Source organism: Somniosus microcephalus, chromosome 4 (genome assembly GCF_052327205.1).
Source record: "Somniosus microcephalus isolate GS21.2 chromosome 4, FLI_Smic_1.0, whole genome shotgun sequence".
Taxonomy (NCBI): domain Eukaryota; kingdom Metazoa; phylum Chordata; class Chondrichthyes; order Squaliformes; family Somniosidae; genus Somniosus; species Somniosus microcephalus.
This window is the reverse complement of record NC_140990.1, coordinates 261,108,947-261,181,035: the sequence shown is the minus strand read 5'-3', so window position 1 is coordinate 261,181,035 and position 72,089 is coordinate 261,108,947.

Here is a 72,089-nt window from a genome sequence, read left to right as displayed (position 1 = left end):
TCCCCCGCTCCCAGTAAACGCCGACTTGAGAAATCCTTGACAAAACACAGTCCCCGATTAACAGCAAAAGGCTGCAGGGAACCCAAGCCACAGGTCACTGCAGCCCCGCCACAGGGAGCGGCGAGCTGCAGTCCAATCAGGGATTAGGCAAGCCGCCTGGGGATGGGCGGCGCTGTACATAAGTTAAGTTTAAGTTTAAGTTTAAAGATGTGTAAATATTAAGGGGATTAGAGTTTAAGTAGTTTTGAAATCTGCCCAGTATGTGTGTATTTTTGGATCGAGGTCGAAAGACCCGATCATGCCGTCACCTAAGCCAGAATCTCTCGGGAGCCTGGCTATATTGTGTGATCTGTTACAGGAGCCAGAAAAGATGAGAGGGATCCTCATCGCGTTCGTGACGATCGGATGGAGCTGGGCCTATCGGGGCCGCACTAAGGACTCCACCATTTACGGGTGCTCTGGCAACAGAGGCCCCATCGCGACTGATGGAACCGGCCCACGGGACGCTGAAGAGACTGCTGTCTACTTCCATGAAGGAAGATGGCCAGGCTGGCTGGGGTCGAACTCTACTGAATACTCCAGCCAGACGGGGTTCGCATACAGAGAAACGTCTCTGATGTGCCCCGGGGTGCGGATTATTGCACCCAGGATCAGCGTCACCGTGGGAAAGAAGATTTGTTTGAACTGTCTGGGACATGTACCTTTGGATCGTTGGTGGTGGCTGCGCAAGTTGAGCAGCACCATGAAGAACTCCACTGTGGAGTGGGAGAGACTGGGTAACAACACCCATTGGACTATTACGGGAACTCATGGGGGGTTGAGTGTCTGTTGGGACAAATGGTGGGAACCAGATGAGGGGATCTACACCTGTATGTGGGGTTCAGAACGCGCTTGCCCCACAGGCGTCTCCATCTTTTTCCAAAGACAATGGCAGGATGCTGGACAAGGAATGAGGTGGGACATCAGCACATGGTGTGCGGAGTCCCATACTCTCAGATTTACGAATTCGACTTTGCCGATGTCGACAGAGCCGAATTGTACACCACACCACATGAGGTCTTGGACAGAGTAGGGAGACAAAGAAGGGGTGCAGTAAATGATATTTTCACAGCTTTTAATACAGGAACTCCCGTCATCAACACACTGGATGATGTGGAGCTGCAAACCCAGATCAATGGTTTGAAAACACAGTTGAGAAAGATACTGACTGGTGAGAATAAGGTAGTGGGTTCTGAGTTAAATGAGGACCAGGCCATGACACTACACTTAAAAGAGATTATAGCTGAGCTGGAGAAACACGCCAGGACGGTAAATGCTCTCATCAGGGTGGATCGGAACGCGTCCAATCAGGCTGCGCAGAACGAAGCTTGTGTGCTATACGGGGCGTGATTACTGGGCGAGGGCCGCAGTAACCTGGAGGATTTAAAACAAGGTTTAGTCCCCTCCTGGATCAGCAACAAGCACCTCACAGCCCTTCACCCTTTTGAGAATGCATTGAGTCCGTGCCAGCTGAGACTAGCTTCAGAGGCCTACCCAGTCCCGGTGGACTGTGGACGGTCTAATCACACCATTATGGGTATAGTGGTAAGAATGCTGGTGATGGGAAAGACAGCTAAACCCGCCCCGGTATACAGGGTGGAGAACATTGGAGTCATTCAGGGGGTGCGCACATTCGCTACATGGGGGTCCCACCTTATGTCATTCGATGGGAGCATGCAATGATGGGTACCGACCTCTCGGGGTGCCGGAGCCGGGGAGCGCACATCATCCTGTGTCCCCAGCACTTGAATGCCCATTCAAAACCACAGTGTGGGTTCAGAACTGCTGGCACGAAGCCTATAAATTGCACCATGGAGGCAATGGCACAAGGCCATGTGCCCCCGCAGGTGGCGTATATAGGAGGTGGGACATACTGTGTCACCACTGCAGTGCCCCACTACCAACATGGACAGCATGGTTGGTGTCTGGTTAGTGACAACAGCTTCTGTTTCAAGCCGAGGGCAGAAGTTCAAGTGGCCCAAGAGCGAATTGTCCCCATTCCTGAACCTTCCACTGTTCACATCACTGTTAAAGAGAATTTCACCGATCTGCAGCAATTCATTGCACATTTTGGATATATCATTCCCCCTCTCCCTGAACACCTCACCAAGATATTAAAAGCCGTTGTTGTTTCACAGAAACACTTCTACACACTGGAGCAGAAGACTTTAGAGATAGGGGCAGACATATTGGACATAGTGACCCCACCGTGGTGCGACCTGTTCACTAATATAGAAGTCCCTTCTTGGATTAGGATAGCCTCCCACATTCTTGTAGTGTGCCAGGTTGTCATTGTAGTTTATTTACTGTTTGTACACTGTAAAAAGGTCAAACATTCGCAAAAGTATATGAGAATAAAGGGGAATGGAGGGAGCATTATGTGCGGGTAGAAGAGACACCCGTTTAGATTTTTGCTGCTGTGTATAAAGTTAACGTTTTCCCTCCCTCCTCTGCATTATTTTGATGTGTATTCATGTGCATTTTTGATTTTTCGTGTGTGTATTTTCTTTTCTTATTGCATTTGAATTAGATGTGTTGTTATTATTAAAAGGGTAATGTGTATGCACTAGGTGATGTAGGGGTATAAGGACCCCCTCCACGCCTGGAAGTAAGTTGTTAGATTTTAACTCCAAGGTTTTGCCATCTGTAGATGCTCAATGTACACTAGATTTTTCTGAAATGGGAAATGCATGTGTCGTGGGGTCATAGATAGGTAAATACTGGGGATGGTTTGATTGTGGAAAGTCAGAAAATTTTGCTCACTCAGAATTATGATACTTCAAGCAAGTTACAGTATCATCAGGGGGGAGTGTAGGATTCGCAAAATTGAACTTTACATTATAAAGGGTCAAATGGCAGAAGAGGCCATGATTTTAAAGGCTGTTTTAAAAGAAGCCCAGAAAAAGGGGCATACAAAATGGCCACCATACCACGTGACCGGCTTATTGGGACATTTTAAAATGGGTCCTGCGAAACCTCAGACAGCTTTGTGGATTCAACCCACAGTAAGTTCTGGAAGCCGTTTCTGAGAGAACGAAACCAGACCCACACATATACATATGGATTAGATGTAGATCCAGTCAAGGTCGGCCTGGAGACAGAGGCCATCTAAATGTAGAACCAGACAAAAGGGGACAATTTCATATTCATGAGAACAACACCAAGGACTAGATAACAAGATCAGCAGGACATTAAAAACAATGAAGGTCATTCCGGACCAGAGATGGGCCTTTACCGGCCATCAAAATATTAAAAAATATAATAACTACTCCGCTGTGCTCCCAGACCGCCAAAAGTTAAACAAAGACTAACCTGACTTTGGGCGGGAAGTGGAGGCTCCTGAAGGAAAAGTATAATTGGAGGAGTTGGAGTTGTACAGTTACCGAGTTGCAGTGGAACAAGAGTTGAGCAGTTGCGGAGACAGTTGGAGTGGAGTCACAGTTGCAGTTGCCGGACAGGCGAATCGCTGGAGAATAGCTGCGTAAAGAGGAGCTGGTTTGGGAGAAGATCAGCGAACTCCTCTCCACCATCAGAGGAAGACGAAGAAGACTAAGCCGCCATCAAGAAGACAGCTCGAGCCGGCGTCCTGCCCCGGGGTCACACATCGGGAGATCATCGACCAACCCCAGGCCATTGACAAAGACGAGAGGCCTTCTCCCAACTCGGGAGAAGAGACAAAAACAAACTGAAGAAACGATGGGAGCCAGCCCAAGGCTCCTCTGACCGGGGTCGAGCCGACGATCCCCGACCCCGCCAACAGCCAGAACCAGCCGGTGTCCAGCCACCCCCGACCCCCACCTCAGGAGAGAGGTGTGGCGCAGCTCGCTGGGGCTCCACGATCCACGTGGAGACGGAACGCCTGAAAGGATCAAACGCAGACTGGTTCAAAACCTTGCACTTCCTAGTTGGATTGGTGAGCATGTTTCTGGCCCTTCACAATCAGATCTAGATAGGTTTAAGGGGGTAGATTTAAGGGTACAATTGACATGAGTTGTTGTCCCTCGATATTCCGTGTGTTTCCTTATTTCATGATGATTTTTGTAGTGTATAAGATGCCTGTATTTGCCTTAGTTAGTACTGTGTCGTTATGATTTGTTTGTGTTTTTCCCTCCCATGTACTCTCTTATCTGCCTGCATTTGATTTATTTTTCCATTTGCAATAAAATTTCATTTTGTTTCATCAAACTTGGTCTACAAGAGTTTTCTCTACATTGTAGTTCCTGCCCCAAAGTCCAGAGTATAGAATCTAAGGAGCGAGTGGGTCGAACCACTCAAGGTTTTACTGTGCAAGAGAGAGAGGCCTTTAGAGAGAGAAACCTCTGTGATGTAAAACCCCTTACACTGTGTCACCACTGCAGCACCCCACTACCAACATGGACAGCACGGTTGGTGTCCGGTTAGTGACATCAGCTTCTGTTTCAAGCCTAGGGCAGCAGTTCAATTGGCCCAAGAGCGAATTGTCCCCATTCCTGAACCTTCCACTGTTCACATCACTGTTAAAGAGAATTTCACCGATCTGCAGCGATTCATTGCATATTTTGGGTATATCATTCCCCCTCTCCCTGAATACCTCACCAAGATATTAAAAGCCGTTGTTGTTTCACAGAAATATTTACACTGGAGCAGAAGACTTTAGAGATAGGGGCAGACATATTGGATATAGTGACCCCACCGTGGTGGGACCTGTTCACTAATATAGAAGTCCCTTCTTGGAGTAGGAGAGCCTCCCACATTCTTGTAGTGTGCCAGGTTATCATTGTAGTTTATTTACAGTTTGTACACTGTAAAAAGGTCAAACATTCGCAAAAGTATGAGAACAGAGGGGAATGGAGGGAGCCTTATGTGCGGGTAGAAGAAGAGACACCCGTTTAGATTTTTGCTGCTCTGTATAAAGTTAAAGTTTTCCCACCCTCCTCTGTATTATTTTGATATGTATTCATGTGCATTTGATTGATTTGTTGTATGTGTATTTTATTTTTATTCTTGAAGTTTATTAGATGTGTTGTTATTATTAAAAGATAGTGTGTATGCACCAGGTGATGTAGGGGTATTAGGCCCCCCATCACGCCTGGAAGTGAGTATGTCAAATTTCACATCTGAAGTATTGCCATCTATAGATGCTTAATGTACGCTAGGTTTTCTGAAATTGGAAATGCATGTGTCATGGGGTCATAGATAGGTAAATACTGGGGATGGTTTGATTATGGAAAGTCAGAAAATTTTGCTCACCCAGAATTATGATACTTCAAGCAAGTTACAGTATCATCAGGGGGGAGTGTAGGTTTCGCAAAATTGAACTTTATATTATAAAGGGTCGAATGGCAGAAGAGGCCATGATTTTAAAGACTGTTTTAAAAGAAGCCTAGGAAAAAGGGGTATTCAAAATGGCCACCAGACCCCGTGACCAACTTATTGGGACACTTTAAAATGGTTTCTGTAGTCCTCAGACAGCTTTGTGGATTCAGCCCACAGTAAGTTCTGGAAGCCGTTTCTGAGAGAACGAAACCAGACACCCACATATACATATAGATTGGATGCAGATCCAGTCAAGATCGGCCTGTAGATAAAGGCCATCTAAATGTTTACCCAGACAAAAAGGAACACTTTCATATTCATGAGAAGAGCATCAAGGACCCGTTAAGGACATCACCAGGCCATTAAAAACAATGAAGGTCATTCCAGACCAGAGATGGCCAGTGACCGGCCATCCAAGAACAGTTTAAAATATAATAACTACCCCGTTGTGCTCGCAGCCCGCCAAAATTAAAACAAAAGACTAACCTGATTTGGTGCGAGATAAGGGCTTCTGAAGAGAAGTATTTCTGGGAACCCAGGGGTAGAAAGAAAAAGCGGTCCTCGTGGTGCTACCATCGTATCGGTAGCGTCATCGCTAGAAGAAGGAGAAGAAGACGGTTCGAGCCAGCGTCCCGCCCCGGGGTAAAACATTGGGAGATCATCGACCAACCCCGGGCCGTTGACGAAACGGAAGGCCATCGACCCACTCCGGCTTGGGAGAAGAGATAATAAAAAACGACAGAAGAAATGATGGGGGCCAGCCCGAGGCTCCTCTGACCGGGGTCGAGCAGACAATCCCTGACCCTGCCGACATCCAGACTAGCCGGTGTCCAGCCGTCCCTGACCCCCGCCTCAGGAGAGAGGTATGGCGCAGCTCACTGGGGCTCCACCAACCACGTGGAGACAGGACGCCTGAAAGGATCAAATGCAGACCTGTTTCAAAACCTTACACTTCCTAGTTGGATTGGTGAGCATGTTTCTGGCCCTTCATAATCAGATCTAGATAGGTTTAAGGGGGTGGACATTTAAGGGTATAATTAACATGAGTTGTTGCCCCTCGATGTTCCGTGTGTTTTCCCCATTTCATGATGATCTTTGTAGAGTATAATATGCCTGTACTTGTCTTAGTTAGCATTGTGTCGTTATGATTTGTTTGTGTTTTCCCCTCCCATGTACCCTCTTATTTGCTTGCATTTTGATTTGTTTTACATTATGCAATAAAATTCCATTTCATTTCATCAAACTTGGTCTATAAGAGTTTTCTCTACATTGTAGTTCCTGCCCCAAATCCCAGACTACAGAATCTAAGGGGCGAGTGGGTCGAACAACTCACGGTTTTACTGTGCAAGAGAGAGAGGCCGCTAGAGAGAGAAACCTCTGCGATCTAAAACCCCTTACAACAGAGAGGAGGAAGGTGAAGAGGAGGAAGAAGAGGACAAAGCAGAAGAGGAGGAAGCAGAAGTGGAGGAATCAGATGGAAGGATGCATCCCAGACAGCACCATTATGGCTGGGTTAAAAGGGATAGAATCATCCGTCTGCGGTCCCAGTGACCACAACCTCAATTCCCCTTTCAACATTAGTGCCGCAACCCACCTTCAATCTGTTACTGACCATCACAACATTCTCTTGGCCACAATGCTGAAATAAAAGCCACCACAAAGCAAACTTTCCAAACCAACTTTATACATCTATCCATCCAATGTGACATCAAGAAATCAACTCATCACCCATATGCATTCTCTTAATGACTGCCTTGTGTGTGCCTTTGCCTATCTGACTGATGTCATGCAGTGCTACCCCAATGGCTGCAGCATGGCTGATGGAAGGCTGCTGGCTTTCAGTGGGGGACACTGCAAATGGCCTTGCTAGTTGACCTTGAGGAGCTGGTGGCTGGGAGTGTCAAATCAATCTTCTTCTTGTTCTTCTTCTTCACTCTTCTCTCCCTCGTCTTGTCACCCACTAGCTGGGCAGGCTGCATTTCTTGGGTGTGTGAAATGAGGAAAGCACAAGGGTGGAGTTGTGGTGATGGGAGGGCAGGAAAGCAAGAGGTGCATGCCAGAAAGAGAATAACATATAAGGATACTAGCATCTTGTATCCATTCAGCCCTGCCGCTGGCCAAGGGCTCAGCCATGCTCCTGCCAAGAATGGCCTGCACTGTCTCCTCCAAGTGAGGTGAGGCTAGGAATGGGAGGTGTGCCTCATGTTTGGTACAGATTGTTGGTAGGTGAGTGATTGGTGGTGGTGGGGGGGGGGGTGGGGTGGAGGGGGGGAGTCGTGCATTGAGCAGTGTGTGAGGCTAGTGGTGTAGTTGGTAGGAGACGGTTTTTGAAGATGCATTCACTGACCTTGACCAGTGGTCTGAGGTCATGAAGCTTCTTTGGGCACTGGAGCCAGGTCCTGGGGGCGACACTGCTGGCAGTGATGGCCTCGGTGATGTGGTCCCACATGGTTCTTTCTGGAGGGCTTCCTGGCCCCTGTGGGTAGAGGGCCTGTCTTGCAGTGCTGACCCCCTGCACAAAGCTGGAGTGCTGTGTGTGAGACTCTGGGTGCCCCTTCCCTGGCTTGCTGAGCCATTTGTGTTAGTTCTGTGGCATTTTTCCCAATTTTTAAGGTTAGGAAGGAAATTCAGCTTTAAGAGCTGAATATTCACATTTGGGATTTCTTTTTAATGTTAAATATTTTTTTAAAGGCAGAAAGGGCTGAAAACTACATTGTTTCACTTCATTTTCATTTGTATTGCTTCAGTGTGCGTGGCCCCTTTAATTATCAGACCTCTTCATTGCCCACAATTCCTTGCGAGCGCCACAGCCTCGCTTCCAGAGGCTGTGGGAAGCTGCAATGCCGCACCTGGACATTAACTTTGGGTCTGATGCCTGCAGAAATGTCACCAGGGTGGCGTGGCCCGGCAGATAATCGCCGCGCCAACAATCTCTATCCCATTTTGCTCTGTTAGCATGCGGCCAAATACAGCGGCCGTTAACTCCAGTTGCCAGTGACATCAGCAACTTTACTGGCTAACATGAATTTCTCCCCCCTAGTATTTTACTGACTCCAGCAGTTTAGCACCAGACTCACCCAAACTGAATTGTTCTCTTCAATGTTGCAATTACATGTTCTTATTACTGAGGAGCACATTCAAAAGACCTCAGGGTATCATGAAAATCACAAACCCTGACTCAGTTTTTGCTGAAGAACCACATTTCTACAATGAATAATGCTAACTGAGCATATTCAGATAAATACTGATTCAGCTTCGTTATTTCTGGCAAAAAGCTGCATACAGAAGATTTCACAGAGGGCAAATATTGAAAATTCTATTTCATAACATCCGTGATTTGAAAACTAACCACATTTCAAATACATCTGGATTTTTCCTTGGCTGTTCCTTCAGTAAATTATTGGTAACATAAAGAAACCAAGGAGTGTAATTTTGACTTGGATCAGTCACTCCTGATTTTCATTTCTCGGGAGAGATGTATAAGGGACGACTGATCCAACATCGCCTATTTTACACTATCACACAAAGTCAGAATTAGCCCCTAGAAATCTTAAAGTGCTGCTGCATATATTGGGCATTGTCTTTTGAAGATAGAACTGTTGCACCAAATTTTATTTATTAAGGTTTATTTGGTCAAAGCACACAAAAGTGAAATTATTTTTTTGTGTGAAATAAGTTACTTGCAGAACTTGTGATCACTTTTTACTTTGATCTTGGACCACATCCAAAAGTAGAGATTGAAAATTAATTAGGGATGAATCCGGGGAGCTTGAGGTACAAAGCAGCCATTATCTTGGCATGTAGCAGTGGTAAAACCAGTTACACCATGTCTCTGCATCTTCCTGTGTGCTCTGGTGTTTCTGATGGAAGTAGGGGTAGACTCAAGAAGCACCCAGCCCTCTCCGAGCAGACACAGGGAAAGGAGTCCCATGGTGATCCATTCTTGGTGCCCTCCTCTTCCTCAACGACATGTTGTCCCTTGGCAACTTCATCCACAGACGTGGGATCTGCTCCAAGATAAGTTGACAACACCCAGCTCTACCTCCCCAGGAGCTCTCTCGACCCCTCCACTGCATTTTTGTTGTCAGATTGCTTGTCAGAAATCCAGTCTTGGATAAGCTGCAATTTCCTCATTTAGTTGCAAAAACCAAAGAAATTGTCTTTGGCACCCATCACAAACTCCATTTCCTTGCCACCAAATCCATCTCTCTTCCCAGCTAATGTCTCAGGCTGAAGCAGACAGTTCATAAACTCAACATCCTGTTCAACCCTGATCTGAGTTTCTGACGCCATATCTTTGCTGTTACAAAAAGTGCCTATGTTCATTTCCGTAACATTGCCTGCCTCTGCCCCTACCTCAGCTCATCTGTCACTGAAACCCTCATCCACGCCTATGTCACCTCCAGACTCAATGATACCCTAATCCCAATAGCTCAGAGGCCGAAAAAGACCACTTTCTTCAGTCTGTCCCCCAAGGACTCAACAGCAGCAGTTTGCAAATTCTTGAAGACCCACTAACTGCACTTTGAGCCATTGTTTTGGGGCCAACACCTGCAGATATTTTTGGAGATCCAACATGTCCCAGGGTACACTGCAGTGCTAAAACACCTCCCCTTATGGTGCTGCTTAGAATGGCAGTTGACTCTACAGGTACCCCTGTCATCAGCTGCACATGTTGGGAGATGGTTTTGATTACCTCCACACATATATGATCCTTCAAAACATCCTCCTTTTCATAGCAGGGTCTCTGCAATCATAATCTGCCAAGGGCTGACATCTCCTGAATCTCTGCAGAGCACCATCAGCTTCCTCTTCCAATCCTTACTCCTCTGGTTCACTTATTATCTGTATTTTGTTGAGTTTCTCAGCCCCACTATCTATTTCCCTGGGTGTCTCTGTCTCTGGGTTGATCAGTGGGAGAGACCGGTTCAATGGCAGCTTGGATATCTGAAGCTGATGGGTTAAATGCATTTCATAAGAACATAAGAACATAAGAAATAGGAGCGGGAGTAGGCCAATCGGCCCCTCGAGCCTGCTCCGTCATTTAATAAGATCATGGCTGATCTGATCCTAACCGCCAATCTACTATCACAGAACCATCTCCTGAATCTAACAGAATTAGACACACGAAATAGGAGCAGGATCAGGCTACACGGCCCCTGGGCCCGCTCCGCTACCCACAGGGCCATGTCCGATCCGAACCTAGACTCATGTCCAAATTCCTGCCCGCTCCCCGTAACCCTTAATTCCCTTTACTTCTAGGAAACTGTCTATTTCTGTTTTAAATTTATGTAATGATGTAGCTTCTACAGCTTTTTGGGGCAGCATATTCCATGGACCTACCACCCTCTGAGTGAAGTAGTTCCTCCTCATCTCAGTTTTGAAAGAGCAGCCCCTTATTCTAAGACTATGCCCCCTAGTTCTAGTTTCACCCATCATCGGGAACATCCTCCCCACATCCACCCGATCCAACCCCTTCACAATCTTATATGTTTCAATAAGATCACCTCTCATTCTTCTGAACTCCAATGAGTAGAGTCCCAATCTACTCAACCTCTCCTCATATGTCCATCCCCTCATCCCCGGGATTAACCGAGTGAACCTTCTTTGTACTGACTCGAGAGCAAGTATGTATTTTCTTAAGTATGGACACCAAAACTGTATGCAGTATTCCAGGTGCGGTCTCACCAATACCTTGTACAACTGAAGCAATACCTCCCTATTTTTATATTCTATCCCCCTAGCAATGAAAGCCAACATTCCATTGGCCTTCTTAATCACTTGCTGCACCTGCATACTAACCTTTTGAGTTTCGTGCACCAGGACCCCCAGATCCCTTTGTACTTCAGTACTTTCCAGTTTCTTGCCATTAAGATAATAGCTTGCTCTACGATTTTTCCTGCCAAAGTGCATAACCTCACACTTTCCAGTATTGTATTCCATCTGCCAAATCTCTGCCCACTTACTTAGCCTGTCTATGTCCACTTGCAGGTTTTTTATGTCCTCCTCACTCACTACTTTCCCTCCCATCTTAGTATCATCTGCAAACTTTGATATGTTACACTCGGTCCCCTCCTCCAAATCGTTAATATAGATTGTAAAGAGTTGTGGGCCCAGCACCGACCCCTGCGGAACACCACTAGTTACTGATTGCCATTCTGAGAATGAACCATTTATCCCAACTCTCTGCCTTCTGTTAGATAGCCAATCCTCTATCCATGCCAGAATATTACCCCCAATCCCATGATTTTTTATCTTAAGCAATAATCTTTTGTGTGGCACCTTGTCAAATTCCTTTTGGAAGTCTAAATACACTACGTCCACTGGTTCCCCTTTATCCACCCTATATGTTACTTCCTCAAAGAACTCCAGCAAATTTGTCAAACATGACTTCCCCTTCATAAAACCATGCTGACTTTGTCCTATTAAATTATGATTATCCAAATGTCCTGTTACTGTCTCCTTAATAATGGACTCCAACATTTTATCTACCACAGATGTTAGGCTAACCGGTCTATAGTTTCCAGCCTTCTGTCTACTGCCCTTTTTAAATAAGGGTGTTACATTAGCAGTTTTCCAGTCTGCCGGGACCTTTGCTGAGTCCAGGGAGTTTTGGAAAATTATTACCAATGCATCCACAATCCCTACCGCCACTTCCCTCAAGACCCTAGGATGTAAGCCATCAGGTCCAGGTGATTTATCCGCCTCGAGTCCCATTATTTTACTGAGTACCACTTCCTTAGTGATTTTGATCGTGTTTAGCTCCTCCCCCCCATAGCCCCCTGTTTGTCCAGTGTTGGGATATTCTTAGTGTCTTCTACTGTAAAGACTGATACAAAATATTCATTCAGTGTTTTTGCCATCTCCATATTTCCCACCATTAATTTCCCGGTCTCATCCTCTAAGGGGCCAACATTTACTTTAGCCACCCTTTTTCTTTTTATACAACTATAAAAACTCTTACTATCTGTTTTTATATTTTTTGCTAATTTACTTTCATAATCTATCTTCCCTTTCTTAATCAATCTTTTTGTTATTTTTTGCTGTCTTTTAAAGTTTTCCCAATCCTCTATCCTCCCACTAGATTTGGCTACCTTATATGCCCTTGTTTTTAGTCGAATACTATGCTTAATTTCTTTACTTAGCCACGGATGGCTTCTTTTACACCCTTTTCTTCTCAGTGGAATATATATTTTTTGGAAGTTGTAAAATAACTCCTTAAATGTACACCACTGATCATGTATCGTCTTACCCTTTAATCTATTTTCCCAATCCACTCTACTCAATTCCGCTCTCATACCTTCAAAGTCTCCTTTATTCAAGCTTAGCACGCTTGTTTGAGATCCAACCTTCTCACCCTCTAATTGAATATGGAATTCAACCATGTTATGGTCACTCATTCCAAGGGGATCCTTTACTAGGACATTTTTAATTAATCCTGTCTCATTACACAGGCCCAGATCTAAGGTTGCTTTCCCCCTGGTCGGTTCAGTTACATACTGCTCAAGAAACCCATCCCTAATACACTCAATGAACTCATCCTCAAGGCAGCCCTGCCCAATTTGATTTGTCCAGTTAATATGATAGTTAAAATCCCCCATAATTATAGCTGTTCCCTTATTACAAGCCTCAACTATTTCCTGATTGATACTCCGTCCAACATAGTTACAACTGTTTGGAGGCCTATAGACTACGCCCACTAGTGTTTTTTCCCCCTTATTATTCCTTACCTCCACCCAAACTGTTTCATTATCCTGATCTTTTGACCCAATATCATTTCTCTGTATTACAGTGATTCCTTCCTTTATTAACATAGCCACCCCACCTCCCCTTCCTTCCTGCCTGTCCTTCCTGATCGTTAAATAACCTGGTATGTTTAATTCCCAGGCATTGTCACCCTGCAGCCATGTTTCTGTAATGGCCACAAGATCATACCCATATGTAGTTATTTGTGCCATTAACTCGTCTATTTTGTTATGAATGCTACGTGCATTCAGATAGAGAACTTTCAAATATGTTTTGTGACACTTAGTTCCTGTTTTTGCCCTTTTTATTACTTTACCTTTTACTCCATACTTTCTGCCCCTTCCTGACATGCTCTGGTTTTTAATTTCCCCACTGCTACCTAAGCCTTTGACCTTCTCTGTTGTCATTTTTATTATTTGCTCTCTAGGAACCTCCCCCCCCCTCTAGTTAGTTTAAAGCCCTCTCTACAGCCCTAGTTATATGATCCGCCAGGACTCTAGTCCCAGCACTGGCCAAGTGAAGCCCATCCCAATGGAACAGCTCCCTCCTGCCCCAGTACTGGTGCCAGTGTCCCAGGAAGCAAAACCCATTTCTCCCACACCAGTCTTTGAGCCACGCATTTAACTCTCTAATTTTATTTGTCCTAGCCAAATTCGCTCGTGGCTCAGGTAATAATCCGATTATTACCCTTGAGGTTCTGTTTTTTAATTTGACCCCTAGCTGCTCATACTCCTTTAACAGAACCAGCTTCCTAGTCCTATCTACGTCGTTTGTACCAACATGGACCACGAGAACTGGATCCACCCCCTCCCACTGCAAGTCTCTTTCCAGCCCAGAGGAGATGTCCTTAACCCTGGCACCGGGTAGGCAACACAGCCTTCGGGACTCTCACTCTTGGCTGCAGAGAACTCTATCTATCCCCCTAATAATACTATCCCCTACCACTACAACATTTCTAGTTACTCCCCCCTCTTGAATGGCCCCCCGTTCCACGGTGCTGTGGCCAGGTTGCTCATCCTCCCTGCAGTCCCTGCTCCCGTCCCCACAGGGAGTAAGAACCTCGAACCTGCTGGAGAAGAGCAAGGGCTGCGGCTCCTCCAGCTCTACCTCCTGGATCCCTGTACCTGCCTCACTCGTAGTCACACCGTCCTTTCCCTGACCATGGGCTACATCTGAATTAATTAACTTCATAGGTGTGACCACCTCCTGATACACAGAGTCCAGGTACTTCTCCCCCTCCCTGATGTGTCGCAGTGTCTGAAGCTCAGACTCCAGCTCATCAACACGGAGCTGGAGTTCCTGTAGCAGCAGACACTTGTCACAGACCTAATCACCGTGAGCCTCAATGGGGTTCACCGGCTCCCACATCTCGCAACAGTAACACATCACCTGCTCCATTCTATGTAATTAATTAAATTTTTATTGTTAGTTATGGACACCCTCTGCCTGATTATAGATGCTAGTATCCCCTTTAATTAATTGGATTTAATTTAAATCAATTGCACCAGTTAAATGGTTTACCAACAATCACTCTGCACCAGAAAGGCCTTATTAACTATAACCCACAGAGTTAAAGTTTGAAAAGAGCACCTAACACCCCACTTACCCTAACTCACACACTTACCCAAACTCACAGCACTCTCTGCTGACTCACACTCAGTGCTTGCTCACACTAGCCTGGTCTTTTTATACTGTTTGTTTGTTTACAGCCAAATGAGTCACCCCTGCTGATTGGTTAGAAAACTGGTTTCCACTGCCTGCTGTGCCAATTTACTCCTACTGCAGTGTACCCTTGTTTTACTCTTCTTAAACCAACATAATCCCAAATATTTAACTTTTCCCCTTTACTTAAACTGCTTAAGTAATCTTATCAAGAATGATTTAAAGAGAAATAACAATTAAAGAACTCACACACTTACCCAAACTCACAGCACTCTCTCCTCCTAGTCCTCTGCTTGTTTTTGCTGTGTCGCATATAAAGGAGAATAAGAGGAAGAAAGGTTAGAGTGGTCATGGGCCAAGCAGAGAGAGGTCACCAATTGCAGAAGAAAAAGTTATGCAGAAGAAATAGTTTGCTTGAAAAATGTTGGTTGAGCTGCTAGAGCATGAGAAGATAAAGCAGCACTTTGCCAAGGTTAAGCTACAACTGGCACAGGACCACCTACTTCTCCATCTTGAACGGTCACAGCCATGTTAATCCCCAGGACTTCCACCATCTCTTCCTCATACAGTGTCAGAGAACAAAAGTTGAGCCCCTTCCCCACCCATCCTTATGTGCCATCCTCTCCTGCAAGAGCATTACAGACATTGTGAAAGGCCTGTGATTTCAACAAAAGGTTGGGCATCGTATGCTGTCATCAGGCTGAGAAACAGAAATGGAATGTCAAATACAGAAAATAAGCAAGGACATATTAAGTGTAGCTTGAAAGAGTCAGCGTGTGTGTTAGACTATAAAGGAAGGTTCATATGAAATGGGAGAGTGAAGGCAGGGAACAGTCCAGTAAAATGGTACAATGGTTCTACACTGTAAGGGTAAAGAGTGAGGGACCAGCACACATGATGGTACAGCATTCAGAAAGATGGAGGAGCTCTGCGCCCTTGGCTGCCCTCATCAGGTTATTTCTTTTTATTGCACTGCCATTCTGGGAGTTAGAGAGGTGGCACTAACTGCCACTGCCATACCGCTCACCATTATGTTCATGCATTTGAAACAGGCTCAACAATGGAACTTGCTGGTGGCTGGAAGTCTACCCCACTGCATTTTCAATGGCAGAGCAGGACCAGAGGAATTTCAACGCTGGATGTCGACACAAAACTTAATGTTAAATGCTAGATGGGATCCCAGTGATTTAGACTCTACCTTCCAATAGTTACATTAACTTGCACAGCAGGAAGATGTGACATAATTTCTACAATTTTAATTTATAAATCCTTTTACATGTTTGCACCTAACTACCTTATTAATAAATTCATTATTAATCTGTTCATATTCAGAAAATGAAATCTAGCTGCAGCTTTAATTGCCTTCTTCCCAATATACATAATTATGGTAAATTAATTTCTGCCTCTTCAGCAACTTATGGAATTCTCTGCCCCATTAATGTCAAACTATCCTCATTAGTATTTTAATAGCGACCCATCGTGGAAACATTCTTGTAATCTTAATTTAATTATTGTGATTTTCATATTATTTGCTCTTTTGCCTAATTTATCTTTTGTTTTTATACTTTAAAAAAACATTTTATTCCAACTGCACTATATTGACCTACATATTTCATATATAAGCATATAAAGGTAACTGCCTGCAGCTAAACTGCAGATAAATCATCTCAGAAGTAGGTGGGCTCTATCAGTAATTGGTGTCAGTTATGGTCATAGCTTTCGGGCAACAGAGAGGGATTTCCCAGCGTTTAGTCTCTCCGAGGAGATCACATGACTGGGGGTGGGTTACGATGTACATAGGCTGCACCATCCCTGGATGGGTCAGGCTGGGTGGGCCAGGTGTTCTTTTCTTGTCCTTTTTGATTTTTAAATAAAATCACTCAAAATAATATTTAAGTTTAACCAGATCAATTCTTGTATTTTTGTAGGCTGAGCCCAACCCAATATTGAAATTAATTATATAATAATTATATGCACCGTCACCTAATATATGAATATTAAATACCTCACATCCATTAAAAAAATTAAGATTTGTTCATGATAGGTTCTTGTCAGGCAGGAGTATTAAAGGTTACAGAACCAAAGCAAGTGGATGGAATTAAGGTACATATCAGTCATGATCTAATTGAATGGCAGAACAGGCACGAGGGCTAAATGGCCTACTCCTGTTCCTATGTTTCTGTAATGAATAAAACTAAGATATTTGATCCTCAGTGGTAGTTTTCAGACTAATTACTCAACCTTCTCCCAGTAACATGACTGTTTCTTCTACATGTTCAATCTATACAATCTTCCTTGTTATCTAGGGCAGTGTTACAAAGTGCACATCATTTATGCCCAGGGTTTCGAATGGTGCCACGAGAAACAGATCTATTTCATATTTCCATCTTTGTACCCCTGAGTATAATCATGTTATTAAAATTAATTTGTTTTACAATTATACAATGGGCCATCCAATTATAAACTTCCAAACCCAAAGCACAGCAGTTTTGGATTTTGAAATGTCTGAAAACCAATTTATTTCATTCAAACTTCATTTCAAACTGAGCCCTTCCAATCACCAAAGATAGAAGTACAACATGCAACACAATCATTATTCCTTTTCTTTACAATCAAGTGGTTTTCTGGAAAACTTTAAAAAAGCTGTGTTATCTTTTTAAAAGCCTGTTACATTAAAACATATGTTTTGAATTTCTCTCAAAACATCATTATTTCGAAATAACTTGCAATCGGCATGCTATTTTTCATTTTACTACCTTGACCTTATTGCTATGGTAACAACTCCTTTGGCTGTACTAATCTTTTCTAACATCGGTATTACTTTCCCACTCTCTCAACTGGACAACAGAGAGCTGTTAACAGCATCTATGACTTGAAAGAAGTCTTTTTCCCTTAGCTGAATTGGATTATATAACAACAGGCAGTCCTTGCAGAAAATGCCACAGAAAATCAGAGTGACACAGCATCTCTTATAAAGGGTATTTGTTAGGCAGTGGATTTGAATAGCAAATTATAGCAGGAATAAGAGACGGTATCATGGTATGCTTAGGTAATGTACAAGAACTTAATAAATGAATGCAATTTTATTAAAATCCCCAAAGTCTCATTCACTTATCGATAACATGTGGTGATAGATAATGGTATGGTGTTCTTTATTTTCAATCGTTTGCATAAATAACAACATAGATTCATTAATATGGATAAACATTTTGGACACCTCAGTAAGCATACCCAGCCCTACTGTGCTGGTACTCAAAAGTGAGAGAAGTTTATGCAGACATTTTGGCATTCTAATGAGATTTGCTTGAGTGCATGGTGAACCAGAGATGGAACAAATATTTTTGATGAGAGATGGCATTTTATTCTGTTGGAGCTGTACTGTTCAACATAACAATGGTTTTGTTTTGGATTTGATATGATTGACAGATAAGCATATGGTCCTTTATAAAATCTGAAAATATACCAAAAAAGGTTAAAAAGAAAATCTTATTAAATCTCACATGTTAGCATCTGAATGATCACTAGGAGGGAGGTAAAAAAGGAGATTAGAGGGAGTCAAGGGGAATATGAAAATGGCTCGTATATAGTATAAAAGAAATATTAAGGGTTTTTAATAAGCATATTAAAACTAATAGAAATATTAAAGAGCAAGTAGGACTGTGCAGGGATGAACAGGAAGTATAATTGTTGAGGATAAAGATATATATTTTTTATTCATTCATGGGATCTGGGCGATGCTGGCAAGGTCAGCATTTATAGGCCATCCCTAATTGCCCTTGAGAAGGTGGTGGTGAACTGCCTTCTTGAACCGCTGCAGTCCGTGTGGTGAAGGTACTCCCACAGTGCTGTTAGGGATGGAGTTCCAGGATTTTGACCCAGCGATGATGAAGGAACGGCGATATACTTCCAAATCAGGATGGTGTCTGACTTGGAGCGGAACTTGCAGGTGGTGGTGTTCCCATGCGCCATGCTGCCCTTGTCCTTCTAGGTGGTAGAGGTCGCGGGTTTGGGAGGTGCTGCCAAAGAAGCCTTGGCGAGTTGCTGCAGTGCATCTTGTAGATGGTACACACTGCAGCCATGGTGCACCAGTGGTGGAAGGAGAGAATGTTTAAGTTGATGGATGGGGTGCCAATCAAGCGGATTGCTTTGTCCTGGAAGATGTCGAGCTTCTTGAGTGTTGTTGGAACTGCACTCATCCAGGCAAGTGGAGAATATTCCATCACACTCCTGACTTGTGCCTTGTAAATGGTGGAAAGGCTTTGGGGAATCAGGAGGTGAGACACTCACCACAGAATACCCAGCCCCTGACCTGCTGTTATAACCACAGTATTTATGTCTCTTCCTCATGCGGTATCGGAGAACAAAACTTGAGCCCCTTCCCCACCCAGTGACCTGACTCTTGCAGGCACTATGTGGCACCCTCTCCTGCAAGAGTTTCTGATCAATGGTCACCCCCAGGATGTTGAGGGGACGGTGGGTGGGGGGGGGGGGTGGGGTGGTGTAGGCATTTTTTTACACTCTTTTAACCCAGAACCTGCCGCTGGTCGCCAAGAGATGTAAGCGGTTTTTGATCCTAGCCCAATTGCTAGACGGACGGTTCGACTCGCCCCCGCCTTACAAAAGTTCTATACCTGGGAATTATTATTCAGTGTGTAAATAAAATAAGTCATGGACAGGAATGCTTCGGTGAAAAATCAAACTTGTATTTATTTGGTCTAACATACACTGGCTAAAACATGCACTACTAAACGAAATCACTATCCCTGTGGAGAATAAAATCCAGATTACAATCAACATACATACAGTACAAAACAGGAGACTATAACAAGCAGTAATTCCCTTATTGCTATGGTGGACGCTAATTCCACCCCTACCAATGAATTACCCAGTCGCATAAATCCCTTCCGCCTGGCTGAACCAAACAAAGCTCCCACCCTCGGAATAGCCCAAAGCTTCACTTCTGAGAGACTATGCTTACCCCGGTTTCGATCGCTCTGCTCGCCTGCTTCTCTGGTACTTCTTGTCTTGTTGGAGCAGGAGCGAGAGAGAGAGAGAGAATGTTGGAAAAGAGTCTATCTTTATAGTACGATAGCAAAATACTGCAGATGCTGGAAATCCGAAATAACAACAGAAAATGCTGGAAAAACTCAGCAGGCCAGGCAACATCCGTGGAGAGAAATTAGAGTGACGTTTCGGGTCTAACCCTTTTTCAAACATTATTCTGTTAGCCACAGTATTTATGTCTCTTCCTCATACGGTATCGGAGAACAAAAAAAGGGTTAGACCCGAAACGTCACTCTAATTTCTCTCCACGGATGTTGCCTGGCCTGCTGAGTTTTTCCAGCATTTTCTGTTGTTATTTCTATCTTTATAGTAGTCTGCCTGCCCCTTTTCCCACCAATCTTTAAAATCCATTTGCTTCTGAGCACTCCGGTGCTTAATCTGTGATGAGTCATCCTCAGACCCATGCGTATTGGATTAATGGCCCTAAGTCTGGGACATATCTTTCGGTCTTTGTGTTGGGAGAAATTCTAAGCACTCCGGTGCTTAATCAGTGATGGGTCATCGTCGGACCTATGCGTATTGGATTAATGGCCCTATGTCTGGGACATATCTTTTGGTCTTTGTGTTGGGAAAAATTCTAAGCACTCCGGTGCTTAATCAGTGATGGGTCATCGTCGGACCCATGCGTACTGGATTAATGGCCCTAAGTCTGGGACATATCTTTCGGTCTCTGTGTTGGGAAAACTGGCTCCCTTCCAGCTGGGTGAGGCCAGTGGGTTCATTGTTCTGCTTCTCTTCTGAGATGGAGGTGAGAAGTGCTTTGCATATTAGAGTGGCTTTCTAATCAGGTTCAATGGCCCCCTTCCTTTTTCCAGGACTGTTGGGCGAACCCATACATGATGGACAGTTCTTTTGTCACAACCAACTGCCATGCATTCTCTGGAGATTTAACAAACCAGTCTTTCACTTATCTGCACAGGGCGATCCCATAACAGGGAAAATACCCTAAAAAAATCCCATAAAGTCCACAAAAATATTCCCGACGGAGTCCATTCTTCAGAGACTTTGCGATCTCTTCAGGGGTGGTGGTGGTATATGGCGATGGTAATGCTGTTGAATGTCAACGGGCATGGATAGACTCTCACTTGTTGGAGATAGTCATTTCCTGGCACTTGTGTGGCACAAATGTTACCTGCCACTTATCAGCCCAAGCCTAAATGTCGTCCAGCTCTTGTTGCATGCAGGCATGGACTGCTTCCATGAGGAGTTGTGAATGGAACTGAACACTGTGCAATCATCAGCGAACATCCCCACTTCTGACCTTATGATAAAGGGAAGGTCATTGATGAAGCAGCTGAAGATGGCTGGGCCTAAGACACTGCCCTGAGGAACTCCTGCAGTGATGTCCTGGGCCTGTGATTTATGAGATATAACAGAGATATTAAATCAAGGATTTGTGTCAGTTTTTACAAATGATGTGGAAGTGGAAATGTAAATGTATTAGAAGAGGAAAATTGTTAGGAATTGGTTCTGAAAAATTTAGCAGAACACAAGGTGAATAAGACAATAGGCCTTGATAGCCTGCAGCCTAGGCTGTTAAAGGAAGTCAGAGAAGAGATAGCAGAAGTTCTGACCATCATTTGTCAATCCTCCTTAGATATGCAAATTGCATCATGGGACTGGAGGCTAACCAAGTGACACCTCTGTTCATGAAGGGAGAAAAAGTTAAATACGTCAACTATAAACTAGTTTAACATCGGTTGTAGATAAACTTGCAGAAAGGTTGGCTGAGCTGCTAATGCATGAGAAGATATAGCAACACATTGCCATTGTGAAGCTCCAACTGGCACAGGGTCACCTACTTCGCCATCCTCAACAGTCACAGCCATGTTAATCCCCACGACTTCCCCCATCTCTTCCTCATACGGTATCGGAGAACAAAAGTTGAGCCCCCTCCCCAACCAATGACCTGACTCTTGCAGGCATTATGTGTCATCCTCTCCTGCAAGAGCAATACAGACATTGTGAAAGGCCTGTGATTACAATGAATGGCTGGACATTTTATGCTGTCACACAGAATCACACAGAAACCCCACAGTGCAGATAGAGGCCATTTCGGCCCTTCGAGCCTGCACCGACACATATCCCACCCGATCCCCGTAACCCCTACACCAACACATGTCCCACCCTATCCCCGTAACACACCGTATTTAATCCCACTAACACTTAGGGTCAATTTATCATAGCCAATCAACCTAACCCGCACATCTTTGGACTGTGGGAGGAAACCGGAGCACCCGGAGGAAACCCACGCAAACACGGGGAGAATGTGCAAACTCCACACAGACAGTCGCCCGAGGCCGGATTCGAACCCGGGTCCCTGGCGCTGTGAGGCAACAGTGCTAACCACTATGCCACTGTGCTGTCATCTGGCTGAGAAACGGAAATGGAATGACAAGTACAGAAAATAAGCAAGGACATATTAAGTGTAGCTTGAAAGAGTCAGCATGTGTGTTAGACTATGAGGTAAGGTTCATATGAAGATGGGAGAGTGAGGACAGTAAAATGGTACAATAGTTGTACACTGTAAGGCTAAAGAGTAGGGGGGAGAAATTTGGTATCGCCCGTTTGGGGTGCTAACATTTAAAAGTTGAAATAATTAGTGCCAGGCGTTAATATTTTTCAACTTTTAAAATATTCGGGCAGCAGGCGGGGCAGTAGGTGTGCAGCGCTGCACAATGTGCCGTGCAGCGCTGCCACATTGGAAGGCTCCTTCTCTCCCTGAAAGGGAAGGACCATTGCTGCAGGATCTGCAAGGGGAAAACTTACCTGGTCCCCGATGCCAGCTGCGATCTGGCCTGATCAGCCTGATTCACTGCAGCAGAGTGCCGGGCTGATCAATTGCTGGCGAAGACAAATATGAAAGAAAAAAGAGAAAGATTATTTCAGAAATGTTCACTTATCTCGGCCACCTCTCCTTTAAGTTTTACCCCTGAAGTGCCCGGCCTCCCGATGAACACCTCCGACAGCTGCTGGTGTTTTTGCCCAGCGATGCTGCAGGGGGCGGAAACAAAGTTCGTGTCAGGGGCGCTTCTGGGGCAATGCACACGGCGATGACGTCACGATCTCCAGGCAAAGGAGATCGGGGCACAATGCCAAACCACTGCTGCAAACCTCCCGCTGAATATAGCGGGAGTCGATCTTCTTGCCGCGCCCATTCGGTAAGTGCTTATCGCCCTGCTATCGGCCCCCAGAGGCAAAAACAGGAGGCGCTAAGGAGTCCAATTTCTAGACCTAAGGTGTAAGTGCAGTGTTCTCAAAATTCCTGCACTCCCCAAATTATGGATCAAGGGACCCTGTTTGGACAAGTTATTAAAAACACGGCACCCAAAATGGCTTCTGTAACCTCGTGACCAAAACCGACAGGATTTTAAAGCAGGGCCCTGCAGACAGGCAGGCCTGGAGATGAAACTTAAAATGCAGGAATGTGTGAAAAGACTCTGAAACCAGACAGCCAAAGTAAACACACAATATGCATTCATTCGACTTGAAACAGATAAAGCTAGAATGGGCCTAAAATCGAGGCCATTAGGTTTCTGCATATTTAATTGGTAACAGCTCACAATAGCCATCAAGTCAGGATGGGGACAATTAAGTTTCATCCATGACAAACAACCAGGACATCTGGGCCATTAGACCCGGAGACAACCACTCCACAAGTCGTTAAAATAAATGGCTGTAATCATGTAAACAAGCCTGCCAAAAGTTAGACAAAGGACTGACCTGATTTGGTGCGCAGATAAGGATTGAAGAACGGGTATAATTGTAGGCCCATCAGTAGCAACCGCTCTCTTGGCTCTTGACTCTTATCGCTTGCCTGTGGCCTTGGCCTGCTGCCTCTCGTTCTCATGCCCTGGCCTCGTGGCGGGCTCTCTTCTCGCTCCCCACGCCGCTCAATAACCAAGGACGCCCATTACACTGGGGCCAAATGCGGGAGGAGAACGAGACCCGAGTTCAAAACCACACAGGACACGCAGGCCACAAACAGGCAGACGAGACAAGACGAGACGAAGAAGAAGGTAAACCGGTAAAGGCAGAGAAGGGCAGCGGAAAGACGCATTTGGGGACAAACGGCCTAGTTATAAGCTGGTGTTTGGTGAATAAGTTAACCCCGTTTTTAAGAATATGCTGGCGTTCGAAGAATGGGTAGCAAAATCGAGACAAACAACCTAGTTATAAGCTGGCGTTTGTCAAGTGGACAGTAATAGCCCAGTTGAATAATAAGCTGGTGTTCGAAGCATGGCTAGCAAAATCATTTAAACGGTAAAGACTGCCAACCGACCCCCAACCGCCGCAATACCGCCGACGACCGCCCGAGGAAGAAGAGGAAGAAGACCCATCGCGACTCAACGACGACGGTAGCTGAGGAAAAGGAGGGTGCTTCGCATCAAGAACTTCAGCGCCGCGCCCTGAGACCACGTGGCGATGGGATACCCCAAAGGACAGCAAGAGCGGACCACAAAAACCAACCCAATTAAAGCAACAGGTTTTGGATTGGTGAGCATGAATTCCTGGCCCCTCATAGCTTAATCTAGTTAGGTATAGGGGGTGGGATAAGGATAATGTAGTTGTTTTCCCTCGATGTGCCGTTTGTTCCCCATTACCATATAAGTGTAATTGTTTATGCCTGTATTTCATACCAGTAATTTTCATAAGATTGTTTTATTCTGCTTTTAATAAAATTTTGGTTTTCTTACACCAAACCACTTGTCTACTCTATTTTCTGTATCGCCGCCTGTACCTAAGTCCGGTGTCTAGAACCCAGGGGTGTGGGAGCGATTCGAACCGCTCAAAAGACAGTCAGAGGTGAAGCTGACTGGGTGCATATGCCACCCCCTACAAAGGGTCCGACACACATGGTAGTGCAGCATTCAGAAAGGTGAAAAATTCTATAAAATACAGGGAGATATCCCTTTCTTCAGGAAGATCAACATGCCATCTAAATGTTGCTTTTCTTGTGGTTAAGTGGAAGTTGCCATAAAATCGCAAATGATATGTATATTTTTATGTAAAGAAAGGGCACAGCAAACTTACTTCTGCACCAAGTGAAAGGGTTTGCATGCAGGTTGTCTAGTAGTGATGGTGTTGTGAGGATGGGAGATGTGGTGGCAGTTGTGGTAAGTTAGTTGGTATGTAGATATGTATGTTTCTGCTATTTGAAAGAATGCATTCCTGTGCACTGATGATCTCAATCTTGCTTTATCAAGATTAGGCTTCAGCTTTGAGAGCACCTGAATTTCAGGACTGGTGAAACCAAGATCTATAAAAAGTAAGCTGATCCCGTCAGTTGAGAAATGGTGCAGTGAAATAACACAGAAAACAGCTGCAGTGCTGTTACACTGACTGAAGAAGCATATAAGTACCCCTTTACACTTAATTTTGATTTGCTTACAATTAAAAGAATAGAGCTGTGTAATATGACAGCTGATTCAAATCTATCTCAACCTGAGATTCACTGTCATGTGCGTTTTGAAATTAGCAAAACTATTGTTAATGTTCAAAAAGCTATGGGGAATATGTAATTAAGAGTAGGAGGAAGGTGTACACAAATTATGGAACACCCATGAATCGTGTTGAAGCCACAATGATCCATTGTGGATGAAGAATGCACTGCTGTAAATAGAGCAGCTGCTTATTGAGAAGTATTCCTTTGTTGAATTTTATCCAGGTTCTTTACTGATAAATTACCGCTATACATACATAAGCATGTATATACTGATGGTATCATATACACAATGATTACAATAAAGAAGGCTTGTTTTGCAAGATGACTTTCTTCCTTTAATCTTGCTCTATGTGGCAAACTCTTCTGTGGAGTTGATAAGTTTTTGTAATGTGGCCTTTTTGACATCAAAACACCTTTTCCTCAGCTCCCCTGGGTTCTTTGGGTGGCAAATTTGGCATTCATCCATCTGGTTATTTTATCCCAAATTTGCTTCCTGAAGTTTGGATGACGGGTACTCCTATGGAAAAATGACTTATGACTGAGGATGTTTCTGTCCACAATGAGGTAGATGGGCAAGCTTTGGAAAATCATGGAATCAGAAAAAATCATAGACTTTCTTCAATTGAGGCAGGTTCAGTTTCCAAGGAATAGACCACATTCTTTAGGTACTTTGGAACATTATTTAGGTACTTTGGAACATTCTCTCCATAGAAATTGAATGTGATGACAGTGATAGCTTAGAGTATTGCTGGAAACAACCTTTAAATCTGTTAAGATTATCTTGAACTCTCTGAGGCTATTTATCACAACAGTATGTAAACTCCAGGATGTCATAGTTTTGGAATGTAAACTACTGAGAATCAATCCACTGAGGTAATACTTTGTAAAGCTTTGAGGATTCTTGTTTCTCCAGGGAACACAACCAAATACCTTACAGTTGTCGCTTATCTTAAACACAGAGCAATTTATATAAAAGACAAACTCCAGTTGGTTTTCATATAGCTACACTTGCAGTCAAGCTTACTTCTTATTGACTGATATTTTCCTTAACAGAAAAGGTACATTTTTCAGATTTGGCATGTGTTTTCTTTATTTACTGTCTCCACTGCCCAGAATACCTTGTAACTGCCGAAGATTTCAAATAACAGTATTCATTACCAAGTTTCATCAAGTGCAATTCAGTATGATACAAGCAGAGAAGAAAAACATTGGTTTTAACCAAGCTTCAAAAAGCAAAACATTATTTTAACCATATTATTTAATTTTCACTTAAAACCTCTTTTGTACCACTATAGGCTCATGATAGACTGAAGAATGACTTAGTGAGGGAGGATCAAAGCAGATAGTATTGTAATAACTGCTAGTGTGTGTATGAAGGGCAATGGCAGAGAGAGGTTCTTCTCTGAGTTACTGCCTAATGGATTTCAGACGGTAAAAAGACCAGAAATGGTTCTTTGAAGCTACCACCTCAAATCTTCCCCCCAAAAATTGCACCTGCATTGTCCTTCCAAAAAAATGCTGGTCCACTTTAAGACCTGTCAGAAGTGGGTGGCCAGCATCTCCAACCCATTCTCTCCATTTCTGCCCTAAACCCGCTCCAAATAATGAACACCACTCTAAATGGTGCGGTAGAGGCTGCAGCAGATATCCCATAGGTGGCTACAACTTGGAGGAGACCATTTTGGTCATATTTAAGCTTGGTATTTCTTTGCCGGGATAGTGTTCTTTAAAGTACTTTGGTATTAGGGTCGAGACTTTTACACGATTTTTACTCAACTCTGCTCAAAATACTGCTTCACACCTTAGACATCATGGTAGTTGAAAAAAGACCCCAAACCAATGATTCCACACAGTGCAGATCAAAGTGTTTATTTGTATTAAAAAGTGAAAAATTTGTCTGCCAATTTGTATCAAAATCAGTAGTGAATGAAAGAGAAACAATTACTTTTGAAGAAAATTTTGGTGATTGAAGACAGCTAATGTTAGATTTTGCTAAAGTACAACGCTAAACAATTTTGAATAATGTGCCCTAACTAAAGAAAAATGGGCTAGATTTTCAGTTTAGGCAGTTTTGGGGCGCTAGCTTTAGCGCCCGCCCGAAGTTAGCGCCCGCCCCAAAGTAGCGCCCCGTTGCCGGGAATTCAGTGGCTTCGCCCTAAGAGGTTGGTGGAGCGCTAAAAGAGGCGTTCCACTACTCTCTTTAGGCGCTAAGCCGGCGGTCCAGAGGGATAGCGCCCAGGCGGGGCGCAGCACGGGTGCGGTCATTTTTGCACTGACAGCAGACCCCGTGGTGCCGACCAGCTCTTAAAGGGGGAAGGGACGAATTGGTCTGCTGCCACGCCCTGCACACTGCAGCCTTGCAAAGAGGCCTCAACACTACTGCTCAGCCCCAGGGAGTCATGGCAACGCCAGAGAAGGCCCGTCAGCGTGCCCTGCGCTTCTCAGAGGGTGATCTGGACATCATGCTCACAGCTCTGGAGGTGAGGCGCAAGATCTTGTTTCCAGACAGTGGGAGGAATCCAACCCACCACGACTACACCAAAGCCTGGAAGCAGATCGCCCAGAGGGTGACGTTCACCGGCGAGGCCCCCAGGACCCACACACAATGCCGTAAGAAGTACAACGATCTGACCAGGATTGTGAGGGTGAGTAGCCTTTCCAGTCTCCTCCTCATTCTTGCATGTACACCTGACATGATGGGCAAAGGGACCTGAAAGTCCTTTTGGCCAGCCCTCAGCCAGCAGCATTGGGACAGTCATGAGCATCAAATGGCCATTCGGCACTCTACACTTTGGCCAAGCTATTCCACCATGGGAGGCAGTGCACACTACATCAGGGCTTCACTCTGTCCAAGCTATTCCACCATGGGAGGCAGTGCACACTACATCAGGGCTTCACTCTGTCCAAGCTATTCCACCATGGGAGGCAGTGCACACTACATCAGGGCTTCACTCTGTCCAAGCTATTCCACCATGGGAGGCAGTGCTCACTACATCAGGGCTTCACTCTGTCCAAGCTATTCCACCATGGGAGGCAGTGCACACTACATCAGGGCTTCACTGCGCACTTACAGCCCGTCCTTTCTCTTGCAGGCTAAAGTAGCGTTTAATCGCCAGGCCCGTGCCAGGGGTGGCCGCGCCAAGCTGCAGAAGCTCACTCGGCTGGAGGAGCGCGTGTGTGTGCTCATGGGAGCACGTGTGATTGTCCCCACAGCGTGCGGTGTATCCGACCCTCCACTGCCCGGCAATGGTAAGGACCTCGCCTTTTGGCCCTCTCGCGTCGCACTGGCCCATCCGAGCTACCTCCTTTGCCACTGTCCCACCAATGCGCTGAATCCCACCAGTCCTAACTCCCTCGCTGACGCCGTCTCCTCACTCTGAAGCTACTCTTGTGCATTCCTGCTTTCAGCTGGTGACGACCAGGACCCTGAGGCTGCCAGTGACAGCACCTCCAACCAGGAGGAGGAGGAGGAGCAAGCCGGACCTTCGGGGGAACAGTCACGTCCCGCAGGAGAGGAGGAAATGCTCGACACCTCCTCACTGGACGAGTGCCTGGAGGAACTGTCGCAGGGCAATGCAGCTTCTGGGACCAGTGGCGTCCAGCCACCCAGCAGCCGTGCGCGTGGCCCGCGGCCTTCCCCCCAAAGGGGGGAAGGATCAGAGGGGAGTGCTGCTGCTCGGCACACTCGCCGTCACCAAGGCGGCAAGGGTCCCCTAGTTCGGCCCCCTCCTCCCCAGCGGGAGAGTCGCGACTCCAGTCCGGACACCTTCACTTCGGAGGAGGTGCGGAAGCTCGATCAGATGGCCGACGACTCGGACCGGCGCCACACGGAGCTCATGAGCGTGGTGGGGCGCATGCCTGAGGCCATCGAGTCGCTGGCGACCAGTGTGCGCGAGTTCGGGGCAGCAACTGCCGCGACTGGCCGCATGCTAACTGATGCCGTCAAGACCCTGGCGGATGTGATGCGCGCGCACACCAGGACCACAGGGCCACTCACTGCTGCCACACGCGCTGTCTCAGGCAGGCATCGCCAGGGCAGGCGCCGCGCTGGACCATCCCAGCAAGCCGGCCGTCGGCTGATTGCTGCGGATCCTGCAGTGCGGGCCCGGCCGAGTGCCACCGCGCCACAGCACCAGCCAGCGCATCCCAGACGCCAGCTGGCCCACATTGCACCATCCGTCGCCGCCATTCCCCCTCTGGGGCGTCAAGGGCAAGCGGCTGCAGCTGATGGTGGCCAGGCTCAGGCACGCCACTCAGGAGACGGCCCCTCGAGGCCCAAACGCCGTGTAGGCCGCCCCCCAGCGGCATCTGGCGGAAGGGCATCTGAGCCTCAGGCGCCTTCCCCCAGCCTCGCAGCAGCCACTGGGCAGAGCTTGCGAAGGAGCAGCAGGCAGGGCAGGGGAGGCAAAATGCTGGCCAAGGTCTCGCCCTCGCGGGCCACTCAGTAGAGGGTGTGGCCAGCTTTCCTTTAATATGGCGGTGGCCATCTTTATTTTGCCCATGGTTGTGCTTTTGGAGGGCTTTTTTTTTGCGTTAGGCCGACGTTGAGGCCCGGTTTCAATAAAGGTGGAGTGGCTCCTCCCCAGTTTGTGGGAGTGAGTCGTTTGTTGGGCTTTTTGTGGGGCCCGTTTATTGTTTTTGGGGATTCATGTGGGAAGGGCTTTTCATTTTTGTTTAATAAAAAATTATCTTTATTCATGCAGTCTCCATGGTTGTTCTTCTTAGTGTTTGTTGGCTTCGCCGGCTGAGGGCTTGCGGAGCGGCTGCATTCATCTTCCCTCATGGCCCCTGGCCATTCCCTGACAGGGGGCTTAGAAGTACCGTGTAATAAGGTGGCGTCGTGCGGCCCTTGGCCCTGGTCGCTCCCTCCTGGGAACGTACTCCTGCTCCTCCTCCTCCTCCTCCTCCTCCTCCTCATGCTCCTCCTGCTCCTCCTCCTGAGGTGCTGGTCCAACGTCAGGTGGCAGTGCCTGAGTCCTGCGGATAGCCAGGTTGTGTAGCATGCAGCAAACCACCACAAATTGGGAGACCCGGTCCGGCGAATACTGGAGAGCTCCTCCGGAGCGATCAAGGCAGCGGAACCGCTGCTTGAGGACCCCAATAGTTAGCTCGATGATGTTGCGGGTGGTTTGATGGCTCTCGTTGTAGGCCTCTTCAGCAGCGGTCCTGGGCGCGCGGAGCGGGGTCATGAGCCAGGTGCACAAAGGATAGCCTTTGTCCCCGAGTAGCCATCCTCTTGGGGGAGGCTGTGCCTGGAACATGTCATGCACAGTACTCTGCCGCAGGATAAAGGCATCGTGGCTGCTGCCTGGGAAGCTGGCATTGACTGCCATGATGCGCTGCTTGTGGTCACAGACCAGCTGCACATTCAGAGAATGGTAGCCCTTCCTGTTGCGATACTGCTCGCCATGCTCCAGAGGGGCCCGCAAAGCCACATGCGTACAGTCAATGGCGCCCTGCACCAAGGGGAATTCCCCGAGTCTGGAAAATCCCAATGCGCGCTGATGCTGGCTCTCCAGGGCCATGGGGAAGGAGATGAATTGGCTTCTCCTTCTGAACAGTGCTTCGGTCACCTGGCGGATGCAGCGATGCGCGCCGTACTGGGAGATGTTTGCTATGTCCCCAGCAGCGTATTGGAAGGAGCCGGTGGCATAGAAGTTCAATGCCACTGTCACCTTCACTTCCACCGACAGAGACGTCCTGCACCTGAGCTTTGGCCGCAGATCTCGGCGAAGCAGGTGGCAGATCTCTGCAATCACCCCCTTCCGGAATCGGAGCCTTTTAACACATCGCGCGGCACTCATGTTTAGGTAGGAGCGCTGCTGGCGGTATAGCCTGACTGGGTAAGGCCTACGTGGCCGACGCCTGTAGCCCCCTCTGCCTCTAGCCAGGGCTGCCCCTCTCACAATACGTCTGCGAGCCCTACGGACATGGAGCTGCAGCTCCGCGTTGGCACCCCATGCAACCCCCATCAAATCCTGGCAAACACTCTAATTTCCAAATGGCCACTTGCAGCGCTGTTGCCTGAGTCCAAAAATACCTGGCTCTTGCTGCTTGAAACCAGTTAGCTATCCTCCTTGTTGTGTCTCCAGAAATGCGTTGCACAAGACTGTTTTCTGAAATAATGGATGGCCTTTATACTGGAGAGGACGTTCCCTTTAATTAGCGCCCCCCGGGGCCCGCGCTGGTTGTGTTGCGTTCCTTTTTCCAAACGCTCCGGCCGCCCGCCGCACAATGGGGCGGTCCGACTGAAGTTTGCAATCGGGGCGGCCAAAGGGCGTTGCACGAGGATGTGACGTCATTTTCTGCGCGCGCATCCGGGCGGGCGCTAAACTTTGCGCCGGCGCTAACGGGCAACTTAATTTGGGGCGGGGCGCAAACTGCGCTGCGCCCGGGCGCTACACGCATAGCGCCCGGAAATCACTTCTCTTAAGGCGCTAACTGCTGGCGCAAGCAACTGAAAATCTAGCCCAATATGTTTACACATGTTATTAATGTTAAAATCAAATCATTCCTTTATTCCAGCATTGTAAAAAGTGTTTCTTTATGATGAAAGAAATTGCTTTGGTGTATAAGTTGTCTGACATCATTTTCCATTGCCTTATCCCGGAGTTATCCCCGGTGTTCTGGCCAATATTTATCCCACAATCAACATAACAACAAAAATAGATTATCTGGTCATTATCACATTGCTGTTTGTGGGAGGTTGCTGTGCGCAAATTGGCTGCCGTGTTTCCTACATTATAACAGTAACGACACTTCAAAAAGTACTTCATAGTCTGTAAAACGCTTTGGGACATCCGGTGGTCATGAAAGGCGCTATATAAATGCAAATCTTTCTTTTCTTTGTTGCCTTCAATCGCTGACTGTTAAAGCCTGAAAGGGATTGTTCTGAACAGCTATATTGTGTAAATGGGTAAGGTAGCATAGTGGTTATGTTACTGGACTAGTAATCCAGAGGCCTGGACTAATGATCTGGGGAATTTAAATTCATGTAATTAAATAAATCTGGAATAAAATGCTAGTGTCAGTAATGGTGACCCTGAAATTGCCAGATTGTCGTAAAAACCCATCTGGTTCACTAATGTCTTTTAGGGAAGGAAATCTGCCGCCCTTACCTGGTCTAGCCTATATGTGACTCCAGACCCACAGCAATGTGGTTGACTTTTAACTGCCCTCTGAAATGGCCAAGCAAGCTCACAAGAGAGTGTCTCACCTCCTGACTCCCCAAAGCGTTTCCACCATCTACAAGGCATAAGTAAGGAGTGTGATGGAATACTCTCCACTTGCCTGGATAAGTGCAGCTCCAACAACACTCAAGAAGCTCAACACCATCCAGGACAAAGCAGCCCACTTGATTGGCACCCCATCCACCACCTTAAACATTCACTCCCTCCACCACTGGCGTAGCATGGCTGCAGTGTGCACCATCTACAAGATGCACTGCAGCAACTCACCAAGAGTTCTTAGACAGCACCTCCCAAACCCACAACCTCTACCACCTAGAAGGACAAGGGCAGTAGGCACATGGGAACACCATCACCTGCAAGTTCCCCTCCAAGTCACACACCATCCTGACATGGCAATATATCGCTGTTCCTTCATCGTCGCTGGGTCAAAATCCTGAAACTCCCTCCCTAATAACACAATGGGAGTACCTTCACCACACGGACTGCAGTGGTTCAACAAGGCGGCTCACCACCACCTTTTCAAGGGCAATTAGGGATGGACAACAATGCTGGCCTTGCCAGCAATGCCCACGTCCCAGGAACAAATACATTTTTAAAAATCCACTGAGTTATACCAAACTGCTACAATGAAGCATGGACTGCAGCAGTTCAAGAAGGCAGCTCACCACCATCTTCTCAAGGGCATTTAGGAATAGGCAATAAATGCTAGCCTTGCCAGCAATGCCTACATCCCATGACTGAATAAAAAACAATTCAATATTTAGTTATTATGGCTTATTTTTTTGCTTCTGTTATGGTTGTGAAGGTTGTGGGTTCAAGACCCACTCCAGGGGCACACAGTTTAGGCTGACATGTAGTACTGAGGGAGTGCTGTAGAGTCAGGGGTGCCATCTTTAGAGTAAGGCATTAAACCAAGCTCCCAACTACCTGTCTAGGTGAATTATAAAAGTTCCATAGTACTGTGCGAGCAATAGCAAGCAGATCTTCTGGTGTCCTGCCCAACAATGTTCCCTCAATCTATACCACCAAAATGTAGATTGACTGGTCATCTCATTGCTGCTTGTGGGATCTTGCAATGTGCAAAATGCCAGTCACAATTACCTACATAACAGCGGTTACTACACTTCAAGGTAATTAATTATATCTTAAGTTCTTTGAAATATTTCTGAAAAGCACAGTAAAGCATGGTAAATGCAAATCTTTCTTTACATCTGTGAATATCCCATTGTGTGTTGCCTAGGCATACTTAGAAGTAAGATTTAGAACTTCAAAAATTAAAGAGAATACTGATATATAAAGCAATATACTATTTGTGTATGGTCATACAAACAGTCCTACTCTGCTTCTGAATGCCTACTTTTTTTTAAATTTACTCCCTCTTTAAAGTATGATGTATTTTATTACCTTTTAGTAGTGGCATTTTAATTATAGAATAAAATCGTAGAATACACACAATTTTCTTCTCCCACCCTTAATTTGCTCTATAAATCCATCCAAATCGACACTGCAAGTTATGCTACTGAGCTCATTTAAGAAAACTTAGTGTAAACAGCATACTTCCAATTGAGTCTGCCTGAAACTCTCCAATAGTCATTCTGGCAGTGATAGGGGGAAAAATTCAGTTGGTTTGCGCCTCCTGTTAGCGCCTTAAGAGGGCGCTAATGGGGAGCAAAGCAACTAGCGCCCGTGCGCGATGATGTTTGCGCCGCTCACGAAATTAACTAGACATTTTGCGGCGGTGCCAAACACTACCGCCACAATCTCCTGCGCCCGCAGATCGTGACGTCAGTCGAGTTTGCAATGCCCCGGTAGCTCCACGGACCGGAAATTGAGTGGCACCCCCTGCCTTACCGCCTGCCGCTAGCAACGACAGGTTGAGGGGAGTGTTTTGCAGTCAGGAAGGGACTGGAGGAGCGCTATTTAAAGGTGACTGCTTCCTGCCTTTTTTTGTTGGTGACATTTTTGCACCACGCATTCTGAGAGAGAGAGAGCGAGACTTCTGGAGAGATTCAATGCTGTGTGAAGGAGTTTTGGGTACTGAGCAGCACTTTGCAGGTTCATTTTGATTTGCCCTTCCTTGTATCGATTTAGAAGAGACTGTGGGGGCTGCACTCTGAGCTCTTTCACTGGTTCTCTCCATTGATCTTTCCAGCAGATTTGATGTACAGGTCTCTCCAGGCCGAGATTCAAGGCTGCAATGAGCAGGATGTGGATGGAGAGCAAGATCAACCCTCCCCTTTAAGAACTGTCCGGCGCCATTGTGTCTGTGTTCCATTGCTGACTGACATTACATCAGCTTCGCCATCACTCTGAGGTAGCGCCTCGCTCCTCGGCCTTTGCGCCTTAAGACAGGTGTGAAGCACCTGATTTAGCGCTCCAATCACCCCCAGGGGCAATAAAACCCAAGTTTGCAGTCGGAGGTGATAATTAGCGTCAGGCGCTAATCTTTGCGCCCGGCCAATAATTACGCCCCAAATGGGGCGATACTGAATTTCTCCCCCATAGTGCCAAAAGTAGGCTTTCATCCTTGCTATAAAAAGATGCTTGATGTGATCAGAGCCAGTACACATGGGTGGTAACTTATCTGAATGGGCCCGACGGGAGACTGATGGGATTGGATTGGCCACCCATTTTACACTCCACCCGATTTTACTTCCCATTAACTTCAATGGAATGTAAAATTGGGCGGGTGTAAAATGCATGGCTGATATGATACCATCAGTTTCCTGCAGGGCGGTTAGGTTAAAATTACCTGCCCGCATACTGAGAACTAAACATTTCAGTCTTAATGAACCACATCACTAGTATACTAAGCCACTAAGCACCTCACTTTCAAAAACTGCTGGAGCAACACGATTTTGACATGAACGTACATATGAACATCTGAATAAATATCTATGTATGGTATGTTAAGATGCAGAGATATATGATAAGTAAGCAACTCAGAAGAAAATAAGAATGTGTGGAATAAAATCAACCCTTCTACAGGCCATGTACACGTACTTAACTTATTTAATCTTTTAAAATTGCCAAAAAGATAAGATTCTGTGAATATTTTCCATCACCCAAAATGTAATTTAACAAAACTCCAGGATCTAATATCATGACATCCATTGCTGAGACCTGACCAGTTGCATTCACTGAAAATGGGGGTGAAATTCGTCTTGGCAGTAGAGCAAAACGGGCAATACTGATTCCGCAGCCCGTTTTACACGCCGCCATTTTGGAAAAGTAAATCAGGCGGAGTGTAAAGCAGGTTGCTGATACACTACAATGCTGATGCGCTATCATTCGTTTTGCGCTACTGCAAAGATGAATTTCACCCCCAATATTCCCTGGACACCAGCATTATAGGTCGCATTATGTTCTGATATGGGCAATATACTTTCTTCCTGCCTGGTGTGCTAGTGAGTTCTGTAGCCCTGTGTTACTCAATGATTTATACAGTATTATTTCATCTACATTGTCCTGACATACATTCTTTATAAGAAGCCAAAGAATTCTTTAAACAAAATATCCTTCTCACTAGGAAATTGTACAATACAAAATATATACAATTTTCAAATTTAGATTGGTCTTAAATCCTGATAATTGCTTGTTTTTTCCAAACTCCTTCCATATGGAGGACTAAAGTTTCTTGTATGACAGCATATCTCAATCAATAATAAAATCAGCTGAATTTCTTTTTTCTGAATTATGGAAAATGTCAATAACTGATGAGAGTTGTGTGAAAGTATGATTTAAAAAATCGATATGTGAGGAATTGATAAAATAAAGGCAGCGAAATGAAATACAAATCTTTTCTTGCTAATTAAAATCGATGTTTATTATTAAAGGACAAATTATGAGTGTCTAGACTGTCGACAAAGTGTACCACTGTAGAACTGAAAAAGGGTTACGATCATTTTCAACATAGTCTGCAATATTTGGAAACTTAAATACCACAACCCAAAAAAGAAACACATACATGGGAGGCAAAGGTAAACTTACTGTCAGTTAACATGCAGTTTATTATAGATCTTCAGCAGTTGGTGAAATTTTCAAATATTTGTGATTAAACAGTAAATATATGGCTTGTTATATCATTAACATTTTTTTTCCTGAAATTACTATCTATTATTTAGACAGTTTGGTTTTCAGCACGAAGCTTATGCAAAAATAGAACACCAAAATCAGACACGAGAAAATTAGACAACTGTACCTGTAACTGATAATTAAAATCAAAGTCTTAACAAAGCAACTGTGGAAGAACATAAACACTGACATGATGTGAAGTAAAACTGTCCATTAGATACGTGTGAGTGACTGCATTACTGATCCAAGCAGCAACTTGAAATGCACATTTCGTACAATCATAGAATGATACAGCACAGAAGTAGGCCATTTGGCCCATCATGCCTGTGCCATCTCTTTGAAAGAGCTTTCCAATTTGTCCCACTCCCCTGCTCTTTCACCACAGCCCTACAATCTTTTTCCTTTTCAAGTATTTATCCAATTCCCTTTTGAAAGTTATTATTGAATATGCTTCCACCACACTTTCAGGCAGTGTGCAATACAATGTAAAAAAACCTATTTATGTTATGTTTTGTATTCAGCTTCACTTGTTCAACATTGTTATCTCAAGATTAACAGATATATGAACAATCACCTTCCTAACACCTTCTTCTTCTTCTTCTTCTTCTTAGGCAGTCCCTCGGAACCGAGGATGATTTGCTTCCACATTAAAAATGAGTTCTCAGGTGACCTTCCGCAGAGGTTGAGTCGCTTTTGGATGCCATGAGGTCCTTACTGACTGGCCAGGGGAGAGTAGCAGCCGCCACCAGTGCTCTCACCCCGTCAGCCCCATCCAACCCACAACAGTGACTAGAGCCGGCACAGCCTGTGTATCTGTGCTCGCTCCGATATGATGAGTGGAGGAGACCCATGATGGAGATGGAGGTGGAAAAGGTAGCGGGGACCTATCTGTTGGACACGGGGACATCACGCACCGTGATCTACTCAGCTAACCCCACCACCTCACCTCTCTCTAGTGGGGTCCCATACAGTCTATCGGGGTTCACGGGCAAGGAACAGGCTGGCTCGGTCTCCATCCTGCTCGCCATTCGGATCAGACCACTCCGCTCCAAGTGGACGTGTGTCCTGATGAATTGGGAAGTGGAGGGTGGAAGAGGGGTCCTGGGGGTCGATTTTATCGTAGGTCATGGGATCCTGGTGGATTTAAGGAATCACTGCCTCTGTGGGGCAGGAAAGGTAAAGAACGGTGAGATCGTAGTTATCCCAGGTAAGGAAGGGAAGGGGACCCTCTGCACCATGAAGCCCAAAGAGGATTATAACCTCGGGCTCATGGTTAGCAACACCCCACCAGAGTTCCAGGCATTTGTGTAGGCCCGCCTGGCCGCATTTGCCACTCACAAACACGACTGTGGGAGGGTCACAGGGTTTGAGGTCAGAGTAGACGGGGACCCCATGGCCTGACCACAGAAACAGTATAACTTCCCCAGGGAAGCAGAGCCAGACATGGAAGCAGCCATGTCCTCGTTAGTACGGCAGGGAGTTCTGAGGCCGATAGCCACCCATGTGAACTCTCCGTTGTGGCCGGTTAGAAAACCAGACAATTCCTGGAGGGCCACGGTGGACTATCGGGTGCTCAATAGTAACATTCCAGCCTGTGCACCCACAGTGGCAGCAGTTGCCGACCTGATAGGAAGCATCCCAGCATCTGCGACCACTTTCACGGTGCTGGATATTTCCAATGGGTTTTGGTCCATCCCTGTAAGGAGGGAAGATCAGTGCAAGTTTGCCTTAACGCTTAAAGGGCAACAGTACACGTGGAACTGCTTGCCTCAGGGCTTTCATAATAGCCCCAGCATCTTCCATCAGTGCATGGCAGATGGTTTGAAGGACTTTAGTCAGCCCGGACAGTTGATACAATATGTGGATGACCTGCTCCTGTTCACTGATTCGAGAGAGGAGCATGGCCCACTATTGGCCGAACTGCTGGAGCTGTTAGAACAGAAGGGTTTCAAAGTGATTCCCAAGAAGGCGCAGATTGGCCAACAGGAGGTGAAATTCCTCGGTCTGACCGTGCGCGCTGGAGAAAGGGCCATAGATAGGGCTGGGGAAGGAAAATCCCGGGACCTCTATTGGGCAGGCCCAGAAGCCGCAGTCCGGGACAAGGGAGGCACACGAGGGGTAGTTCTGGCCCCGGACCCGAAGCGGGTCCAGATCCAAGATCCCGTCTGTAAGGCCGTCCCGGCGAGAAAGGAGAAAAGACAGACCCTGGAGAGGCCGCTCGGGGCAGCGAGCGAGCCCTCCACACAGGCTTTAAAACAGGCCGCTGGTTACATCAACCAGTGCAAGCTGTTTCAGCCTGAAAGGGGAAAACAGCCAGTTGGGGTGCGGTCTGAGGATAAAGATCCTCAGCCTGCAGCACAAGCGAGTTCACAGACCACACAGGCAGGTGCTGTGGCTTGCTTGAAGGGAGGGGCGCATCCAGCCCATCAATTAGGATACGCCCCCACTCTTCTGGGATCCAGACGAGAGAGAGGGACTTGAGGGCGAAAACCCTGCCCCATACCCAGGTGTAGAGAGGGAGGGACCTGAAGTCGAAAACCCCGCCCCGGACCCAGACATGGGACCTGGAGGCAGAGACTCTCAGTTCCCAGCAGCAGGCTGCGAAAAGTTACCTACCCCCAGCCCAGGTTTTTGAGGGGTCAAGCCTGGGGGAGCAGCGGTTCGGGTAAAAGGCCCAGCGGCCAAGAAAGCCCCACCCGCCAAAGCCCCCACAAAATCCCCGTGGACGCCCCAGCTGAGAAAGCCATGGTCACCAGCCCTCCAGTTCCCAAGGGCCGCCCCTCGAGCCAGGGAGAGGTCCAAGGACAGAGGTCCTCAGCCAGCAGCTTCGGGCGGTGAGGGACCAACCATGAAGGACGGTGCGGTCATGCCGGGGGTAGTGGTGAGCCGCAGTCCGACCAGGAATTAGCCTGGCCGCCCGGAGACGGGCAGCGGATGTATATAATAGGTTTAAGTTTAAGTAAGGTGTAATTGTTTAGCTTAAGTTTGGGTGTTTGTAATTTAAGTTAAATAGGGTGATGGATAGTTTTAAGTTAAGCCGTCTGTTAATAGTGTATATTTGGGTCGAGGTCGCGGGACCCGACCATGCCTCACCAAGCCAGAGAATCTCCTGGGGACCTGGCTGCATGTTATTTTTACATCTTTTTGCAAAAGATGTTCGGGATGGAAAGAATCGTGGTCCTAGTCACCCTAATTGGGATGAGTAAGGAGAGGAGGGGCGACGTCCAAGACTCCCACATCTATGGGGGGCACGGTGGCATAGTGGTTAGCACTGTTGCCTCACAGCGCCAGGGACCCGGGTTCAAATCTGGCCTTGGGCGACTGTCTGTGTGGAGTTTGCACATTCTCCCTGGGTCTGCGTGGGTTTCCTCCGGGTGCTCCGGTTTCCTCCCACAGTCCAAAGATGTACAGGTTAGGTTGATTTGGCTATGATAAATTGACCCTTAGTGTTAGGGGATTAAATACGTGGGGTTACGGGGGTAGGGTGGGATATGTGTCGGTGCAGGCTCGATGGGCCGAAATGGCCTCTATCTGCACTGTAGATTCTGTGATCTGTGATTTTATGGGTGTTCGGGAGACAAGGCGCTCTTGGCGATCGATGGGAGCGGCGAACGGGATGCGGAGGAGACCGCTGTCTACTTCCACGAGGGAAGGCGGCCAGGATGGTTGGGGTCCAATTCGTCTCAGCACTCCAGCCAGACTGGATTCACGTACGGGGAAGCCTCCCTCCTGTGCCCCCGGGTGCAAGTCGTTTCCACGAGGGTCAGCGTCACCGTTGGAAAGCGTATATGTTTAACATGCGAAGGACACATTCAACTGGACAGATGGTGGTGGCTCCGAAAGTTGAGCAAGGACATGAGGCACCCCAAAGTCGAATGGGAGCTCTTGGGTAACAACACCCATCGGACAATTACCGGGACTCATGGTGGACTGAGTGTCTGTTGGGACAAGTGGTGGGAACCGGACCAAGGGATTTACATCTGTATGTGGGGGTCAGAGAAGGTCTGCCCCGCAGGCATATCCATTGTTTTCCACCGGCAGTGGCAAGACGCCGGGGAGGGGATAAGGTGGGGCACCAGCCTGGAGGCGTGCACAGCCCCATTCTCCCCGATCCCAGTCAATGCCACTGAGCTGGTAACTCGCCCCCGTAAGCCCCTGCCCATGGCGCAGGCGACGAGGTTATCCAGGGAAAATTGCCCCACCACCACCAAGGGACCAGGGAATGGATTGGTACTAGTCCCCACCGATCAGATGCTGTACCAGGGGGTACACTACGCGGTAGCCTCCATGATTTTAAATCTCACGGAGGTACATTAATCGGAGTGGTGCCCCAAATAAACAGAGCAGTCATACCAGGCCCTATTAAAGGACATGTTCAAGAAATTTTACTAGTTCGATTTTTGCCCACGTGGACAAGACCGAACTCTACACCACACACCGGGAATTTTTGGGTAACCCAGGGAAACAAAGAAGGGGAGTATGGAACGATGTTTTTACTGCGTTTAACACTGGGTCCTCTGTCATCAACAGCTTGGATGACATAGAGCTGCAGACCCAGATAAACGGTTTAAAAACACAGTTAAAAGGGATATTACTGGAACTTGCAGAAGTACGTAGTGCACTTTGGCTATGAAATTCCCCCTCTCCCTGAACATTTGACCAAAATTCTAAAAGCTGTTATAGTTTCACAGAAACATTTCTACACTCTCAAGCAGAAAACAGTAGCGATAGGGACTAAGATATTGGATATTGTGACTCCACCCTGGTAGAACCTTTTCAATGATATAGAGGTCCCTTCGTGGATCAGACTGGCTTCTCACATTTTCGTGGTTTGCCAGTTAGGAATAGTGCTGTATTTAGTTTGCATCCAGTGTAAGAGAAAAGGTCGGTGGTCAGAATTCCGAAACCAGAGCTTTTGGAAAGAACATTATGTAAAGGTGGCGGAAGATATGCCAGTTTAAGCTTCTCCCTGTTTTCGATTGAAGAATTGTTGTTTCTTTGTGTTTGTTATTTTCAATTAAAGGTTTTTCTTTTGGGTTTTTTTGCGATGCGGTTTAATAAAGATATGTGTACCAAGTGGTGCAGGGGTGTAGGACCCCTCCATGCTTGGCTGTGTGTGTAAAGCCTGTAATTTTACTCTTTGTATGCTGATGTACACTACATTTTTGTGGAATGGGAAGTGCATGTGTCATGGGTATATTAGATAGATAATTACAGGGGAAGACTGACTATGCAGGATCAGAAAAATTTTGCTCACCTTGGAAAGTATGATACTTCAAGCAAGTTTTAGTATCACAGGGAGGAATGTAAGATTTGCAAAATTTGTGCATTTCCCCGAAGGTTATTATCGATAAAAGGGACCCTGCGTGGACATTTCTTTTGAAATTAAAAAGGGTACCCAAGATGGCATCCGTGCCTTGTGGCAGAAAGCCTACGGGTCTCCAAAATGGATTCTGCAGCCCAGGCAGTTTGGGGTAAATTGAAACTAAGGCTGCAGGTTTCCTGTGAAAAGAACTTTGGCCTAGAAATTCAGTATAGCCACTTTTGGGGCGGTAAAGTCGGGCGGCCGCTGAAGTTTGCGCCCGGTGCAAAGTCGAGGCCACTTCGCCGATATTCAGTAGCATCGCCCTAAGAGGTTGCTGCAGCGCTAAAACTGGTGATGCACGACTATCTTTAGGCACTAAGCCGGCGGTGCTGAGCTATACCGCCGAGGCCGGGCGCAGCGTAGGTGCGGTGATTTCTTCATTGACGGCAGACACGCTGGCGCCGGCCATCTCTTAAAGGGGGAAGGGTCGATTTGTTTGGCTGCCACGCCCTGGACACTGCAGCCCTCCACCTAGGCCTGAGCACTGCTGCTGCAACTCTTTACCGCCCAGGACGATGCAGAAGGCCCGGGAGAGAGCGCTGCACTTTAGCGAAGGTGACCTGAGGCTGCTGGTTAGCGCAGTGGAGCGAAGACGCCTTGTTTTGTTCCCTGACCGTGGCAAGAAGCCGGTGCCCAGCGTCTACCGCAAAGCCTGGAGGGAGGTCTCCAACAGGGTGACATCCAACAGTGTGGTTGCCAGGAATCCTGTACAATGCAGGAAAAAGTTCAACGACCTCACTCGGATTGTCAGGGTGAGTACCCTTTCCAGTGTCCTCCTCATCCTTGCATGTGCACCTCACATTATGGACAAAGGGACCTGAAAGCCCTAATGGCCAGCCCTCATCCAGCAGCTATGGGACTGGCATGAACATCAATTGCACATTCTGCACTTTACACACTGGCCAAGCTATTCGACCATGGGAGGCAGTGCAGACAAGATCAGGGCTACACAATGGCCAAGCTATTCGACCATGGGAGGCAGTGCAGACAAGATCAGGGCTACACACCGTACTTAGAGGCCGTCCTTTCTCTTGCAGGCCAAGCTGGCTAACAACAGGTGTAGCCAGATTGCGACCGGTGGAGGCCGACCTCAGCACCAGGAGCTCACCGACCTAGACCAGCGCGTGGAGCGCATTATGGGAGTCCGTGTGATTGGCCCCGTTGCCACTGGAGATGCCGACCCTGTTCTGGGCACCAATGGTAAGGACATCACCTTTTGGACCTCTCTCGTTCCACTTGCGCATCAGATCAACATCCTTTGCCACGGTCCGACCAATGCGGTGAATGGCACCACTCATGCCTCCCTCGCTGACGCCCTGTCCTCACTCTAAAGCTACTCTTGTGCCTTCCTGCTTTCAGATGGTGAATCGCCAGGTGAGGAGGCGGGCCCTGAAGCTGCCAGTGACAGCCCCTCGGAAGAGGAGGAGGAGGAAGAGGTAGCCGGCCCATCAGTGGCACCCTCAGCCGCGGCAGCCCATGGCGATGTAGGGGACACGTCTTCCCTGGAGGGGAGCCTGGGGGAAGGGTCGCAGGAGAGTGAAGTTCCTGGGCCCAGCGGCCTGCAGCAACGCGGGAGGGGTGGGGAAGCTCGGCGGCCTTCTCCCCAGAGCGTGAGTGCGGCCTCCAGTCTTGCGACGGTCAGCGCAGAGGAGGTGCGCCTCCTAGAGGAAATGGCCGTCGACTCGGAGCGCAGGCACACGGAGCTCATGGGGGTAGTGGCACGGATGCCTGACTCCATACAGTCACTGGCTCGGAATGTGGAGGAATTCGGGGCAGCACAGGCCAGGAGTCTGCAGGAATTCGGGGCAGCACAGTCGGTGAGTACCCAAGTGCTCACTCGTGCCATCCAGTCACTGCCTGGGAGTGTGGAGGAATTCGGGGCAGCACAGTCGGCGACTACCCAAGTGCTCAGTCGTGCCGTCCAGTCACTGGCTGGTCTTATGCGGTCACAGACCAGGGCAACATGGGCACTAACTGGTGCCACACTGGCTGCATCAGCCAGGCATCACCAGGGCACCCGCCGCCCTGCAGCAGCCCAGCGGGCTGTCCTTCAGCAGTTTGCTGCGCATGCTGCAGTGCTGGCCTGGGCGACTGCCACTGTATCAGGCGACCAGCGAGCGCCTGCCATCAGCCAGCTTGCCCCCATTCCTGCAGCCGACACTGCCACTCCACCAGTGCAGCTGCCACTAGCTGCTGGACACACTGATGCCGCCCAGCCACAGCTGCAGCAGTCACCAGCCGGCCCCTCGAGGGCCAGAGCTCGTGCAGGCCGACCCCCAAGGGCATCTGCCGTCTCGCCATGTGCCCCTCAGGAGCCTTCCCCCAGCCTTGCTGCAGCCACTGGGCTCCAATTGAGGAGGAGCAGCAGGGCGGGCAGGGGCCGCACAAGTATGCGCAAGGCATCGCCCTCGCGGGACAAAAAGTAGAAGGTGTGGGCAAATGTGTTGTTTTTATGAAGGCCGAGGATGTTGTGTTTGTTTTTATGAAGGCCGAGGATGTTGTGTTTGTTTTTATGAAGGCCGAGGATGTTGTGTTTGTTTTTATGAAGGCCGAGGATGTTGTGTTTGTTTTTATGAAGGCCGAGGATGACGGTCATTTTTGTTTCACTGTTTTGTTAATCCTTTCCAGGTTGTGGGAGCGAGTTATGTGTCTGACTGTTTTTGGGTTTTTTTTTCTGTTTTTGTTTGTCATGTGGGAAGGGCACAGAGTTTGTGGAATAAACAATTTTCTTTAATCAGATTGTCCATGTTTGAACTTTGAAGTTTTTGTTGCCTTGACCGGCTGAGGGCTTGCGGAGCGGCTGCATTCATGTTCTTTCATTGGCACAAGCCATTCCCTGAGAGGGGGCCTAGAACCTACGTTCAATAAGCCGCCGATGGGCGGCCCTTGGACCTTGTGCCTCCCTCCTGTGCTGGTCCTCCTCCTCCTGCTCCTCCTGCTCCTCCTCCTGAGGTGGTGCTCCAATCTGTGGTGGCAATGCCTGAGTCCTGCGGATAGCCAGGTTGTGCAGCATGCAGCAAACGACCACGAAATGGGAGACTCGCTCCGGAGCATACTGCAGGGCTCCGCCGGAACAATCCAGGCAGCGGAACCGTTGCTTCAGGACGCCGATTGTTTGTTCGATGATGTTCCTGGTCGCTTGATGGCTCTCGTTGTATGCCTCTTCAGCAGGGGTCCTGGGCGCACGGAGCGGGGTCATGAGCCAGGTACACAAAGGATAGCCTTTGTCCCCGATAAGCCATCCTCGTGGGTGAGGCTGTGCCTGGAACATGTCAGCCACAGTAGTCTGTCGCAGGATGAAGGCATCGTGGCTGCTGCCTGGAAAGCGGGCATTGACAGCTAGGATGAGCTGCCTGTGGTCACACACCAGCTGCACGTTCAGTGAATGGTAGCCCTTTCGGTTGCGGTATTCCTCGGCATTCTCCACAGGTGCCCGCAAAGCCACATGCGTGCAGTCAATGGCGCCCTGCACCATGGGGAAGCCCGCTATTCTTCCAAATCCCATTGCACGCTGTTGCTGCTTGTCCAGGGTCATGGGGAAGGAGATGAACTTGTAGGGGGTTTCTCTTGCTCGTTCTGGTCTCCTACCAGGCTTCGTGCAATAATTACCCTTGAGTGGTTCGACTCACTCTTCCCTATGGTTCTAGACCTTGGACTTAGGTGCAGGGAACTGTAGTGCAGAGAAAGACTCAATAGACCAGGTTGAATAGCACGAAATGGATGCTTTTATTATTAAACAGTTTGCAACATTACAAAATACATATCATGAGCACAAATCAAAGCGACTACAAGCATGCACATATCTATAAACTTGATTCCATGGAAATGGGAAACACACGGCACATCGAAAAAGGGGAAACACATTACGATTACCCTTACCCTCTCCCTCCCCTTATACCTAAACTAAGTTTCGACTTGAGGAACTCGGGATCATGCTCACCACTTTCAAACTCGCGAAAAGGAGGGGTTCGCAGCCTTTTTGGCACAGCTTTCCGTCGTCACGTGGATTTGGAAACTTCTGGTGCAGCTTGTTTTTCTCTCTCTCTCAGGCGATGAGGCAGTGGACACAGCCTCGGTGAGCGCTCGTCATGGCTGAAATCCACTAAGTCTGTTGTGGATTTGGATTCATGGAACAGGAAAACACCTCGAGAATGGGATGTTGAGGCACGGAAGTGCTAGGCCCGGAATGTCCTTTCCCTCCGGCCTGGATCGTCGGTTTTCCTGAGGGTGTCTTCTTCTTTGGCCTGGGTCGTCGATGATCTCCCGACAACGGTACCCGGGCCACCCTCGTCGTCTTCTCGTCGTGGCCGAGCCTTGTCTGGCTGAACACCGACCACGTTGTCCTTTCCGAAATGTCCGTCCGAAACGTCCTGATCGAATTCCGAAGCTACCGAGGTAGAAAAGGCGCTGATGGACTTTTCAAAATCCATAGTTATACCCTTTTGGGCTAGCCTTATCTCCTGCCAGATCATAGTCCAGTCTTTGTAATAATTTTGGCGGGCAGAAATCTCTGCAGGGGCGCTTTGTCTTGTAACGGGAGCCGGTGATAGTTTTAACTGGCCTTCCTGGCCGATAATGTCTTTTACTTTGTCACCATAACTCGGTTCGCATATTGATCGGTCTGGAGATTTCCCTTGATGGCTGTTAAACGGTTTTTCCTTTGTACATTAAATGGGTTTAAGTGTTCATGCATTGTCCGCCCATATCTAGATGGGCCCCATCCTGTTTGCCTGAACCTGTCTTGTACTTAGAATCCAATTGAATATGTATGCCCATTTCCCTGAGTTTCGGTTTCCCGATACTGGCTTTCGCGGGCTTACTGTTCTCAATCCACAAGCCTGTCTGGCTTGCAGTAACAGAAATCAAATGGTCCAAGAAACTGATCACGAGGTCCGGCGGCCATTTTGTGTGCCCTTTTATCAAAGGTTTTATCGGTACAAGCTTCTTTTGGTCAATAAAGCTGTGTTATTAATCCTGTTGTCTCGTGTGATTATATAATGAAAAATTTCGAATCTTACAGTCCGCCTGTGATACTGATAGCTAGCTTACAGTATCAATAATCTTTGGTGAGCAAATTATTCCCGATTCCTCACGTCCAAACATTCCCGGTAATTAACTATCCATGACCCCCATGACACATGCAGTTCCCATTTCAGAAAATTACCTTGTGTACAATTGGACAATCATAGGCAGTATTACCTTAAACTATAACACACTAAATCTTTCAGATGTGAAGGGCCCAATGCTCCTTGCACCACCTGTATACACCTTTTATTAATCAAAAAAACAAACTTCACCAAACGGCTATAACATTACAATATTCACACACTTAAACCCTGCAGTATCTGAAAATCTGAAAATGGAGGGACGCTTATAATTTTTAACGCTAGCTGTTTACACAGGGGTGTCCTCCTCCCCCACTCGTACATAGCGTTCTCTCCATTCTCCTGTGTTCTCGTGCCTCTGGAGGCGTTTGCCTCTCTTGCAATGCACGAACAATAAAAATATTACAATTAAAACCTGACACACTACTAGGATGTGGGATGCTATTCTAATCCAGGCTGGGATTTCTATATTGGTGAACAGGTCCCACCATGGTGGGGTGACTATGTCCAATATGTCTTTCCCTATCTCTATTGTCTTCTGCTCCAGTGTGTAGAAATGCTTCTGTGAAACTATAACGGCTTTTAAAACCTTGGTGAGGTGTTCGGGGAGAGGGGGAATGACATAACCACAATGCGCAACAAATCGCTACAAGTCCGTGAAATTCTCTTTTACAGTGAGATGAACGGTGGAGGGTGCAGGAATGGGGACAATCCATTGTTGTGCCACTTGAACTTCAGCCCTGGGTTTGAAACAGAAACTGCTGTCACTGACCGGACACCCCTCGTGCTGTCCATGGCGGTAGTGAGGCGCTGCAGTGGTGACACAGTATGTCCCACCTCCGATGTATGCCACCTGCGGGGGCACATGGTCCTTTGCCATTGCCTCCATGGTGCAATTTATCGTCTTCGCGCTAGCGGCTCTGAACCCGCACTGTGGTTTCAAAAAGGCATTCAAATGCTGGGGGCACAGGATGATGTGTGCTCCCCGGCTACGACACCCCGAGAGGTCGGTGCCTGTCATCGTACGCTCCCATCTGATGACATAAGGCGGGACCACTGCGTAATGAATGTGCGCACCCCCCTGAATGACTACAATGTTCTGCACCCTGTATACCGGGGTGGGCCTTGCTGCGGGACCCAACACCGGCATCCTTATTACGATTCCCATGATAGTGTGATTCGAGCGTCCGCAGTCCACTGGGACTGGGTACGCCTCTGCGGCTAGTCTGAGCTGGCATGGACTTAATGCATTCTCGAAAGGGTGGAGCGCTTGCAAGTGCTTGTTGCTGATCCAGGACAGGGCCAAACCTTGTTTTAAATCCTCCAGATTACTGCGGCCCTCACCCAGTAACCACGCCCAGAAAAGCACACAAGCCTCGTTCTGCGCAGCCTGATCGGACGCATTCCGATCCTCCTTAATGAGCGCATTTACTGTCCTAGCGTGCTTCTCCAGCTCGGCAATTATTTCCTTTAAGTGTAGTGTCATGGCTTGGTCTTCATGCAGCTCAGAACCCACTACCTTATTTTCGCTTGTCAGTATGTTCCTCAACTGGGTTTTTAAACCATTGATCTGTGTCTGCAGCTCCACGTTGTCTAGAGCGTTGACAACAGACGTTCCAGTGTTAAAAGCAGTGAAAATGTCATTTACAGTACCCCTACTTTGCCTCCCTATCCGATCCAAAACTTCCTGTGGTGTGGTGTATAACTTGGCGTTGTCGATGTCGGCAAAGTCAAACTCGTAAAATTGTCTGAACATTCGGGTTAACGGTACCTGGTACAACTGTTCTGTCTCTCTGGGACACCACTCCGGCAATCGTACCTCAGTGAGGTTTAAAATCACTGAGGCCACCGCGTAGTGTATCCCTTGGTACAGCATCTGACCGGTGGGTACCAATACTAACCCGTTCCCGGGTCCCTTTGTGGTGGTGGGGCACCCTTCCTTCTGGGCTAGTGCTACCGGGATTGTGGGCAGGGGCTTGCGTGGGCGGGTGATGAGTTCAGTGGCGTTTACCGGAATCGGGGAGTATGGGGCTCCGCACGCCCGAGTGCTGACATCCCATCTCATCCCCTTTCCTTCGTCCTGCCACTGCCTCTGGAAAAAGATGGATACGCCTTTGGGGCAGACGCGTTTCGAACCCCACATACAGACATATATTCCTTCATCTGGTTCCCACCATTTGTCCCAACGCACACGTAACTGTCCGTGAGTCCCCGTAATTGTCCGATGGGTATTGTTACCCAGTCGCTCCCACTCGATAGTAGAGTTTTTCATGTCCTTTCCCAGCTTTCGTAACCACCACCATCGACTTAGTGGTACGTTCTCATTACACACCAAACAGATTTTCTTTCCCACGGTAACGCTGACTCTGGGTGCAAGGATCCTCACCCGAGGGCACATTAATGAAGTCTCTTGGTAGGCGAAACCGAAATTGCTGGAGTATTCCGTAGAAATTGTCCCCAGCCATCCTGGCCATCTCCCTTGGTGGAAGTAGGTGGCGGTTTCCTCAACCTCTCGCTTCCCCGTCCCATCCGTCGCGATGGGGGCTGTGTCCCCGGAACACCCGAACACGATGACGTCCTTGGTGCGGCCCCGGTAGGCCAGCCCGCACCCGATCACCGCGATCCCTACGAGAATCCTTTCCATTGTATCCCTGGTTCCTGTAATCGACAAGATGATGTAGCCAGGCTCCCGACAGGTGCTGGCTTAATTAAACGGACGCGCAGGTCCCTTGACCCTGCTTCCAAACAACCACACGTACTGGGCAGACTTTGAAAACTATTCTATAAACATTCCGTCATTGCAAACTTTTCCCATCTTAAACTGGCATTAAAATGACTTATACTTGAACATCATCACCTAAACCTATATACAGCGCCGCCCTCCTTCGGGCAGCCTACCTAATTCCTGTGAGGACTGCAGCGCGCCGCTTCCTGTGGCGGGGCTGCACTGACCTTTGGCTTTGATCCCCCGCAGCCTGTCTCTGCTGAATGGGAATCGTGCCTCTCTCGGGCTGCTCTGTATCGAGGTTGGGGAAGATAGGGAGAGTTGGACCATTGCTTTCTGGGCTGGGGCTTTCGAGTCGACCTACGAGGGGCTGCCTTGGGTAAGGCTCCCAGGGCTGATGGACCGGGGGTTGGGACTTTCACCGTCACAGCCTGTGGTCCCACCACAGCTGCCGGCTCCGGCTCCCTTCCCTCTGGCTCCGCCCCCCCCGGGGCCGGGATTTGTGGTATCCGACTCTACCTCACCTGTCCCTACAGGTTGTGAGTCTCCTCCCCCAATCCCTACCTCCCCTGAGCTTGAGTCGAGGGCGGAATCTTCATCCTCTGACTCATCCTCCTCCGTGATCGGGTCAAGGGTGGGGTCGAGCTGTTCAGCCTCCTCCCCGTCCGAATCCCAAATCAGGGGGGAGACCTCCCACTCCAATGTGATGACTCCTCCCTTCACGCAGGCCACTGTTCCAGCCTGTGTGGTCTGTGACTCTGTCGCAGGCTGGGGGTTTTCGTCCTCAGACCTGGCCACTGTTGTTGGCCCTTGTGCACCCGCCTTAAACAGTTTGCACTGGTTAATGTGAAACCATTTTGTACGTTGGGGCACCTTCACTGCATAAACCATGGGGCTGGCCTTGTCTACAATGCTGTAAGGCCCCATGTACAGTGGTTCAAAACTCCCCACCCGGGCATAGTTCCTAGCCATGACCTGGTCTCCGACTTCCCACTCTTGTTGCTTACGAGGTTCCAGCAACAGTCGATTGCCCTGATGCTGTCTCCCTATGTTCCCAGCCACCTGCCCATAAATCTGTTTCAGGTGCTCCAAAAGGGTCTGGACGAACTTGTCTCGTTTCACCTCTTGGAGTTGGCCCTCAGTGAGCACCAGGGCTAGTACATGGGTGGGTGTTCGTATGATCCTCCCAGTCATTAATTCGTGCGGGGAGTATCCCGTACTTTTGGACTGGCTGGCTCGGATCCCCATGAAGACTAAAGGCAGGACCTCCGCCCATTTCTGGGGCGAGCCCATTGTCTCTTTCCTCAGCTTTTCCTTGAGGGTCCGGTTCATGCGCTCAACAATCCCGGATGACTGGGGATTGTAAGCTACGTGCCACTTCCCTTCAATGCCCAAGAGCATGAGGGTGTTCTGCATCACTTGACCGGTGAACTGACTCCCTTGATCGGACTCAACAAAACGGGGAAGTCCCCACCGTGAGAACACTTCCCGGATCAAGATCTTGGCAGTACCCAGTGCCGTAGCTGTTCTGCACGGGAAAGCTTCTACCCATTTGGTGAACACGTCCACCAGAACAAGGCAATAATTATACCCGCCCTGGGCGGCGGGCAGGGGCCCTATGTAGTCGACCTGAATCGACTGCCACGGTCCCTCTACCCTCCTGATGTGTCCCATGGGCACCTTCCTTTTCTGGGGGTCTGGGTTGTTTGCAGCACACACAAGACAGCTCGCACAGAACTCGCGGACATCGTCTCTAAGTCCCGGCCACCATCCCGCCTGCTCTACCCGTTGCCAAGTAACCTCAGGCCCGGGGTGTCCTGCCCCTGGACCCTCGTGGGCCAGTTGAAGGAATTCCCTCTGGTGCTGCTGCGGCACAACCCACTGCTCCTCTCGGAACAGCATGCCTTCCTTGACTGAGAGGGCTGCCGTACTGTACGGACCCTCTACCTGCTTGCCCTCAACAATGGCTTTTAGGACCGTTTTGAGGGCGGGATCCAGGGTTTGGACGGTTTTTAGGTCTAGGGGCGGTGTCACCCCTGTGTTCCCTGGAGTCCCCTCCCCACCTTGGATCGCCGCCACGGGTCCGGGTCCATAGGGGTCCCAGAGAATGCTGTTGCGGGCACCCTCCCTGGCTAGCGCATCCACCTGCTGGTTGCCCTGACTGCGGGGTTCTGTGGTGGAATGAGCCTTCACCTTATGGATGAACACCTCCCCTTCCTCCCCCACAGCTGCCAGGATCTTTTCCAGCAAGGGCTTAACTGTTAAAGGCCGTCCGTCCGCGGAGGTATATCCGCGGCGGGACCAGATGGCGAGGTATTCCGTACACGAATTGCACGTGAACATGCTGTCCGAGCAAATAGTGTATGGGGTCGGGAAGATTTCGGGGTGGGTGACCACGTACGCCACCGCGGACAGTTCAGCTTGCTGTGCGCTCATCGTGCTGGGGAGCTTAACTGCCAAGGCAATGTTTGCCGCAGGGTCATAAACTCCACACCCTGTGAGTCGTTCGCCAGCAGATACCGTGCTGGAACCGTCTACATAGATCTCGCGGCCTGTGGGGTGTCTCCCGGCCCATAAACCTATGTTAACCTCCCATACCCCTTCGACGGAACACCGATGGGCTGTTCCGGGATATACCATGTTGGCTGCGAGCTTCGGCTCGCAGAGACCTTTAACTTTGAGATCCATCTGGGAAAGGAGGAGGGTCCAGCGCGCAATCCGGGCGCTGCTTACAGTCCCATCCTTAATCCTTCCATCCAGAAGCATCTTTGTGGGGGTGTGATGGGTGAGGAGGGTGATGGGAGAGGTTCCTGTGAAGATCACTGATCTGTTCACAGCCCAATGCGTGGCCAGGAGATGCCGTTCGCAATTGGAAAAACTCCTCTCCACATCTGTGCGTACCCTGGAGGAATAGACCACTGGTCTCAGCTTGCCGTGTCGCTCCTGGAGCAGCACGGCGCTCAGGCTGTCCCCACTAGCGGCTACTTCCAGGAAGAACTCCTCTCCCCCATCTATGGCCCCTAAGGCTGGCGCGGTCTGCAGATCCCTTTTCAACTTCTCAAATGCTGCCTGACACCCCTCATCCCAAGACCACTCGACTCCCTTGTGTAAGAGTCGGTGTAGCGGGGCTGCTGTGGCTGCATAGTCCTCGATGAAATCCCTGCAGTACCCGGTCAACCCCAAAAAGGACCTTACACCCGTTACTGTGTTAGGGATCGGTAGATCTTGCACCGATTCCCGTCTAGCCTTATCTATGGCCCTTTCTCCAGCGCGGATGGCCAGACCCAGGAATTTCACCTCTTGCTGGCCGATCTGTGCCTTCTTTGGGTTTACCTTGAAACCCTTCCTTTCCAGCAGTTCCAATAATTCGGCTAATAGTGGGCCGTGCTCCTCCCTTGAGTCCGTGAACAGGAGTAGGTCGTCCACATACTGCACTATCTGATTGGGCTGGCTAAATTCTTTTAAACTTCCCGCCATGCATTGATGGAAAATGCTGGGGCTGTTGTGAAAACCCTGCAGCAAGCAGTTCCAAGTGTACTGTTGCCCTTTAAAAGTAAAGGCAAACTTGTACTGATCCTCCCGCCGCAACGGAATGGACCAAAAACCGTTCGAGATATCCAACACTGTGAACGTGGTCGCGGAGGCTGGAATACTCCCTATTAGGTCGGCAACTGCTGCTACCGTGGGCGCGCAGGCTGGGATGTTACTGTTGAGGACTCTATAGTCCACCGTGGCCCTCCATGAATTGTCCGGCTTCTTTACCGGCCATAATGGGGAGTTCACGTGAGTGGCTATTTGTCTCAATACGCCCTGCTGCACCAAGGAAGATATTGCTGTCTCCATGTCGGGTTCTGCCTCCTTGGGGAAGTTATACTGCTTTTGGGGCCGGATCATGGGGTCCTCGTCTACGCTGACCTCAAACCCGGTGACCCTCCCACAGTCGTGCTTGTGGGTGGCAAACGCGGTCAGATTGTCCGACACAAACGCTTGCAAGTCCGTTGGGACGTCCGCGACCAGAAGCTCGAGGTCGTAACCCCCTGACGGCTTCATGGTGCACAGGGTCCCTTTTTCTCCCTTCCCTGGGATCACAACTACCTTACCTAATCCATTCTCGGCTCCCCAGAGACAGTGATTTCTAAGGTCCACGAGGATCCCGTGTTCCACCAAGAAATCAGCCCCGAGGATGCCTTTCCCACCCCCCTCATTCCACTTCAATAGGATGCACGTCCATGTGGTGTGGAGTGCTCCCAAATGAATGGAGAGCGGGATGGAGTACGCGCCAGCCTGTTCTCTGCCTGTGAAACCCGCTACTGAGAATGGAGCCTGGGTAGATAGAGGTGAGGCAAAAGGCTTAGCTGTGTGGATCACGGTGCATGATGCTCCCGTATCCAACAGGTAACTACCCTTTTCCTTCTCCACCTCCATCTCCACAACGGGTCTTCTCCATGCGTCATAACGGAGCGGACACAGGTAGACGGGCTGCGTGGGCTTCAGTCATTGGGGCGCTGCGGTTGGGGCTGTGGGAGCAACAGGGTTGTTGACAACTGCCACCTTCCCCTGCGAGGTCATTAGGGACCGCATTGTCTGTAAAATCGACTCAATCGCGGCGGGATCCACAACTGCACCAGCTCCTGGTGCTGGGGCAGGGGCTACGGTTTGGCTTTGGGTTGGTGCTGGGGCAGGAGCTACGGTTTGGTTTTGGGCTGGTGCAGGGGCAGCGGTCTGGGCTTGGGCTTGGACTGCGGGAAATTTCCCTCTATTATCCTTCCACGGATTTCTACAGCCCCGGCGCCAATGACCCTCCTTTCCACACCCGTAACAACTGCTCTTGGCTTGGGGGGCGCAATTCCCCTCCTGATGCCATTCCTTTTTAGCAGGAGCTGCAGGCCTCGCCTCATGCACCTTTCCCTTTGAGGAAGGCACACTCCTACTCTTGTTGTTCCTGTAATCTATCGTGAGCTGATCAAGTACTACTTCCTCCGTGGAGCGGGGGTTAGTGGGGTCAAACCATGCTTTGGCCTGCTCCCTCACCGATGGCAAGCAATTGGCGACCAGACACCGGAGCCAATGAGCCCTTTGGTCATCATTTAGCGCGTCCCGGTCCGGTCCTCCCGGGCAGCTGCGCCGGTACACTGGCCACAACCTTCCGGCGAAAACCCATGGGGGTTCTCCCGCTAGCTGTATCGTCCTTTCCAATCGGAGGAACGGACTTCCATCCCCCTCCCCTATAATCTCCAGGATCTCATTCCGTATCTCCTCGTACGTTTTTCGCCCTCTCTTGCTCTCGTCAGGGAAACATTGGAGGAGTGAGCTGTCCAGGGAGAACAGCAGCATTTTGGACATTTCGGCCCCATCGCAGTCATTAACTGCTGCGGTTTGCTCCACGTCCCGAAAATGCACTGAGGGATCTCCTGACTCGGAGAGTTTTGGGATGTCACTGATCATTTCCCTTAGCTGTCGTGCGCTATGGGGCATTATGATCTGATTCACAAGGGGTCCATCCGTGCCATCATCTTCGTTTGGACCGAGCCTCTGGTGTCGCGTGGGACACATCGGTGCCGGTCCCGACCCTACTACCTGGTGTTGCTCTACCTCAAGAACCCCTGTGTCTGACTTCTCCGTTTCCTCCCCTGGAGTCCAAGACTCATCATAGGCAGGAGGTGTTGAGGGCTCGGGAGTTGGTACCCTAACTGTCTCTGGTGGAATCGGTCTTTTGGATTCCTTGGCTAACAGTAGCTAGCTCGCTGGCGGGTTTATGAGACACACCAATCCGTTCACCTTTTCTACAGATCTTTTGTGCTCTTTGCCTTCTGTCGACTTGATGGCTGCGTCTAGCGGGTGCCTATCCCTTAATAGGTCAGATATCCATTGTTTTGTAAGGTTTACCTTCCCAAAAACATAATCCGCTATCCTCTCACCCATCACATTTCGTTTATTTAAACCTTGATCTAACACGCTACATTCCTGCTGCCAAGGTCCTGCCGCGGTTGCCATTTCTGTAGGGGGTTTCTCTTGCTCGTTCTGGTCTCCTACCAGGCTTCGTGCAATAATTACCCTTGAGTGGTTCGACCCACTCTTCCCTATGGTTCTAGACCTCGGACTTAGGTGCAGGGAACTGTAGTGCAGAGAAAGACTCAATAGACCAGGTTGAATAGCACGAAATGGATGCTTTTATTATTAAACAGTTTGCAGCATTACAAAATACATATCATGAGCACAAATCAAAGCGACTACAAGTATGCACATATCTATAAACTTGATTCCATGGAAATGGGAAACACACGGCACATCGACAAAGGGGAAACACATTATGATTACCCTTACCCTCTCCCTCCCCTTATACCTAAACTAAGTTTCGACTTGAGGAACTCGGGATCATGCTCACCACTTTCAAACTCACGAAAAGGAGGGTTTTGCAGCCTTTTTGGCACAGCTTTCCGTCGTCACGTGGATTTGGAAACTTCTGGCGCAGCTTGTTTTTCTCTCTCTCTCTCAGGCGATGAGGCAGTGGACACAGCCTCGGTGAGCGCTCGTCATGGCTGAAATCCACTAAGTCTGTTGTGGATTTGGATTCATGGAACAGGAAAACACCTCGAGAATGGGATGTTGAGGCACGGAAGTGCTAGGCCCGGAATGTCCTTTCCCTCCGGCCTGGATCGTCGGTTTTCCTGAGGGTGTCTTCTTCTTCGGCCTGGGTCGTCGATGATCTCCCGACAACGGTACCCGGGCCACCCTCGTCGTCTTCTCGCCGTGGCCGAGCCTTGTCTGGCTGAACACCGACCACGTTGTCCTTTCCGAAATGTCCGTCCGAAACGTCCTGATCGAATTCCGAAGCTACCGAGGTAGAAAAGGCGCTGATGGACTTTTCAAAATCCATAGTTATACCCTTTTGGGCCAGCCTTATCTCCCGCCAGATCATAGTCCAGTCTTTGTAATAATTTTGGCGGGCAGAAATCTCTGCAGGGGCGCTTTGTCTTGTAACGGGAGCCGGTGATAGTTTTAACTGGCCTTCCTGTCCGATAATGTCTTTTACTTTGTCACCATAACTCGGTTCGCATATTGATCGGTCTGGAGATTTCCCTTGATGGCTGTTAAACGGTTTTTCCTTTGTACATTAAATGGGTTTAAGTGTTCATGCATTGTCCGCCCATATCTAGATGGGCCCCATCCTGTTTGCCTGAACCTGTCTTGTACTTAGAATCCAATTGAATATGTATGCCCATTTCCCTGAGTTTCGGTTTCCCGATACTGGCTTTCGCGGGCTTACTGTTCTCAATCCACAAGCCTGTCTGGCTTGCAGTAACAGAAATCAAATGGTCCAAGAAACTGATCACGAGGTCCGGCGGCCATTTTGTGTGCCCTTTTATCAAAGGTTTTATCGGTACAAGCTTCTTTTGGTCAATAAAGCTGTGCTATTAATCCTGTTGTCTCGTGTGATTATATAATGAAAAATTTCGAATCTTACAAACTGACGTCTCCTTCTGAAAAGGGCATTGGTCACCTGGCGGATGCAGCAATGCACGGCGAACTGGGAGATGTTAGCAATGCCCCCAGCAGCGGATTGGAAGGAGCCGGTGGCATAGAAGTTGAGAGCCACCGTCACCTTCACTGCCACCGACAGAGACGTCCTGCACCTCAGCTGTGGCTGCAGATCTCTCCGAAGCAGCTGGCAGATCTCTGTGACCACCTCCCTTCGGAATCGCAGCCTCCTAACACACTGGTCGTCAGACATGTTGAGATAGGAGAACTGCTGGCGGTAGACCCTGGGTGGGTAAGGCCTCCCTTGGCGACGCCTGTTGCCCCCTCTCCGTCTAGCCAGGGCTCGCACTCTCTCACGGCGTCTGTGAGCCCTTTGGATGTAATTGTGAAAGCCAGCGTTGACACCCATTGCAGCCCCCATAATATGCTGGCAAACAATGAGATATGAATGAAGGCAAAGACAATTGCAAAGCTGTGGCCTGAAGCCAGAAGTACCTGTCCTAGTGTTGGGCCAAAGCAGTAAGCTCTCTACCTTGGTCTCTCTCCAAAGATCCGTTTCACAAGAATGAGTGCTGCAAAATGGCAGCCTTTTATAGTGCAGGTGAAGTGCCCTTTAATTTGCGCTCCCCGCGGCCCGCATCGGCTGAGCACCATTCCACTCAACAGTCGCTAGGGCCGCCAGGCGCACAATGGTCCGGCACGACTGAAGTTCCGGTTGGGGGCGCACAAAGGGCGTTGCACGAGGAAATGACGTCATGATCTGTGCGCGCAGCTGAGCGCGCGCAAAGACTTTGCGCCGGCGCTAAATGTCTACTGAACGTGGGGCGAGGCGCAGACCGCGCTGCGCCCGGGCGCTAAGCGCCTAGCGCTCGACATCTACTCCTCCTAAGGCGCTAACGGCTGGCGCAACCAACTGAATTTCTAGCCCTCAGTGTTTTGGGACCCAGACAAACTGTGAATTATGTATTAGGCCGAATTAGAGGCAGATCTAAATTCAATGAGGCCTACAGTTAAAGTCATCAGTCTGCATACATAATCGGAAACAGATTAAACACATCCATCAAGGCTGGACCAGCCCATCAAGGACTTTCAGGACAATACGAGTCAATTATCGGGCCGGTAGATGCAATTACCAGCCATCTAAAAATCGTCAGTATGGATTGCTACCATTATTTTAACTAGCCCGCCAAAATTAAAACAAAGAACTAGCCTGATTTGGCGTGCACATAAGGGTTTTTCGACGAAGGTATAACTGAAGGCCCCCAGGTAGCAATCAGAAGAAGAAGGAACTCCTGCTCTGCTCTCCTGCTGCTCTGCTGCTGTCGGTACTGCCGCTCCCTGGCTCTTCGGCCCCTCACCCTCGTGGCTGCTGCTCTTCCCCCGTCCTGCGCTTACCCCCTGGCCTTTGCCCGTGCCCTCTGCAACTCCATCTGGATTTGCCCCGACACCGGGTCGGGTGAACATGGGCAATTCAGGCCAGGCGAAGCGGGACGCGACGAGGGGAGGAGGAGGGAAGACCACCCGGGGAAAGCCAACTGAGGGTAGGCTTCGAATCATCGGGCCTTCAGCCTCAGCCGGCCTGCGACTATCTTCATGCAAACTCAAGCTGTCGGCGAAGAATCATCCCTGCAAGGTAAAGTGCCCAAGCAGAGTCTGTAACTTTGGGGTACTTGAACCTGGACAACGCCCTTGCAGCACCCGGAGCCCATGTGATGACGGCAGGCTCCAGAGAGCACCAAGAGCGAACCCCGAACCCAACCGCTGTTTTGAGCCTAACAAACCCTTTTGATTGGTGAGCATGAATTCTGACCCCTCATAGATTAACCTAGTTAGGTGTAGGGGGTGGGATAAGGATAAGGGGATTGTTAAGATAGTTGTTTTCCCTCGATGTGCCGTGTGCTCCCCATTCCCTGTATAAGTATATAGTATTATTATGACTCTCTTGTAATTTTTGCCTGTAGAAGTGTACACTAATAATTTTCCATAAGATTGTATCGAGTTTTCCTCTTCAATAAAATCTTGGTTTTGTTTGCATCCAACCATCTGTCTACTCGAGTCTTTGCTGTATCACTGCCTGTATCTAAGTCCGGTGTCCAGAACCCAGGGGGTGAGCGATTCGAACCACTCAAGGAAGGCAGTCAGAGGCAAAGCTGACTGACCCGAACAAGCCTGTGCAAAACCCCCTACAATTGGGGGTAAGGTACTGACTTGGATAGAAAACTGGTTGGCAGAGAGGAAGCAAAGAGTTGGAATAAACGGGTCTTTTTCCGAGTGGAAGGCAGTGACTAGTGGGGTACCGCAGGGATCGGTGCTAGGGCCCCAGCTATTCACAATATATATTAATGATCTAGACGAGGGAACCAGATGTAATATCTCCAAGTTTGCAGACGACACAAAGTTGGGTGGGTGTGTATGCTGTGAGGAGGATGCTGAGAAACTCCAGTACGATTTGGACAGGTTGGGCGATTGGGCAGATGCATGGCAGATGCAGTATAATGTGGATAAATGCGAGGTTATCCACTTTGGTGGCAAAAACAGGAAGGCAGATTATTATCTGAACGGCAATAGATCGGGAAAAGGGGAAGTGCAACGAGACCTGGGTGTCCTTGTGCACCAGTCGCTGAAGGTAAGCATGCAGGTGCAGCAGGCGGTTAAGAAGGCAAATGGTATGCTGGCCTTCATAGCGAGAGGTTTCGAGTACAGGAGCAAGGATGTCTTGCTGCAGTTGTACAGAGCCTTGGTGAGGCCACACCTTGAGTACTGTGTGCAGTTTTGGTCGCCTTATCTGAGGAAGGATGTTCTTGCAATGGAGCAAGTGCAGCGAAGATTCACCAGACTGATACCTGGGATGACAGGAATGACGTATGAAGAGAGATTGGGTCGATTAGGCTTATATTCGCTAGAGTTTAGAAGAATGAGAGGGGATCTCATTGAAACTTATAAAATTCTAACAGGACTAGACAGACTAGATGCAGGAAGGATGTTCCCGATGGCGGGGGAGTCCAGAACCAGGGGTCACAGTCTAAGGATAAGGGGTAAGCCATTTAGGACTGAGATGAGGAGGAGTTTCTTCACCCAGAGAGTGGTGAACCTGTGGAATTCTCTACCACAGAAGACAGTTGAGGCCAATTCATTAAATATATTCAAGAAGGAGTTAGATATATTTCTTAAGCCTAAGGGGATCAAGGGATATGGGGAGAAAGCAGGGACAGGATACTGAATTTGGATGATCAGCCCGAGGGGCCGAATGGCCTACTCCTGCTCCTATCTTCTATGTTTCTATGTAACTTAGGTTGTTACTTTTCATTTCAGATTTCTAGCATCCGCAGTGTTTTGCTTTTGTATTAGATGGTTACCTACCCATTCAGATCCTGACCATCTCCAATTTTAACCTGCAGGGTTTTGCAGGTGGATGATGAGACCTAAAGCAAATGGGACCCTCATAAATTTATCCAAATCAGGGTCCTAATACAATCAATTAGACCCCAGTGCAGTTTTAATCGGGGTTTGAGGAGAAAAGCCACCATTCTTCCTCGCTGAAAACAGAACAAGCCCCATCAGGCTAGTCGAAAGCTTTCCTCTGTGGGCCCAGGAGGAGCAGAAGTCCTCCTCATAAGGAAAGTCAAGGCCTCCCCTGCCCTGCACTTATCCCACTTGGCTCCCACGAGACCTTTGTGAAATCCCCTCCCCACCATTTACCAGGACGCCCAAGAACTTCCCCCATCTGTGCCTGCTGGCAACCACTGTGTGTCCTCTTCACACTTGTTCCAGGCGGGAAGTGCACCAGCAGCATTTCAATGCTGGAATTTTCAGTGCTAAAATTGATTCTACTATATCTGGTGTATGCTCTAGCAGTACACAGGTAGATTAACCTGCAGTGCCTTAGCCCAGTTATTTCACACATTGGTACAATGAACTAAAATGTAACCAATGAAAATTGGCAGTGATCAATATTAGAGTATTCAGAGAGCATGGTAGAAATTAGGGGTACCTAAAAATATGTATGGTTATGTGGATGAAACTGTAATGTGAATAGTAAATGATTATATTAGTGCTCGAGACAAGTAAGGGGTTAATGTATAAGTTGTTTTTTACTGGAACTGTGTAAGTTTTGATTTCCTGGAAAACTTGCATCAGAATTTGAGACAGTCTTTTTAATTAGTTTGATTAGAGCATGCATAACATCCCACATATGGGCCCATAGCATGACCTTGCCTCAAGGCTTATCTGTCTGTTGTTTGTAAGTTTTGGATTTTGACTTAGTCTTTAATTTGGCCAATGAAGGCCCACCCTATGTTTCTTCCATTATTACTGATAACCATATTATAATGCTAAAGTAGAATTTGGAGTTTGTTTAATAGAATTGCTTGCTAAGATGAGTAAGCTAACCAGTGTGTAAGAATAGAATAGGATTTCATGATTCATTTCATGGTACAATGGTCAGATAATGAATTGAAATAGTTAGGTTGTACGGCTGGCTGACTGCATAGACAGCTTTGAACATAAACAACTGATAATACGAACAATGAGGCCTCTGACTGAAGGCATCTGAAGGCCAAGCTTGGTGTTTCTGGGCTACTGACTCCAGACCAGGGAGGACAAGCCAGGATGAGATAAGAGGCTAAGGGGGCAAAATTGGGTTGCGCTAACTTCACTGGGGCGCTAATAGTAGCAGCCCCGTGCCCAAAATTCACTAGTAGCACCCCAAGAGGGAGGTGGGTCACCACTAGAAGCATTTACCTCCCTCTTGGGGTGCTGCGAGTGAATATCACGGCGCAACGTGCATCAGCACCACATGCTGCAGCACATCGCGCCGCGGTACTGCAGGCCTTCCTCCCTTTATTAAAGGGGAGGGGCCTCACACAGTGCGACCCGGGGCTCAGCTGGGCCACCGGAAATGATGTCACCACAGGTGTGCAGCGCCCCGCTAGCGCCCTGCTCGCGCCTCATCCGCGATCTTCGGTAGCGCCCGCTGACTTACCGCCGGACGCTATGTCCGACAGGGTCACGGGGGCCTACCTGCGGCGGGGGCGGTGCAAATTAAAGGGGAGGTGCCGGGCGGCCATTTTTCTTGCTGGCTGTCTGCCAGCACCTGCCCCTGTTGCTGTCCCCGGCCTCCTCTGAAGCCCCCCACCGGGTGCTGGCTGCGCTCCATGAGCTTGGCACTTCTCTTGAGTGCCGGGCTCTTTTGCCGGCACTCCGATACCTGGTGGCCCAGCTGAGCCCTGGGTCGCACTGTGCGAGGCCCCTCCCCTTTAATAAAGGGAGGAAGGCCTGCAGTACCGCGGCGCGATGTGCTGCAGCATGTGGTGCTGATGCACGTTGCGCTGTGATATTCACTCGCAGCACCCCAAGAGGGAGGTAAATGCTTCTAGTGGTGACCCGCCTCCCTCTTGGGGCGCTACTAGTGAATTTTGGGCGCGGGGCTGCTACTATTAGCGCCCCGGTGAAGTTAGCGCAACCCAATTTTGCCCCCTTAGCCTCTTATCTCATCCTGGCTTGTCCTCCCTGGTCTGGAGTCAGTAGCCCAGAAACACCAAGCTTGGCCTTCAGATGCCTTCAGTCAGAGGCCTCATTGTTCGTATTATCAGTTGTTTTGGGCACCTTGTTTTAAGGGAACCTCTATAGGTTAAATGGTCTTGTCCATTATTCTACTTCAGGCCCATCCCTATAAAGAGAAGAAAAGCAAGACCAAAAAGCCCAGGGGAGCAAAGGGCTCCCAAGAATGAGTTGGTGGTTTAACACTCTTCCGAGGGTAGACCCATGTTGACCCGGTTTGCCCCTTTAAAGAAATGTACATATTCCCCTCTCAAAGGCTTCTTCATAGGCAGTCCCTCGGAACCGAGGATGACTTGCTTCCACACTAAAAATGAGTTCTCAGGTGACCGATGAGTTCAATGCGGGACCTGAAGTCCCTGTCACAGGTGGGGCAAATGGTGGTTGAAGGGGCGGGTGGGTGGGGTGCTTGGGTTGACGTGCGCTCCTTCCGCTGTTTGCGCTTGGCTTCCACTTGCTCCCGATGAAGAGACTCGAGGTGTTCGGCGCCTTCCCGAATGCTTCTCCTCCACTTTGTGCGGTCTTGGTCCAGGGATTCCCAGGTGTCGGTGAGGATGTTGCACTTTTTCAAGGAGGCTTTGACAGTGTTCTTGAAGCATTTCCTCTGCCCACCTGGGGCTCTCTTGCCGTGTTGGAGCTCAGAGTAGAGCGCTTGTTTTGGGAGTCTTGTATCGGGCATGCGGACAATGTGGCCCGTCCATCGGAGCTGATCGAGCGTGGTCAAAGCTTCGATGCTGGGGATGTTGGCCTGAGCGAGAACACTGACATTGGTGCGCCTATCCTGCCAATGCATTTGAAGGATCTTGCGGAGGCAGCATTGGTGGTACCTTTCCAGTGCTTTGAGGTGCCTGCAGTACATGGTCCATGTCTCTGAAGCATATAGGAGGGTGGGTATCACTACTGCTCTGTAGACCATGAGCTTGGTGCTGGGTTTGAGGTCCTGGTCTTCAAACACTCTCTTCCTCAGGCGAGCGAAGGATGCACTGGCACACTGAAAGTGGTGTTGGACTTCGTCATCGACGTCTGACCTTGTTGACAGTATGGAAAGTGGTCCACGTTGTCCAAGGCCTCATCGTGGATTTTGATAATCGGGGAGTAGTACTGTGTGGCGGGAGCAGGTTGGTAGAGGACTTCTGTCTTACGGATGTTTAGTGTAAGGCCCATGCTCTCGTACGCTTCGGTGAAGGTGTTGGCGATGGTTTGGAGTTCGGCCTCAGAGTGTGCACAGATGCAAGTGTCGTCTGCATACTGTAATTCGATGACAGAGGATGGGACAACCTTGGATCGGGACTGGAGGTAACAGAGGTTGAACAGATTCCCGTTTGTTCTGTAGATTAACTCCACTCCAGCGGGGAGCTTACTGAGGGTGAGATGGAGCATTGCAGCCAGGAAGATCGAGAAGAGCGTTGGTGCGATGACACAGCCTTGCTTGATCCCGGTCCGTACGTGAATTGGGTCTGTGGTGGATCCATTGGCCAGGATCACGTCTTGCATGTCGGCGTGAAGCAGGCGCAGGATGGTGACAAACTTTTGAGGGCACTGAATTTGAGGGGGACACTCCATAATCCCTCACAGTTGATGGTGTCGAAGGCCTTTGTGAGGTCAAAGAAGGCTATGTACAGCGGTTGGTGCTGTTCCCTGCATTTCTCTTGTAGCCGCGCGGTAAAGATCATATCCATTGTGCCCCTTAATGGGCGGAATCTGCATTGCGACCCTGGGAAGAGCTCTTCAGCCACTGGGAGAATGCGATTGAGGAGGGTTATTGCAATGACTTTCCCTGTGGCAGACAGCAGGGAGACTCCTCTGTAATTACCGCAATCGGACTTGTGACCTTTCTTGAAGATGGTCACGATTATGGAGTCTCTGAGATCCCCTGGCATGCTCTCCTCCTTCCAAATAAGAGAAATGAGTTCATGTATTCGCGCCAATAGTGCTTCTCCGCCATGTTTCAGCCCTCGGCAGGGATTCCATCTGCTCCTGAGGCCTTGTTGTTCTTCAGTTGTCGGATGGTCTTTTCAACCTCATGCCGGGCTGGGGTTGTGCTGAGGTGGTGGCGGGTAGCATGCTGCGGGATGGAGTTGAGGACACTCGTGTTGAAGACAGAGTCTCGGTTAAGGAGATCTTCGAAGTGTTCCTTCCAGCGAGCACTGACTGCTTCCCTGTCCTTGATGAGTATGTCTCCGTTCTTGGCCCGCAGTTGGGTATGGCCTTGGGTGCTTGGGCCGTAGGTGATCTTGACGGCGCTAAAGAATCGACGCACGTCGTGGTTGTCGGCTAGCTGCTGGATCTCCTGCACTTTCTGCGCCACCCACCATCTGTTCTTTAGGTCGCGAGTTTTTTGTTGGACCTCAGCCTTCAGGTGTCTGTAGAGCTGCTTACTTGCTCTCAAGTGCTGTTGCTGTTTCCAGATCAGGAATGCCTTGTGCTTGTGGCTTATTAGCTCCTGGATCTCCTGATCATTCTCGTCGAACCAGTCTTGGTGTTTCCTGGTCGAGTAACCGAATGTCTCTTCACAGGTGCTGATTATGGAGGCCTTGAGTACAGATCAGGCGCTGTGGACACTCTGTGTCTCTGAATCACTGGGAGTCGTCAGGTTAGTTGTGAGGCCGCAGGCTGAATAGGGCTTTCTTAGCAGGGTCTTTGAGTGCTCCAGCGTTGATTTTCCTGCGGCATTGCTTCTGTTGCCGCCGCTGTTTTGGGGCTACGTTGATGGAGATGACAAAGTGGATTAGGCGGTGGTCTGTCCAGCAGTCGTCAGCTCCTGTCATGGCGTGGGTGATGCAGATGTCCTTGCGGTCCCTCTCTTGGATGATGACGTATTCCAGCAGATGCCAGTGCCTGGATTGAGTGTGTTACCATGAAGCCTTGTACTTGTCTCTCTGACAGAACAAGGTGTTGGTTATAACAAGGCCATGTTCTAAGCATTTTGTCAGGAGGAGGGTATCATTGGAATTGGCTTTCCCTACCCCCTCTCTGCTGATCACACCTCCCCAGAGGTCTGTGTCCTTTCCAACTTTGGCATTGAAGTTACCAAGGAGGATCAGCTTGTCGCCCGTTGGGACTCGGGACAGGGATTATTCGAGGCTGGAGTAGAATTCCTCTTTTGTCTTGCCTGTGACTTCCAGTGCTGGGGCGTATGCACTGATGACCGTTGCACACTGCTACCAGGCTAGGCTGAGCCGTAAAGTCATGAGGCATTTGTTTATTCCACAAGGGGAATCTCTGAGACATTCAACTAGCTCAATTTTTATGGCGAAGCCTGCCCCATGGAGGTGGCGTTCTCCTTCAGGTATGCCTTTCCAGAAGAAAGTGTAACCACTGTCTTGCTCCTTGAGCTGGCCTTCCCCTACTCGTCGGGTCTCGCTTAGGGCGGCGATGTCTATGTCGAAACGTCTGAGCTCCCAGGCAATGATAGCAGTATGGCGTTCCGGTCTGCCACTGTTGGGGTTGTCCATGAGGGTCCTGATATTCCAGGTCTCGAACTTCAATTTAAAGGGTGGAAGATGCCTGTGCGTGAATTGTTATAATGTGGGGTGGCTGTTGCACACCAGCTACCACATGGGCTTGACAGAGCAAGGTCTTGGTCCAATAGCAAGGGGATCCAAGATGATTGGAGACCAGGCTCTGCTACATCAGCCTAGCACACACACACAAACATACTCCTACTGTCCTCCTCCCTCCTTCCCGTAGGTCCTCTCTGCCTGGGTTTCATAGGCTGCAGTGTGGTCCTCCCGATCCCGCTGCTGGTCCACACTGCGCCACTCCTGGGCATCGACCTCGCTGCTGGGCTCGTCCTCGCTTCTGGGTCTCATCCTTTCTCCTGGGTACCGACCGCTCTCCTGGGCCTTGACCTCGTTCCTGGGTCCCATCCTCGCTCCTGGGGCCTGTCCTTGCTCTTGGGTCCCGACCTCACTCCTGGGCCTCGACCTCGCTCCTAGGCCCCATCCTCGCTCCTGGCCCTCGACCTTACCCCTGGGCTTCATCCTTGCTCCTGGGTCCCGTCCTCGCTCCTGGGTCCCGTCCTCGCTCCTGGGTCCCGTCCTCGCTCCTGGGTCCCGACCTCGCTCCTGGGCCTCAACCTCGCTCCTGGGTCCCTTATAATGTGTCTCCTTCCAGTGGGTATGTTCCGCGGTGTCTCCTTCCAGTGAGTGCAAAAAAACTATGGTCAAATGCAACAAAACTATGTTCCCACCTTTCCCAGCATTACATGTACCACATAACAAAAACTCCTGGCTTTTTTCCTTTTAAATCTACAAATGCTACAAATGAACTACAAATCCAATTTAATAACAGGTTTGCAGAGCCTTCCTGATCTCCTTACAGAAGGTTTTGGTGTTGAACCAGTTTTTGGGCTGTTTTGTTTTGGTTCCGAACTCAAAGAAGTAGGTGCCACCACTCTGTTTCCCCACTTGATACAACCTTGCTCACAAGACAATTCAGTGCAACGGTTATGGAATGGTTTCAATTCTGTGTCCATACACTGATCAGTCCATCCATTCAAGATGTTTTCATACACTCTTCAGTACTGAGTCCTTTTGAGTTTCATCTGCAATCTCAGTTGCATTCACAGGAAAGTCTTTGTCAACTGCACCTAGCGTGAAAATCTCACCTTCAATCCCAACACATAAGTCTTCACGTAGCAACCTGGACAAAGCATCGGAGCCAACATGGTCGCTAACTCAGGTAAGAAATGTGCGTAGTACTGGACCAATCCAGGGAAAGATCTTAACTCAGACACGCTCTCTGGCTTTGGAGAATTGATGACAGCATCAACCTTTTCATTCACAGCTTGCAAGCCATTTGCATCAACTTTCAGACCAAGGTACACAACCTCGGGCTGCACAAAAGCACATTTGCTCCTTTTCAATTTGACATTGTGGGAATTCAACCTTTGAAGCACTAAAGCTAACATTTCTACATTTTCTTCCTTGCTGCTAGTTGCAATCAGCACATCATCTTGATTGCATAAGCAATTTGGAATTCCTTGCAAAATCTTATCCATCATAGCCTGGAAGATTTTTGGGGAGGACTTTACACCATACAACAGCTTGGTGTATGAATACAGTCCCTTGTGTCTGCTGATGGTGAGATACTGTTGACTCTCTTTGTCAACATTCAGCTGAGTGTAAGCGTGCAACGCGTCAACTTAGAGAAAGCCTTTGACGCAGAGTGCTGCATACAAATATTGCGATGTAGGTAACGGGTACTGCTCATCGTCAACTGTTTGGTTGATAGTATCTTTGTAGTCACTGCACAAGCGTACAGTTTTGCCTGCTTTGGGCACTACCACAATCAGGGTAGCCCATTCACTTTTGTCGGTTTTTACTAGTACTCCATTCTCTCTGAGCTTTGCCAGCTCTTCCTCCACCTGACTTTTCAATGCATAGGATCCGGCCTTGCCTTACAATAGACAGGCTTCACGTTGGACTTGATGTGGATATGCATGTCATACCCAGTGATGCCCTCATAACTGTCTGAGAACATGCTTTTATACTTGTTCAGCATTGTGTTGAGTCGCTACTTTGAAGCATCTACACTGAAGATGTTTTTCCAGTTTAGTTTTAACTTTCTCAACCAGTCTTTGCCTATGAGGGTTGGCCTGTTGTTGTAGCTCGCTAGAATACTAGGCAGCTTTACTGACTGGCCATTGTGCTGATCTGTACGCTCCATTTGTCCACACATCTCTAGGATTTCTCCGGAGTAGGTGTTTCACTCTACAGTGCTCTTTGTAAGCAGTATTTGATTAAACTTACTCTCATATGTGTCCTTACTCATGATAAAGCAGTCTGCCGCTGTGCCGATACACATATCAATATATTGGTCATTGATCAAAAGTTTTGTACGGAAGGCTTTCTCATGACTGCTAGCGTTGCAACTAGTGGCATAGATATTGTGGATGCCTAGTTCTTCAACATCAGGTGTGTTCACTTCAATATTGTGAATTCCTCCTTTTTGTTGTCGCTGCTTTGCATTGCCATTTGAATGTTTCTCACTTCCTGCTTTCGATTTAACTCTGCAAGCTGTTGAAATATGGCCTTGCTTCTGGCAGTGACAACACTTCGCATTTCTGTATTGGCAGAACTGTGGTGAGTGATTTCCATTCCAGCGATAACAATTCACTGAACTTCTCTCACCGACATGCTTTTGATTCGGTCTCACAACTTTCGGTTTGGCGGTGGCTTTGTGACTGTAGACCTCAGCTGCACTAGACACTTGAGTTGGACGGAGCTCCCTCACATTCTTAGATGCCATCTGCATAGATAGGGCAATTTTGCATGCTATGTCAAACGTTAGGTTTGGAGTGTTCTGTAACTTGGACTGTGCGCTCATCCAGCAGTTCACACACAAACATATCTCGCAACGCACGATCCAAAAATGTGACAAAGTTACAATACAAAGACAGGTTTTTAAGAGCTACAGGCCTAGAAATTCGGTTGTGGGTTCGCCAGGGCTTTAGCGCCGGAAATTTAGCGCCGGCGCTAAGTCCCCCTGCGCGCGCCAAAAATTCAGTAGCGCCGCGCCCAAACGGCTGCCGGCGCTACTAGAGGGTGTCAGCGCCTCGAAATGGGCGCTGACTGCCGCATTGCGGCGCAATTCCGGCGCTGCGGCACCCGATGCGGTGCGGCAGGCTGGGGAAGTGCAGGCCTCCTCCTTCAGTTAAGGAGGAGCTGCCTGCACCCGCCCGCTGGCCGTTCAAATGTTCAGAAAAATGAGCCCGGCACCTCGGACAAGTGCCGGGCTTGCAGGCCAGACACATCTGTTCCGCGGGGGGGGGGGGTGGAGGAGTCCGGGGAGGGTGGTGCGGGCAGGCGGCCGGCGGGAAAGCGGCCGGCCGCCGCGCGACCTTAATGCGCCGGCGCTAACTCCTGCAAGACTCGGTTTCCAAAGTCTTAGTTGCGGCTGCCACGGGCGAGGCGGCCGCAACTCAATTTCGGCGCTGGGGCCCGTCACCACGGCAACCGGGACGCTGCGCACACCGATGACGTCATCGGTGTCGGCGCAGCGCAACCGGTGTAACGCCGACGGAAGGGCCCCACTGAATTTGCCAACTGGCCATAACTCCGGCGCTAGGCCCTCCAGCGCCCCAAATGGGGCGCTAAGCCGACTGAATTTCTAGGCCACAATGTACCCACTGATGGTTTCACTTGTTTTTGGTTTCTGGTACCAAAGTTATAGCTCTGTGCTATTTCCAATGGCTTTGGGTCGAAATGGTCCTAGAGTTTCTCGACAATGTCTTCAAAAAACACATCCTTCACTTTCCCTGGTGTGAGTAGGTTTGTCAACGTTCCATAGACATCTGGCCCGATCACCGTTAGAAAAATTGCTTTTTTACATTCATGAATTAATTCATTTTGAGCTTGAACATTCTCATCTGCACCATCGGTCTCAATAATATTATTGGTCTTAAAAAACATCTCCATCCGCTCAATGTAAGAACTGAATGGTTCGTGAGCTCGGTCATACATGATTGTCCAAATCCCATTGAATAGTGACTCAGTACGCTACCTGAGTACCTGTGAGAATTAACACCATTGTTGCTGTGTATACATACACACAAAGGCGAAGCACAGACAATTCGGAATCAGCATTAACAGTAAAACATAGCAAAAAATTTGGTTTAGGTGTCACAAATTCACGTTAAACTTTTCCACTCGAAGGTTGAACACTATGTCCTTCCATGATACCTAAAAATTGCTTTGGGATCCCATTCTTGGCGCCAAAAAAGTAAAATATGTGGGTAGAATAAATGAAGGACAGAGACACGATGAGTTGCTAGTCATGTTGCTTGTTTACAAAGCCATAGAGAACTGAGCATGCTCGTAATAAAACATGTGACAAACCATGTGATAATGCTTTTTTTAAATTTGTTTATGGGATCAGAGCGTCTTCACAAAGGAGGACACAAATATCCTCCCAGAGATGTCGGGGAACATAGGGTCTGATGAAAGGGAGGAACTGAAAGAAATCAGTATTTGTAGGGAAATGGTGTTAGGGAAATTGATGGGATTGAAGGCTGATAAATCCCCAGGGCCTGATAATCTACATCCTAGGGTACTTAAGGAAGTGGCCCTAGAAATAGTAGATGCATTGCTGATCATCTTCCAACATTCGATGGAATCTGGAACAGTACCCATGGATTGGAGGGTAGCTAATGTTACCCCACTATTCAAAAAAAGTGGTAGAGAGAAAACGGGGAATTACAGACCGATAAGCCTGACATCCGTAGTGGGGAAAAGGCTAGAGTCCATTATAAAAGATTGTGGTAAACCACTTTTATCGTTACACTATAGTTATCACTGTTGTATTGTTATCACCGTTATCACTGTTGTATCACGATACGAGGTCGCCTCTTGTCGCGCTGTTATACCTGGGCTGACCACCTCCGACTCCGCCCATGGCTCCACCTACCTGCCCAGGTATAAAGGTAGTCGACTGGCTGGTATTCCTCCTTGTTGGACCCGATCACCCACGAGGGTGGGCTCTGTTATTTAGTCAATAAAAACCTTTAGTTACGTTCCTAACTCGTCGCTTTTTATTGGACGAATTGATAGGTATATCAATTTTATTGACTAAATTTTAAAGATGTCTACTACTGGCCAGCCAGAAGCCCTCCCAGAAGCACAGCCACACCAGCCGGCTTGGCTGCAAGCCCTCAAACCACCGTACCTGGATCTAAACCCACAGGCAGCAAACGCAGCCCTCAACTTCAAACACTGGCTGGACTGCTTCGAATCCTACCTGGAAGAATCCGGCGCCCCGCAGAGATCCAAACTAAGACTTCTGAACGCCCAAGCGAGCCCGAGAGTATACGCACTCATACAGGACACGACTACGTACGAGGTCGCTATCAACCTACTGAAACAGCAGTACCGCAGCCCGGTAAATTACATGTACACCAGGCACCTCCTAAGATCCCGCCCGCAACAGCCAGGAGAGTCTGTAGCTGAATTTTTACGGGCGCTAAGAGCACTCGGCAGGAACTGTGACTTTAAAGCGGTGACGGCTGTTGAAAATACAGAAGATAATATCCGCGATGCCTTTGTGAAAGGCCTACGGTCCGACTACTCACGGCAAAGACTGCTTGAAGCTAAAGACCTCGACCTGGACAAAGCTGAAGCCCTCGCTCTCTCCCTGGAGGTGGCCCATCAGGACCAGGAGGCGTTTTCCAGGTACTGCTCGCGACCCTGGGACTCGGGCCCGACCCCTACCGCAATACCCTTCGCAGCGCCGCCCCCGGGACCTACCTCAGCGTCGGCGTCCCGGACCCGACCGGGCCCGCCACCCCCGGTACCGGCTCCGACATCGGGCACCCACGATCGGGCCGCCGGCTGCTTCTTTTGCG